General features: G+C 42.0%; 6 protein-coding genes and 1 long non-coding RNA gene across 9 annotated transcripts in view; 3 read left to right on the plus strand and 4 right to left on the minus strand.

Annotated features, from left to right (window-relative positions):
* The first annotated feature begins 3,645 nt into the window (after positions 1–3,645).
* LOC111271751 (uncharacterized) lies at positions 3,646–31,199 on the plus strand. Its single transcript, XM_022852730.2, has 3 exons — positions 3,646–5,248; positions 8,104–9,106; positions 29,806–31,199. Exons 1-3 carry the CDS (start codon positions 4,967–4,969, stop codon positions 30,174–30,176), a joined length of 1,656 nt encoding a protein of 551 aa, XP_022708465.1. The 5' UTR covers positions 3,646–4,966; the 3' UTR covers positions 30,177–31,199.
* Positions 16,986–22,222, minus strand: LOC111271752 (uncharacterized). The gene is made up of 2 exons (XR_002687076.2): positions 22,131–22,222; positions 16,986–19,756 (listed from the first exon to the last, which is right to left on the minus strand). It is a non-coding gene; the product is annotated as an uncharacterized LOC111271752 (long non-coding RNA).
* Positions 31,200–38,334: 7,135 nt separating the features above from the next.
* Positions 38,335–49,981, minus strand: LOC111271754 (uncharacterized). The gene is made up of 2 exons (XM_022852734.2): positions 48,904–49,981; positions 38,335–44,067 (listed from the first exon to the last, which is right to left on the minus strand). The coding sequence occupies exon 2, from the start codon at positions 43,422–43,424 to the stop codon at positions 42,528–42,530; it is 897 nt and encodes a 298-aa protein (XP_022708469.1). The 5' UTR covers positions 43,425–44,067; positions 48,904–49,981; the 3' UTR covers positions 38,335–42,527.
* Positions 49,982–57,604: 7,623 nt separating this feature from the next.
* Positions 57,605–61,989, minus strand: LOC111271749 (mitochondrial import inner membrane translocase subunit TIM44). The gene is made up of 5 exons (XM_022852729.2): positions 61,536–61,989; positions 60,410–60,554; positions 60,024–60,185; positions 58,957–59,517; positions 57,605–58,826 (listed from the first exon to the last, which is right to left on the minus strand). The coding sequence occupies exons 1-5, from the start codon at positions 61,700–61,702 to the stop codon at positions 58,623–58,625; spliced, it is 1,239 nt and encodes a 412-aa protein (XP_022708464.1). The 5' UTR covers positions 61,703–61,989; the 3' UTR covers positions 57,605–58,622.
* Positions 61,990–62,464: 475 nt separating this feature from the next.
* LOC111271746 (putative ATP-dependent RNA helicase DHX35) lies at positions 62,465–65,581 on the plus strand. Of its 2 annotated transcripts, XM_022852724.2 has the most exons (3): positions 62,465–62,768; positions 63,121–63,270; positions 63,600–65,581. In XM_022852724.2, the coding sequence occupies exons 1-3, from the start codon at positions 62,670–62,672 to the stop codon at positions 65,391–65,393; spliced, it is 2,043 nt and encodes a 680-aa protein (XP_022708459.1). In that variant the 5' UTR covers positions 62,465–62,669; the 3' UTR covers positions 65,394–65,581. The 2 variants fall into 2 exon arrangements, with proteins under 2 accessions (XP_022708459.1, XP_022708460.1); XM_022852725.1 differs by lacking the exon at positions 62,465–62,768 and having other exon boundaries at positions 63,174–63,262.
* On the minus strand, positions 65,562–69,274 carry crn (pre-mRNA splicing factor crn). The gene is made up of 5 exons (XM_022852726.2): positions 69,030–69,274; positions 68,575–68,756; positions 68,089–68,342; positions 67,472–67,626; positions 65,562–67,111 (listed from the first exon to the last, which is right to left on the minus strand). The coding sequence occupies exons 1-5, from the start codon at positions 69,069–69,071 to the stop codon at positions 65,741–65,743; spliced, it is 2,004 nt and encodes a 667-aa protein (XP_022708461.1). The 5' UTR covers positions 69,072–69,274; the 3' UTR covers positions 65,562–65,740.
* A 1,783-nt stretch (positions 69,275–71,057) lies between these two features.
* The window catches only part of mRpS9 (mitochondrial ribosomal protein S9), a 5,008-nt gene continuing 4,709 nt past the window's right edge, over positions 71,058–71,356 (plus strand). The window contains exon 1 of one of the 2 annotated variants that reach the window (XM_022852728.2): positions 71,058–71,210. In XM_022852728.2, the coding sequence (XP_022708463.1) occupies positions 71,139–71,210 (72 nt within the window). In that variant the 5' untranslated portion in view covers positions 71,058–71,138. The remainder of the gene's footprint in view (positions 71,211–71,356) is intronic. The other variant, XM_022852727.2, reaches the window with a different exon arrangement.

The raw sequence follows: 71,356 nt of genomic DNA on the forward strand, positions 1-71,356 counted from the left end.
CATGTAACAATATATTCCTTGCAGCGTTCGGTTACAGTGACGAATTATTGCAGATCAACAGGAGGCAAGTTGCAGGTAGATACAGGGGCACTGACAAGCTCAGATTCAAATACAAAATGGCTAGTGATTCAGGTTAGCAGATTCAAAGTTGGTTTGCCCTAGAATCGGGGAGATCGCGTTGCCCACGAGGTAGAAGAGTGGCCAGCCGTCGCGAACAAAGTCGGAACAGTTTCAACGATCGAAGAGTGCGCGCCTAACCATCACAGGCGCTACAATTTTGTAAACAATTCAAACGCTATATGGTGGGTGAAGCCAGAAGCCGCTTGCCCTCAGGTAAAATAGATCAAATAACCACAGCATAAAAAAAATTAAGCGCGTCATGGATTGAGCCGATTCAGCGAGAGTTACCTTGGGGCGATGTCAGATGATGGTAGGGCATTTAATGCTTACTCATCAAGTGACATCTTACTCTATTAGCTCGTTTTGAAAGTTGCGCATAAAGAATAATTTCGAGGTTGCCAAGAACTTCCTCGGTGGAACAAAGGAAGTTCATAATCGTCACTTACGTAGCTCGTTATCGGCAGCCACGCTCGTATACAGATCACAGACCAGCAAAACTTCAGCTGAAGCCTATACAGAAATTCATGAGAGACCCCATAGTTGGTTGTGGGAAGCCCGTCAGTAGCCCATAGCTGAAATGATTTTATCAAGGTGATAAAGATGCCTAGTTTTTTCAGTGAAGCCGGGTCGACCCGAGATTTCATATGCATTTTCAATAGAAAAACGAAAGGTCCAATCGATTCCAGTCACTTCAGGTTTTGCCAGTCGGCTTCTCTGAGTCAAGCCCTTATTTGATGTACGCGCAAAGACAATTTAGAGCGTAGAAGAAAGCAACGGTTTAGGTAGTTCATTATTATATTCATTTCAGGATATAATAATAATTCATTCAGGATACAAGTAAAAAAAAACCTTTTATTTTTAATACACGTTATAAAAAAAATCTCTCTCAGGTTTAAATATGTGCAAATTTCTTAATTCAGCGTTCAAGAGGGCACAAGGCCTCACTGGCAAGCCACCAAATAGCTAGCTTGAACACTTGGGGCTATTTTTATTTTGCATTCGCGTCCTGCTTTTGTTAATAATATACATTTCACGGTGTCAAATCGAACTAGCTAGAAGTCGATCTAAGATTCTCCGTTCAAGATAATTAGTTGCTGAAGTTTGTCGCTATCTGATGGAACTGTTAGGCGCGGCCACCTAACTTGGATACAATCTCGATGCTAGCAATTTAGATAGGAACGTTTTGATGTCGAAATACATGTAAAAAGATATACGGCTTATTTGCAGTTTTTCAATTTACAAACTGATTTATAGATCTGTATATGTAGAAAAAATGTATAGAGCTGAAGATTCTAGTTCTCGCTCAATGTTAATGCTATAACAGCTTGGAAATACGTAACCTTGGTCTGCCCACGAAACGGTGTTTATCTGAATGGTATTAGGGTGCCACCCTGTGAGAACATTCGATTAAGATACTATTATATCGAATATAAAAATCTGCTCGGGCAAGATCCCAGTGGTCTGCTCATTCTTATACTTCAGACCTGACGTTTCGTTCTACTCAACTTATTCTAGAAGTTTATTACGACGGAACGGCGTGCCTACGTGGCCAGTCGAACATGGCCGTCGGGATGTTCCGTAACTAGGGTCGAAATCAACAGAAATGATAGGTCTTCATGCGTTAAATAGGAAGGCGTAAATCTGGACAATGTTAAGTATCCGGGACATAAGCTGACCGCAAACGCAGCTAATACTGGTAAATATCATTTGAATCAGATGTGATAACATTGATTACGAGATATTGGAATTGCTGGCTGGCAATATATGATTTAATTATGAAACTTTTGCAACAATGTAACACAGCAAGACTGATGCCCGTCGCCCTAAGCCGACTGCGCCAAAAAACGTATTTAACATATTCCATAACAGAGAAATAGTACATTCTATAAAGGGTACCGAATGGCGACGCCTGATTTTCTCTGACCCTGCTTCAGATGCTTGTCTAGAACGATTGAATGGGCCTAGCAATTCTATTACTTTATATATAGATCACCCAGTTACTGCAATGGCTCACTAACCGATTCGATTGTCTCTAAGGGACAAAGACGTATTCGTGCCTCTTCCCAAACGTTTCCACTTCAGAGCTGCATTAAATTTTAGCACAGTCCTCGAACTCTATTCGTAACCTGAACACAGATGAGAGCTCTTTTACAAGCTTCGATAATGATAGGTCTTAGTCTTAGTAAGACGAACGAAGACATTCTGCCTTCGAAGAAGATCCGCTGAAGGTATAACAATAAATTTATTGGTAGATGGCGTCTACCGACTACATCTGATTAGTCGCGCCAGTGTCCACTCTTCTTTCGTTCATCCAGTATCAGCAATGGGATCGGTTAGAAAGGCTATGCTTGACACGAGCTGTGCAGATCTATGCGTCCCCGTGATATCTTAATGGGTAACGTATAGTCTTAGATATACATTGTGGGCTAGGTTCGAACCCATAACGCATCGATGGGCACGCAAACAGAGACACCGTTCGTTTCGTGCTGGGAGCCTGCCGTCTGATGGAATACCTAACAACGATACCGGACGTAAAACATCAAACATAGAAATGTGCAGGTGGGCGCGTTAACACAAGTGCAAATGTTGGCGCCCGATAATTGACTCCGCACAAGCAGTAATCAGTAACATTATTCCATATTGTTGCACGCCACATCGCTGGAGGTATGAGCAGATCTATGGTTAGAATAGAGGAGCTGACATTGATTTGGCAAGTAAATTCGTTTGATTCGAGTCATTGTCAATGATTACGGTAATTTCTCGAAAACTATACCTCGCCATGTACTTGGAAAAGTGTTCGATTATGTATGTTGTCGGCTGCTACCTTCCGCAGTCTACTTCGGCCTAGATCTCTCTATAGAAGGACGTTTGCCAGGCTGTCCTGTGTTACTGAGCCGATCATCGTTCTCGTCAGCATATTTGGATTCCGCCATTGATTATGGATGGCTGGAGTACTAGAGAAGGTTAGCTAAACCTTTAGGAGGCTCTATCCAGAACAATGTTGTGCGATGCCGAACGGCGGTATCGTATCAGCTACCTTCACCGACCGCATCAGCAACCTAGCCCATCGACGTTCAATAATAATCTAGCTTTTCCTTTCTTCTTCCAGCCTGATAAACACAGCGATCAGCAGCAGTGCACCTCGCAGGTAGCCACCAATCACGTCGCTCAAGCAGGGTACCGCCCATCGATCAGGCTCCGCCCTCCAGCACAGACAAACTTCCAGGCAGACAGCAGGCCAACTGACTGGCCGGCTGGGCAGCCGATGAGCTAGAACACATCGTGTCGTTGCGCAGTGATCGCGAAACAACGAACAAGTGAATGAGAACCTCAAGAGGCGCATAGGGACGACTGGGAGCGCCGGTTTCAGCTTGTTGAGAGGCAGTCGAAACGGCCGCAGAAAGAAGACATTGACTAGCTGGCTCAGTCGGTAGTCTGCATGGCTATCGCCAGTCAGCCACGGAAGTAACCGTTGCCGCGAGCCAGTAACTGCATCGTATGTATGATAGCGAAAGGGATGATGAGGACGGCTGCGGCGGTCGGTAACACGCCCCTCCAGCTTGAAGGCGGTAGCGGTCACAGCGGCGGCGGTCTTGCTCGCACCCCCTCTCTCTCCCCCCTCGTTCTCCTTATCTCTCTCTCGCTTTCGCGCCACGCCATGAACAGTGGGCCGGTGTCGCTGAGCGAGATGCGAGAGACCGTGCTGCCTGACCGAGGAGAAGCTGTTGCGAACGAGAAGAGAGCAGGCCACTGTAGTTTGCCTGTTTGTCCGACTATATAGCTAACGAGACGAGAAAGGAACTGCTGCTGCTGCTGCTGCTGCTGCTGCTACTGCTACTAGTGCCGCCGTCGCCGCTGTTACTACTGCCGCTACTAGCCAGGGCAAGTCTACTGCTGCTGCTGTTAGCTCAAATATTTACGCGTGTTGAGTTCAAACATTCGGGAGCGGGATCTCGTCGCAGCACCAAGCGCTCCCGTCCGCACGCAGGCCAGCAAGCGCGTTGACCTTAACCGAAAATTAGACTTAATACGAGTGGAGTGGATCAAACCGGAACGAAGCACAGTGACTGTCCCGCTGAAGAGATAGACTGAAATAGTGCCTGTGACCGTTTGTCGAGCTAAATCGTTACGCTGTGCATTTCTTAGCTTATCTACCGCCGGCAGTGGTCACCGACACCCCAGTGGAACGTCTTCTTCCGACGCTTGCGTGGCGTCCTGTTTATCGACAGCATAAACATAGTCGGTTGGCTTAAGTCGACGGCGGTTCCGACGGCTGGGGCAGTCGCCGCCACCTTGCAGTCTTCCGTCGTTGATGTATCTCACACGACACGACGTCGTGTATACACAGCGACGTGAACACTCAGTCACGCACGACACACACAGCCGCGCGCAATACTACTTTTGTATTTACCTGCAGCGATCATCATAATAATAACAATATTAGGATTCAACGTGCGAATGCGAGACGCAAATGTAAATGCTATTGTGACTTTGTTTAAGTGTGTGTGTTGATCATTGTCATCATCAGCATCATAATAATTGTTGTCGTCGTCGTCGTCGCCGTTGCCGTGATTTAACGAAGGCCAGCGACGCCGGCGACGGCGGCGCTTCAATGCCGTTCAAGTGCCCTTTGGTTCCGTAGGTCAATGTGCGCGTATTGATATTAAAGTTTATTCGTTTGCATCGTGGACGTCACGGTCTTCCAACGATTCGAGGTGATTAGTTGTAAATTTGACAAAACGCTACCCTATTGTTGCCAACCGACGACAATCACGAGGTTATTTCGCGCAAAAACTGACCCGTTTGCCACCGTCCTCTACCTTAACGACGCAGCTTGCGTGTCAAAATGATGATTAAACGTGAAACCGAGGACAGTCCTCAAAGAGGCGACCTCATTTCATCTGTCCCTTCAGTGCCTACAATGACTCCTGTGCCGTGTATGGCCACCTCGAGCGGACCTTCGATGCTTCCCTCCGTTGTGCCTGCACCAGCCTCCAGTTCTTGCACATCGCCACTTTCTCTAATGGTCGAAAATTATCTTCCACACCCGATGAATGGCCTACATCTGGACTACTCGCAACATAGCAGTGCGATACAATCTATTTATCATGAATACATTAATTCGCAGGTTAGTTAAAATGTTTCTTTCTTCTTTTTAGAAAAGCTATAGTCTATAGCCAACTAGTTGATCTAGATGATGAGACTCGAGCAGACGGTACAACTATGCCCTACGTCTGTCGCACAGTGAAATCAACAAATACTTCGTGCGCGCCGAAGCGGCTTCTGTTTCCGAGAAAAAAGAACCGAGCGACCTCGTAACTAAAAAAAAATAATTAAAAATACAGCATATGCACTATGGAATTACAAGCAGGATTCAAAATAGGTGCGAATGTTTATGAGTTTATGCGGGTACCTGCGGCTCGTGTGTTAGAATAAGTCGTTTGTCAGTCTTATTTAGCAATATAGTAATTTAATTTTCAGTGTCTTTCTGATGCTATACTTCCGTCATATCTCTTAATTTGTTCGATATATGTTTTTAGTGTACGTCTAAATCTAATGACATTTAGTTAGGTGCTGTTACGCGATAGTGTTTTCTGTTAGCTCACTGTTCACTGATTAATCACTAACAGTGCCTGTACAGGTGTAACGCTAGATTGTCCTGTTTTTCTTTTTGTCACCATGGCCTGCGACCATTTTCGAGCTGTCTCGCCTGTCGCTATAATCATCACTATATCTTTTGCTACTGTCTCTCCGAGTGTCGTCGCCATCAACTACGAGTAAACGTACGTTTTCTGAGCGACCTTTTTCCATCGGTCGTCCACCTCCTTCTATTATATTGTGCCATTGTTTATGTAGCTGATGTACACATGTACTTCTACTGTGGAGTTTCGACTCAGGAATGTTATATCAGCACCGGAAGAGTGGGAGTCACGCCTGCGTGTCAGTCCGTCGACGTTTGCTCAAGTGGAGGATTGGTCTGTCCTACTTTTTGCGTAGCGATGGCGCTAAAGGTCTCGACGACAATCAGCGCACCTCACCTTTCACTGGAGACTGGCTGCCGGCCACGGCCTTTGGCCCTTGTCGCGGCCACTACGGTAATACGTATGGTCGAGCTATGCAACAAACTGGCGATCGCATTCAGTACGCACGTAAAGATCAACGGATGGTTTCGGTATAACGTTTACTTCGAGTAATAAGAGGTACGAATATCGAAAGTAAAAGACGACATCGCGGCACTTTACTTGGAGGCGGCCATGGCCAGACGCAACCGCTGACACTTTTACCAGGAACCGAGAAATAAAAAGTTCAGATCAGATTAACCGTCCAAGAAACAATTGATCTATTAACCAACAAGCCTGTGATTGCAGCTAGTTTGGTTGACGTTCGGTATTTATACAACAACTTATTGCTGCGACTGGAAATGGGCATCTGTTCTGAGACACTTCTTAACGATTCGGATGAGCATCATTTCGCCACAACATCGAATCTCCGGATGAGCCAAAATGCTTGTTGACTTCATCAAAACGTTCCAGACGGACGGCTGTGGTTCAACCACAAGCGTACAAAGCTACCGCGGCTCCAGGCGACGCTCGTAACAATAGACTGTGGTTTTAGGAATCAGCGCTTCGGTTAAAAGCTGGATGGAGATGACTTAGTCAAAGATCATGGTCAGATGGAGATCATCAAGGCATTTGCCCGACGGGGGCTAGTACGGCTCGATCGATTGTACGCTCGTAAAATTCCTTATGACGTAATCCCACTTTCTTGGATAGAGTTTCATGCGTCAGAATCTACGTGTACAGCACTTTCACGAAGCTCAGAGCTTCCGATCTATCGAAGCATGGCCTTCGTGTATGCACTGGACCTGTACGTTTCGAGTTTATTCCATCAGACGGCTGGCTTGCAGCGCTCTGCCTATGGCCCGGTTTGAACCTTGACCACAACGTCCTTCTAAGATTAGCAGGCAAATGCGTTACTAGGCTATCACGAGGAACCACGCATAACACTAATGTTAGCGGATACGTCTAACGTCTATATAGTAACTTTGCAATGGTAACTCTAACTATGTCTAAATCTTCGTAGATTAGAGTGCATTTACTAACTTTCGATTCACTACTTAGTTACCACTATCTTTTCGATAAAACTGGAAAATCCCAAACCGCTTCGTGACCATTATTTGTTATCATAAGCTGTCATCTCGTGCTTTCTATTTGACTGTTGGAAGCTCACAGCGAACAGCCGAATCGCTGAAATTTCAAATAAGTCTTTTTCTAAAGACAACTATTTAAAAAAGTGCCTTTAACTTTTCTCTCTAGTTTGGCGAATAACGAAATTAATAAATAGACATTTAGAAGAACAATCGGCGGGGAGCTTTTTTAAACACAAGTTAGTTTCCCACAAGTGCAAGGACACAAGTGCTTTGTTACCCCACGAACTGTCTGATATCGTCTATTCAAAATCAACAATTTAATTTAGTTAAAAATGCCCCGTTTAGATTATGTGGTACTCGTATACTGACAAAAGGTGTTTCTTGTTGTCTATGGATACCAGCAAATACCCCTTACAGCAGCCCCTGGTATTTTACTCGGCGAAAATCGAATACTCACAATAAGCTGTTGAAATGAACACTCTGTCTTAAAGCCATACGAAAAGCAATATTATAGTTAACAAAACGATACCTGAAAGCTGACCTCCTACTTTCACCAGTGTCCTTAAGGCGCGTCATTACGACCAAGAATAATATGTGCAATAGTAGTTAAGCGATACTATAGTACCAGTTTACAGACGTTGACGAGCGTAAAAATCGGCGTAAGGCAATTTTTGAAATGGGGTTACATATATCTTTGCGTAAGGCCCTGAAAACAGTCGATAGTTGTTGCCTCGGCCCGTCGAGCCTGTGATCGCAGTGACCAGATTACTGGAACCTAGCTGCTTTGTAATACAAAACAGTGCTTAACAGATGATTGAAATGTGTACTTACAGGTAAGCAGCACTGCCCTCGCCGAAGTTCCGGACGGCCCAACTGCACAAGTGCCTGAGGATAAGCCAGGTACGGGTGGTGCGGTTGCCAATGGTAAAGCTAATAGCGGTAGCAGCAGTGGAGGTGGAAAAAAGAGCGATTCGAATTCGCAACGAAGGCAGGAAAAACCGCCGATCTCTTACATCGCGCTCATTGTCATGGCAATACAAAGTTCACCTACTAAACGGCTTACTCTTAATGAAATTTACACCTTTCTTCAGCAGCGATACAGCTTCTTTCGAGGTTCTTACACGGGCTGGAAGAATAGCGTTCGGCACAATTTATCACTTAACGAGTGCTTCCTCAAATTGCCGAAAGGCTTAGGCCGGGCCGCGAAGGGCCATTATTGGACAATCGACCCCAGCTCGGAGTTCATGTTCGAGGAGGGCTCATTTCGCCGACGGCCACGTGGTTTCCGTCGAAAGTTCCAGCTCATGAAGCAATCGTACACCAATGGAGCCAGCCATGTAGCAAACCCACCCGCGGTGGCCGCCGGCGTTACACCCATAGCCACGGGCCCAGCCGCGGCAGCTGCTATAACACCTGTCGCCAACTATTATCCCGAAGTGCAAACAACTCAGCCATCAATGTATACCAGCACTGGATGTGATATGGTAGCCAGTTATACTGCTGTAGCCGCAGCGGACTATGCAGTCTACCAAAACGGTTATCCGTCTTACCTTGGTTCAATGGGATCCAATGTCAATACTGATTACTACCCAGCTACAGTTAACTCAACCGTGCCAACAATGAATTACGACTATATGAAAACCGCAAGTCTCCCATCAATAGTTTCAGGATATGAAAATGGTACCTCAGTTGGAATTATGGCGTCAGCCGGTGGAGGCGGCGGCGGTGGTGGCTATCAGGAGGTACCACAAGACTATAAGGACTACTCAAAGATGATGGAGGCACAAATGTCGTCGCCTCTTACCATTGTCGGCCAAGAGAACGCCGTACAAGATGGTAAGTAGAAAAAAAAAACCATAATTTTCATGTACTGTTCATGCGCTGTGTGTATGTAATTAGATCGGCGCCTGGAAAGGTAATACCTTGAGTGAGAGCATTTACCCAGTGCCGTTGCTAAAGCTAGCTATGCTTAAGAAAGCGGCGGGGCTTATGATTAGGTTCGTATCAGCCACTATCTCGTGGCGATTCACATAAAAGTCGGCAATGCGCCCCAGAAACTATAATAAATGTCCGGATGGTTGAGGCAACCGTCGACAGTCAGTCCTGCGCTTCTCAGAGCTATGTTTTCTTTCTAATGTGCGCTCGCTCCACTGATAGATAAACGTATAATAATGCTTTGTTATTCCGGAAACGGTGTTGTCCAGCGGCCAGCCATCAACTGCAATCTCTCGAGTCCTATTAGCCGTGATCAGACGTGGTTGTTGTTGTTACTTCTGTTCCTAAGAAAAATGCTGATCTATCTGCCAATGGTTTTTCCTACTGAGTGGGCAGCGAATAAACAGCGACGATACGAGTGCAACCATACTCGATTGAACAACTGGACTGAACGAGCTTTTTCGCTCTGTTCATGCCCATCACCGTCTCTCTTCGTTGTCGTCGGCCTGGGCTCTTAAAAAAATACTCACTTCCTTGTGCATAGATGAGTTCCCGCCCCTTATTCCTAGCACTTGAGGCACTTGTGATTCGAATTCATTACACATGCCGATATTTTTCTAGCCGGCGATACTTGACTTTTTACTTCTCAACAACTCTGGACGTGTCCTTTCACCGTTCAAATAGCTTCGTGCGTAGTAGATTAACTGGCTTCTCGAAGAACAGCTAACAACAGCAAGTGCGAGATATAGCGAACCGAAGACACGGATACGCGTCCTATCAGCATCATTCTTGTATAAGCTCAAAATCCTAGTTCGGCTTTGTTGTTTTGTACTGAAGGTATTGGTTGACTCATCTCATGGGTGTCTTTCACATGGACTCGCTGAGCACTGGCAACGTAAACGTTTCTAAAGAACGTACATTGCTTCATAGCATGCGCCAAGTAAACATTGAACATACTTACGTTAAAAAACCTTAAATAGCAGCCTTCGATCTATGGCTTAATAGTAAAAAAATCATTTATTTTGACTCTTTTTCCTTTAATGGCTGATAGCGGAATAGATATCTTCTAATCTTTATCTCAGCCTTTTCCAAAAGATTTTACTTTCATTGTTTTCTGAAAGGGTCACCTCTTCGGTCCACTGTTGTTATCGATTCTCACGTGCTTCGGTTGTTTCGTGTCTCCAAGAGCGTCGTCAGCCTTAGGAAGAAGATCGCGTTGGATCGAAGGTTGTAAAGAGCACACTTTATGGTACTGGCTGTCTCACCGCCTCATTCTCTCTGACAAGGTTCAACATGGTCAGCCACCTTACATTCTTCCAGGCAGTATTTAGTCTTTAACGCTGCCGAGCTCTTTGATCGTGATGTTCCACGGGGGTATCGCGAAATTGCGACGGAATGGGCGATGGGAATCGCTGATGAATGTGCCTGACAATATGCCGAGCCGAAAGAACTATTCCGCGACAGCCATCTCGTATGCAAGATCTATGTGCTCGGTGTTTGCAAATACGATCGTCCAAGGCTAGAATATACGTTTCAGAACAATTAGTAGCTAGCAAGGGAACTCTTTCAGTGTACGATCTTCAACTTACCTAAAGTTAAGGAAGAAATCGACAATTATCAAGGACCCATGTTGCCGTAGCCTTAAAAGAATAACACCAGCGACCTCTGCCGTTACTACCAGTCAAAAGGGAGCCGCTTTTGATTATCGTAGACTAAAAAAAGCGCCAAGAAGATAGAACTGCGTCTATAATGAATTTTTCCTATGCGACTCACTTCTGCTTCAAATGTTGAGTATCTGTGTTACAGGTTAGATACGTAACGCTTTTCACACCATTATACTTCAGTCATGATAGGATACGATTCGTCGAGATCAGATTGGGATTGGAAGAACGATGTTCTCACAGTGACAACGGTTTTACGAGTCCAGGAAATCATCTAAGACAAAGTCAAATATCTCCACCAGAATCGATTTGCTGAAAGTGACTAAAAATCCTATAAACCAGCAACGTTGATGTCATCCAAGTTTGATGCCTGTTTTTTTTTTCGTGTTCTGTGCGAACTGGGGTGGCCGATCTCGGTGGTGGCTGTCCATGACGACAATCCTCAGACTCCTTTCTAGTTACCACGTCGGCGATGGCACTGAAGAGTAATAGAACAGTGTTGCAGGGACTGATAACAAGTAGTTGAAGCCTCAAGCAGTTAGCAGAAGCTACAGACTGCTTTCTATTCTCGCCGATACGCGTTTACGAGCGTTGGTCTAGCGGCGAGTAACATGGGAAAATGCTACGGGATTGTTTATTCTCTTTGGGGTTTTTCGAGTAACGAGCTCCCGCATATCAACCGCGATCGAGTTTTCAAAGCCTGTTAATTGAAATGCTAGAATCAACGAAGATAAAGATACTAGAATATTTAAGACTCTGCGTCAGCTGAATAGTAGAGGCAGATTTCTAACAGGTTTGTACCATTTCGAGCTGGCCTTTAATTAGTTTTTCTTATGAGGACAGGTCTTGGGAATCACCGTTAGGTATAAATTTGGATAGCAAGAGGAAAGATTTTTTTGGACGGATCTCGGCCTCTCCAATAGGCCTATGAAGTGGCAGAGTAACTATCACGCTAGTGGCCCTAATATTTTATTACTCATCTTTGCCTGTCCGTGACCATTAAGGTTTGAATTACCGATGGCCAGCATGTTCGCTGTTTGTGATTGCCACGGAAACACGTTCGGAAGTGCGTATTAACCATCCAGACAACGCTCCCTAACGTAAAAAAGACTTCTAGACATCAAAATACCTAACGGCCATACTGGACGTAACACTGAAAGCATAGAGACATGAGAACGATAGAATCATAAACAATATCTTATATGCCCTTCGTATAAGATAAGGGCATTTTTTCACAACAGGCCTAAACAAAAAAAGCCACCGAAAAAATTAAAAGCCGTCTTTGGCTGATCAAAGATATATAGGACACTAATATTGGCATTATTTTTCTTGTCCAAAAATTCTCCTATATCTAATTACTTTAGCAATGAGTGGTTATTTTTTAGGGATTTTATAGACGTTCTCGAATTGCTACTTAACTGATATGTAGACCTTAAGGTAGAGGCACATATTTTAAGACTAAAGAAAATATAGTGACTTTCATCAAATATATTTTTACCAAATGGTATACGCTTCACTGGCACTACTTCCAGAAAATGCGAATTCTAATATCTAACTTTAAATATATTATCAAGTTTATTATATATGAAACAATTATAATGTGCTCGGATATACCACATATCTTTTACCGATCTCCGGCTGGACCGTCACTTGTTATTATCCTTCGGGCAATGTCGCTACTGTTGCTGTTACTGTGTAAAAAATATTATTACTACTATTATGTTAGTCTCGGCGAGTGACTCAAACAAATGGGTTGTTGGCACCAAGTGACCGTACCGCGGTGCCCCACGTCCGTGTTCTTACAATCACAACTAACCTCCCATCCCATTTATTGAAATTATTACATGTGTACATGGGATGTACATCTAAAAAGACATACTATTATTATTGCCATTATAACATCCCCATAGGAGAAGTTAGCTAACGTATGCTTTCGGTGGCAGTCTCATACTTAAAGCACTATTATACCAGTTATTTGTTGTGCTTTGCGATCTCAGTCAAAGACCGAGGTTCGTTTAAGAGACTCTTAGAGCTACGCTAAAGCCACCGGCAATATTTTTATAGCGATGTGTCCGTATGCATAGGCTTGGAATGGAAGAGTATGTTCTCAAGACATGAGAGCATGCAGGTGCTGTCGAATGACATGGGATCTCCACGACGCCACAAAAAGGACAAGAGGGATAGGCCAAGGAAAAGTTACCGAAAGTTCTCTTCTTTCTTTAGATGGAAGAGCTCTCTTCGTTGTGAACTTTCTTCGCCGGGAGCGAGTTCGCCTGTGCTCGCCATAGCACAAGTCAAGACGTCAGTCGTATACTCGTTTCATGACTTGCGCTCGCCCGTTTCGAGCGATCCATCGAACGACAGAGAAGCCATTGACATCAAATAAATGTCGCCCAAAAACACGAGCTGAATAGGCTGCGGACCTGTGAGATGAGAGAAGGCCAATTTTCGAGAACTGTTTTCACCCGATTCAGATAGGAAAAGGGCAGTATTTGCTGTACTGTCCGATCGATTTTTTTATTTGGCATGACGGTCTTGATAGTAGAGCTGGATAGATTGGCCCGACCGCCAAATCCAGCTGAGCCTGAGCTCTTTGGGAGGTCACTTGTTTGTACCCGAGTACAACGGAGGCACCTTGCTGTAGGACAGGGAACATGATGTGATTTTAGCTAACTTGACTAACCGAAGCCCTGCGATTACCGGCTTTGGAGCCTGGATCAATGAAAGCACTACTATCCGTTTATGAAGGACACTGCCATATAGGACTGACTGGTCTTGCAGCTGTACACGGTCAATAGCTATGCTGGCCTAACAAGCCAGGCCATTGACAATAGTTTCAATAAAACGCAACTAAATAGAAAGGGAACAGAAGGAAAAGCAATAATGGAAGAGTGTCTAGAGGCAAGTTCTGCATCTTTCGTAGCGCAACTATGCAGCGTGCCTTTCGATGTTGCTCAAACGAAATAGGACATAACGGTCGTTCATCAGAGAATAATAATATACATTATACGTATAGATTCACCATGACGGATCATTTCGATATGTCTATCGATTAGTAACAAGATACAGTATCGGTATGACTATAGCTATTGACTGGTGCAATCCTTTCTGCGTCTCGAGTGGGGGCTGTGTCGAGCATAGATTTTCTCAGATAATTACTCATTCGATTCGTATCTAATTATACTAGATAAGGACGGATACTAGGATGCTAGATAAGCTCTCCCAAACCCGAACACATATGTATATACACCAATCATTGATCGCTGCATTCGATATCCAGTCACAACTGCAGTTGATAGTTATTGCTGGTAAATACACCTGCCGATTAAATCAATCCAGATAATTTAATTATTTAGATAAGATTTTGGCTTGAAACCCGTGTCGCTGTACTCATTCATATATGCGGCGATCTAATTCCCCCGTTTGTCGGCGAAGCGTGCAGGATGTCTACCTGTCTAACAGCGTTAAGACTTCCTGGAATCAAATATATATTCTCCCCGAAATATGCACTAAGTTGTATATAAATAAATGCATTCTTTTCGGTGACGGAATTTATCCCTGAGAGAATAAACGAGGAAGTTGAACCACCAAACAGTTTGTCAAAATTTCTGAAGGAGCTCACCTAAAAAGAAACGGAAAACGATTTAACGTACTAGGGACAGACGCACGAAGCCTATATTTCATTTTGAAAAAAAGGCCAAGCTGCGACTGCCGTCGCGTGGAACGACCGGATGAATCGAAATGGGCCGCTTACGTATAGTATGCTGCCTCTAGCCTTCTGCACGAGTGCGTGCATGTTAGTAGTTAAGTCAACAACAAGCCTTGCTGTGGTTGAAGGCCAAGTCCTAATGTTTGCAATCCGTTTAAGTGATTCGATTGCTCTAAACTAACCGCAACATCTTTCCTCTCGTGCGTATACGTGATACAGACGCCTTGTTTCGCCGGCTTGTAATTGTTTCTCATTCGCCTAAAATATCAGGTCGCGGTACTATGTAAGATTTGCTGATCACAATCATCTGCTGCATATATTTCTCTCGTAACATTGGGAGATAAATGTGAAACATCAGATAATACAAAGTACCGCATCCAACGCTGCCACGTGTGCACAATCACCTCGTACCCTGTGCGCTACTCTAGGGCTGACAAACTTTTCTGTCAGAGAAGATCTTCAAAACAAAGTATCAGTTCGACCGAATTTTAGCTCATAAAACGTTACTAGATACGATTATTATTACCAGTTAGTTTACTATTTCTATTAATTTAACGGTAGCAAACTGTATCACATGTTTCATTAAACATCGAATGGACGCTACACTCGTTGACGAGTGGCGTGCTTCGTCAACAAAACAGTCAAATCCCAGTTGCCTAGTCAGCCATTTCGAAATAGAAAGTACCGACCTACCTGACCTTCCTGACTTACTACGTGCTCCTGAAAGGTTGACGGCGGGCCGCGCTAAATGGAACTAATGTTAGAGGCTAAGTAAGACTGCTATTGTTGTTATTGAGTAGCTGGTCATCTAGTTAGAATAAGAGGCAATTGAAATAAGGTACCGAACCGAGCGTACGATCTATTCGCTCATAGAAGTATGCAAAATGTACGTATGTGTATAAATTATATACCGTTGGGATCTGTCAACTATCCGAATGAAGCTCCGGTCCTCGCTGCCATAGTCATCGTTTTGTTATATTCTATATTTATTTTCAAAGTTTGTTCCAACCTGTGAGCGCTTCGTTGCTCTTGTGCCCTCATTTCGTGAATTATTACCATTGTGATCGATTCGTACGCATGTTTGAATATGGGTTGGTTATGTTGCCGGATACATACATGAAGATCCTTCGGTGGCCAACTTGTATTAATGAACGTGCCGTAATTGTTTTGCTTTTCATTTTTGGTAACCTATTAAGATTGGCTGAGCCAAAAGGACAGTCTCTACTGTATAAAGAAGTTTTCTACTATTCCTACGACTGATTACCCCCTACGACTACCGCTACGGTTACGGAAGCCCTTGGCTACTTCGTCGCAACAGCTCCCTGCTTATCCGTCTGAGCGGGCTAGTTGGTTTTTTCGAGTTAAACACGTAATAATCTAGCGCCGATTCATTTATTCAGTCCCTAGTTAGTCGCGCCGCTCTCAAAACGCTAGAAAGAAGAGGAATCTAGCTGGTGTTGGTAACTCGACGTAGCTAGCTCACCCATAGCCTCGTAATTTAGATCCCTGCGTGTCTGAGTAAAAAAGCTAGAGCGGTCGCGTCAAACAGACGAACTGCCACGATGAGTTACCGGAGTCGTTGGATTTGTTACTACTATTTTTAATGCTGCTGGTGATGATGACTATTTTCCCACAACTATATCGCATCGTGTAATCTGTGGCACAGGGCAGGGGAGGAATAAGCTACACGCTACATCACATCACACCAAAGACGTACCACCACTGAAGAGGGAGGCAAATTTGCCCATCTGAAATACAAAGCCCACGAGTATGTGTGAACACAGAGGATATATGTATGTCTATGTCTTTTTATGCATGTGTACAAACTCAGTGATGAACGCTGATATCATGGGTGAATTTACAGCGTAAGCAGAACTCACCCAAAGGATAAGTCGCATCTTCAAGTGTATATATTGTTATAGACACGACATATAACTGGAACAACCATCCTCGCGAGTCGTGAATAGCCATTGATCAGCACGAAACAGAATACAACGGGTAAGGAAGTTAAGGAAACTCTGATATCGATAAAAAAATATTGGTAGATTCGTAGTCTCGCAGAGAGTTACAGATATAGTTGCTAGGGTTATACAGGCCACAATCTGTGTGTGTTCGCTCTTACATCGTCGAGTTCAAGTCAGGTAGGTGAAATTATTCTATTTGATAAGGTTAGATTACGACGGGTATACAGATGTTCGTCTTCGAAACAGATGCTATATTTACTTGCGGTATAATCGATGAAAAGCGTCAAGGATACACAATCACTGAATAGCACCACGTGTTTTCCCCTTAATAGTGTACCATTTAAATTCTATCTGTACCATGGAAGGTTTCAGTACGTTTGTAACCTTTAAAAGCTAACGCCATTGCAGCCTAATTTCCACATTAACGTCAAACGAATCTGCATTGATTGAAATCACTGATTTAGCTTTATTTTGTGCATAAGCAGACGTTGATCCTGCGTCTGTTTGCCTGATACGTTTGCCCATTCAACTACAATTCATTGTCATTTTTACAGTCTGACTGCTACCAGCTCGCACAGAGTAGTCCTAATCTTGTCCATAAAATTATCAGGAGTACTATACTTTAGCACAAACATCAGCTACATTTATTCCACGCTACTTACGCTCAGTCGGCACGACGTGCGATAGATAGATATATATATATATATGGGGATTTGTTTCATTTAGATTTTAGTGGCGAGTGCGAAGCAAAACCCAAGTCCGCTAAATCGCACCGCCTGCGCCAACGGCAACGTCGGATTTTCAGTCGAGTTTTATTGCCCGTCCATCTATATATGTGTTTGCCTGTCAGTGTGTTAGTCTTAAATGTGGTATATATCAGAGATGTAAACTTTCTCTCTTTCCTTTTCTATTATTTATAAACTGGATGAGCTGAGACCAGCCATCTAGTCGACAGTAACGAACGAACGGTGGCATGGCTAGTTTCGGCGTCTTACCCAGTCCGGTCGTTTCGCTAACGTTTGTTTGCCAATGGAACGCCAGAGCAATGTATTGGAGCTGAAGGAGATGGAGGAGTGGGCCTACTTTGATCAGAGTTTTGGCAGAGTCCCGTCCTTACTCGGAAGATATGGCCGGTTTTGCAGAAAATGCAAAATACCCTGCTACTCCACGCTGTTCTCATGATCACTGTGTTGTTCATTGCCATAGTGCTCCAATTTGGAAAGATGTCGAGTGCTCACCGTTGGATATAACGTATAGAACCACGAGTGAAACTATTTTAGGCTGTATTGGAAGAATGTAAAACGATGTTATTGAAGTAAATGACATAAGGTACTTTGGTACGTGGAACGAGGAAAATCGCCACTTTTCTTCCAACTTTTAGAGCAATAAGTACTACTTCGAGAGTTTCAGGGTACCGTTTTTGCGACCTGTACTTAGGTGAGCCTTTTCGGCCTACAAAGGCACTAAGGAACGTCTTGGACAGCAGTGTATTCTATTCTCACCTACAGCCATCGATGTCTAAATCGTACCTCCGCGCTTACGACAGACCGAGATTGCATTTGGCAAAAAACGGTTGCCGCTTTTAGCACCATGGGAGATGTAGAAATGCCCAGAAATTGAATTGAGGGACCATGAAAACGCTATCAAGCCAATGTAGTTCTATGTCAAAGGCTAGCCTGCCAAGTGATAAAGTAAAGAATCTATGATAAAAAAAAAATAGGACAAAGGTGAATGAGCCAGTCGCGTATCATATATGACTTTAAAAGAATGAAAGCTAATTTGGTTTCAATATGACGCGTTGCTATCAAACGAATCGTGTTAGTTTAATCGCGGGAGCACTTATGCTATAACCTTTCAATATTTGTTCACAGTTAAATCGAGGTTATACGTTACCTGACCAGCTTGTTCAGCTGCGGAACGACTTCATACAAAACAAAAAAAAAAAACTACTAAAAACCCATATTTCGTGGGTTTTTCACATAAACGTGAATATGTATACGTATGACTATGATCTAAAGTGTGGTCTTTTTATACTTTGTAACTTTATCTAAATAAAAACGGATGAAATTTTACTTCTAACAATAACAATGTTCGATTGTGGGCAAGCCAGCGATCACCCCTGCGATTAATTTTCGCATCGGGGGTAGAAAAGTTTGATTCTTCGAAGAATCTCATAAGAACCAGTCACATTCGTTGGTTTTATTGTCCTATATTGAAAAACATCTATCTAACTTCTCTGATATGTAACGTATGTCTAAGAACTTTTTGAGCAATGCGTGATATTATACGTTAACTCATATTAAATTAACGAAGCTAACACTCGCAGTGATCTAGACAGATTATTAGAAATGTACTTTTGGAGGACAGCGTTTAGTTTTGGAGTCTGCACTGGTTATTTTCTATTGCGGATTCTCGATTACGCATTGTTTGAAACCCCACACTCATTTGCGATGCGTTACTCGGTCGACTTGAGAAATTTATAATCTTATTCAGAGTTCTCCAACTTCGGTAATAGCTAATCATCTCTTGAATTCCATAGACACTGTATTGTTGTTCTAGAAAGGACTTGTCTTCGTCTGGTGCTAGGGCTGGCGGATGGACGCATAGTCATTAAGGTGCCCTTCCCATATACTCCTAGTCAGTTTCGCTATTTAGTTACGTAGGCTGCGAAACTAAAATATACAAAAGAACAGCATTGCAGCTTCGATTTCTTCTCATCGTCGTTCTTCGTTGACTTGCTTTCGTTGGCAATGTATCTCGGAACTCGACGACAACGGTTAAATACGATCATTTGTAGTGGCTTTTCTCCTTCGGCGGAGGTTTGCCGGCCACCAATCGCAGCGATTGGTCTCTAGGAAGCTTGCAGCTATAATGTTATCCGTAAGACGGTTCGTTCCGCGTCAACTGGGCGACGATTGAAGCCACAGTTAGCAACGATATGCTGTATTGGGCACGCCTTTTGAGAGTGTTTATGCTGACAAAGGGTAGGTGATCTGCTACCAATGGTTCTTTCATCCAGCCCGGACTGACTGAGTGACTGACGTATAGCAGGCTCGGCCGCCTGTTATATCAAGCATTCAACGTAGTCCTGCCACCGGCAGCTTTTGCTCGGAAGGCCGACTTGTCTAGCAACGACAGGTCAGGACAACTTTCTTACTTGCGCGTCTGATGATTAGCATAGCGGCAGTAGATGTCCGAGGCACCACAATCCCTGGTCCTGTAGTACTTAGGCAGTGAACAGAGAAGCACTCGTTAGATTGGGTCCGCATAATTGACCAAGAAGGACGTGTAGGTTATCTTGAAAGTTACGTTGAAAACTGCGTAAGACTTTTTTGGCCACTTTGCGTTACCCTGCCATCTTTAAAATTGAAAGGTATGAGCGTATTCGAAATATTCAAACGCCACATCGTAGCGAACCTAGCATCATTGTCCAATTCTTTGAAACGCAAGCCTGCTATGGTCTCTAATACAGAAGCTACATTGGCCCGGTTTAGTGTCACTCTTAGGCATACATTTGTTATTATACATACGCTCGACTCAACGTCTATATTGTTCCTTAGATCTCCTGTACTGATGTTGACTGATGAAAAGATTTAGAGAAAACCAAACTTTCCGGATCATGTTGTTATTTTTTTATGATTATCTAGATTGTCTTTTTAAATTTTATTATTGTTATCACTGTTGCCTAGAATTTAGTTTTGGAACATCCGCAGCAAATGCAAAATGTGAAACCTACTGCAAAATGCCCACCGAGAAAATTTACTTGTAGTCAAATAGGGCAACATTGAGGCCTTTGAGAGGACGCCCACCAGTGCGAATCTGCATTTTCTGCCAGTTCTCTTTTCAGATTCACAGAAGCATCGTTCAATGCTAGAAGTAGCGTATAGGGCGCCTTTACTATTTCAGTCACTGATACCAACAGTATACTTATGATGGAGCAATTATTTTTTGTCGATTTCTCTTTTGTTTTTTTTGGCACAAGTCCGCTTCTCGTACTCGACACTTATCCGGGTCTCTGCCGGACACTTATCCAGGCAACTCACCCTAAATATAAAAGAATAGTTATTTGTCATGCGAGAACGCGCTTTAATTTTCGTCTGAACGAAAATTCCTCGGATCTTTCTCGTCTTATAGAGCAAGATCTCTTATCCGACTCGACAATATAATCTCCACTCAAATTTTGACAAGCAGCGCCAATGTCATGGCGGACCCGGCAACGAGTGGCAACAGTGGCCCAGAGAAGCTTAAGCCCAGAATCGGGCAATAATCGCGCCTAGGCAACCCAAAACCGGGAACGCGTCTGATTCGAAAACGTGGGGAAGAAGAAATGTTAATGTAGCCATACGGACAAAATATCAAGAGACAGCGACGTTCGCACTCGGGAATCTGTTTACGGTTTAACTCAAACTCCTTATGTACATCGTAGTTACTACACGATAGGCAACATCCTGCAATGGGGTCAGAGTGAAACTTTTAACTGGCTGTTCATATCACTTATTGAATTAATAAGGTTTCGAGAGGACTTAATAAATGAATTATTTTGCTTTGGGTAGATTTTTTCGCTGCAAGACAAATTTTGGCACAATCTCTATAAGGTCACGCAGCAAGGTTTAAAAGCATTATTATGAAGGCAAGCATGAATTGAAACCAATAATTCCACAAACAGCAACGGCCTGCTATGTTAAAATAGACTATAGGGATGATTCAGCTGTTTACTAGACGTATCATCGACTCCTATGTCAGTCACAACGACTTTCATTTAGCGAACCATCTTCTATTTATGTAACCACATCTACTTCAGCTGGACTGCCATAAAACACTTTCGGAATTCGGAACGGCCTAATTGGATTCTCCTAGGTCTGTCCAAATAAAGTTATACTGTATAATTTATTGAACCTTGTCTATTTCACACATAACTATCGCTTTCATGTTAGTACTTCAAACAAATTTGGTTTGATCGAGTAACGCATATATCAATTTAGCTATTATGCTTCACTTCGTCAAGGCGCTTTGGGGCCCGACGGTGTACTACGCTTAGATGGGTTGAAAATAGGATTTACACAGTATCGGTGGGCTGTCTTAAATGAATTAACAAGCAACTAACCTTCCGCGGAAGGTATCAGTACTTCGAACACTTGACACTGGTCATTGAGATTGCTAGTGCCAGTCAACCTTCGATTGAAGGCCATGCACAAATGCTAACGAAACAAGATTACTATGACAGAGTTGAGAAAACCTTATCACACGTAGAGGAAAACGTCTCTTTTGTATTCTTACATTTGTATACTGCCAGCTATCCGCGAGCTGCTCGCGTGGTTGTCACACATTATCAACAACTAGCAATAGGCATCGTAAGACCGTCAGGATGCGACGAGACGCTCGTTTAACGGCGTGTCTTAGTCATTACTACTCGTTTCTAGTATAGTAATTAGTATCTGTTTTATTATCTTATTATTATTTACTTTATTCATTCGAATCGAACACGTTCTATAAACGAGCTCAATAGGTCTGTAGAGCCAACGAGGGTGCATTGATATGCCAAGATGCAACCTATCCTATTGAACAGATTAATTTATTAAGATGCGTTTCACCTTTCAAACTGTTAAGTGGGATTTTCCTTATAGTGCACTTGTTTTAGTTACCAAGCCTACCAAGTTAGTTTCGCTTCTACACTTGTTTACAGATGTTAACGGTACAGTGTCAATGCATCCATCTATTGAATGTATGCATTTATTATCGTATTTACCCTTTAAAGTTAATTAGTAACGAAATAAAAATATAAAGTGTTGGATGTGCATTGAATTTATCTATAATTATGCTGCTGCTGCTGCTGCTGCTGCTGCTGCTGCTGCTTAATTCAAAAAGCTGGAAACAAAAGCACCTGTTGCAGCAGAGACAAAAGATGAACGATGCATTAATATTCACTAGACATAATTACGCCAACAGAAGATACTCGGCGTAATACGCACTCATACTGGAGTTAGAAATCGGACTTATTTGCCATTTCAGGCCATTTTGTATACTGCCAAGGTGTTTTCGTGCTTCTAGATCATGGATTCGACAAGGCATACAGAAATACAGGAGAGAGTTTGCTCGAAAGCATATTCAAAAATCTGTAAGAGTTACACATCCGTTGGCTAAATTGAAAAGACGAGGCGCTTCGGTCAGAGCCTCAAATCACTTCACAGAGCTACTGTTGTATGAGTCGTATCACACCGTTTGAGATTAGCCGAACTGTCGACCATACGCAGTGTGCGATGACGCAGAACAAGATTTAACAGGTAATTTCTGAATGATTTGATAAATTGCTTTTGCGGCTTCTTTACTTAATTTAACCGAGAAGGGCTCGCCTCAACGTCCACTGGTATGCGAAGGCAGTATAAGGGTGACGGCAAAATAATACAGGGCAATTTTTACACCTATAGGCACAACCATACGATTTGAACGGAGCTCTTACTCGGTAGCGGCCATCATAGATAGGTTGAAGTACATTACTTTAACGTTTTAAACGAACCGACCTGTAGTCCAGGAAATTTTCAAGTTGGAATCAGCTTCACGTATTGCCGTTCGTTCGCAACTCAAATAGATACACAGTAATCGATTTTTCGACTGACCTTCATTCGAAGTTAAACTTTGTCGTTGGCTCAAAATACAGAAGTGCGTACTATAGCAACATCTTATACTGATCATTCTGATTGGAAAGGCAACAATTTTACAACTTTTATAAAATAGATTGGTGATTTGTATAAATAAAAACGCCGATACTAATCTACACGACAAGTATATGATTGGCAATGTACATGAATGTAAGACGGATACTCTCTTGACTACTGCGTATCTTTTGAAATCGTTCAAATATGGTGGCTGAGCGTATTATACGCCAAAATTATTGCGAGGCTTAACTTTGCAAGCGATCTACAGGACGTTCAGGATATCTACCTCGAATCGATTGCTTTCGTTTCGGGTAGACCACCTACATAGACGTCGAATACTGAGCTCACGTCAAAATACGATTGGCGACATGTGACCGCGGAGGTCAGATCCGTACAGCTCAACTTTTCAATATCAGGTTTGGGGGGTTGACAGTAAAAGTTTGTTTTGCTGAGATAAGATCATATGCCATATTGGTAGACAGGAGTGTCTTGATACATATCGTGATCCATTTGCAAAGAATCCAAAAGGCTCATGACAACAATAAAACATTGATCGGTTACGTTCGTCTACCATTGCAGTGATAAGACTGTCAAGAAAGATAGCCTTTCCTACCTCAACTGCCCCAAATGCCGTATTATTAAATTTGAATTTCGACGCATCACTTGAAACTAAAGGTGAATACCAATCTAAACACGCACGAGATTTTAAATATAATCTGTTACCGCACTACTTATGAAAGAGGCGCAGATCGTAACTACTCATAGGCGACCTAACTAGGTGACTTTTCGAACTAATCTATTACCCATCCAAGCTACCGCGTACATGCATGTTCTACTGTAAGAAAAAAAAAAAACATTATTTTCGGAATCAAGAACTATAGCATCAGGTGGTATGGTGGAAGTATTTCAGATTCAAGCAATGGCACACCTGATAGGCTGCTTCTGGTCGTGGTTATGATTAGTAATAGATTTGCTGAAAGTCAGTCATCAGTTCGGTAGCAAAGGCTGATGTCGTTAAAAAGGCGCCCAAGAAGTTCGATTCGAAGACATAAACCAATCATTAGACCGAATATATATTGGCCATATGTTCACGTCAGGCTGATGGGACGAACTTGCGACAGAAGCTGAACAAAGTAAGTCGAAAAAAAAATTCTTAGATGTTAGGATCTCATGTCTTTTCCTTGTTTAAACGGAACTATCTGACTAATGGCGGATTCCCGTTTTTTTCGAAACAAAAACATCGTTGAAAGATGAGCAGCGGGGTATACGACAAGGGTCATGTCATGGTTTGGTAATAGAACTGAAAAATCACAGCTTGTTTTCGGAACAGAATACATCAGGGACAGTTCACGATACGTGTAGTTTTCCAATAAAAGTTTAAATACGGAGCTTTGTAGGGTTCTGGAGTGAATGCTCTAAATAAATAGGCCAATATAATATTTTAACATAAATTAAATGGCTTTGTTATTATTATGTTCGCCTATTATGGGATCCATATAAGTATATTAGAACCATATAAAATAGTTTAGCACCATATTTTTGAGCATTTAATATCAATAGGGAAAGTGTAGACATGAATTTTGCTAAAGCTGTTTGCCATGGCGCCTCTGTTTTTAGTGAACGGTGGTACATACAGGTTGATCCAGTATCCATGATCACAATAGGGGTTTGTCGTATCATTTCGGACTGCTATATGTACCTATCGATGTCGTAGGGGACACAACAGTAAACGTAGTCGAAACATAAGACTTTTCAAGGCGTATAACGGCTAGTAAGAGTGATAACCGGGAAGTTACTATTAGCAGTGTCTAGGAGGAATGGAGTACCATATGATATGTGTCTGTGTTTTTGATAAATAAAAGGTTTAAAAAAAGGTCAAGGAGCAAAATAATGTATCTTGACTAAGTTTTAAAGGATAGCTATAAACTGCTCGTATCTGTGGGTTGAACTTCACTCCATTACTTAGTAGGCGAACGGCACTCATGTGATCATTCTGTCGGCACTTGATCCCTTATTTGTATCGTGCTTTCCATTTATTGAAAATGGAGCATGATGAATCCCAACGCCAGATCTCGACTTTAAATAATATTACATCCAATGGCATCGTTGAGTGCGAAGGCAGTGCATATTACTACTTAGCACTATCTGCACGATTATCGATAGCAACGAAACTCAATACCCGATTTTCGCTCGCAGTGCCTGTTAAGCGGCTTTTGCGTTGCCCGCAGATCGATCCGAGAGCATATGTTGTTGAAGTAAAGTTAAACTAAGCTGATACCACGGGGAAAAATGCAAAATCTCTCGACGATCACAACAATAGCCAATAGCAATTGAACATACATGTCTGTCTGCCCGTATCTTCGTTCGTTCAGTGATCGAAAGCGCGCCAATATCACACAGCACTAACAATCCTGATCGATCTCCGTTCAGTACCTTTTTTTTTCAACGCTTTTTATATCACGTCTATTCTTGCCACGGCTCAGATTCCTCTTGCCCCATTTGAAACACTGCGGATCCGCGATGTCCCTGTTAACTCTTAGGTAATTTCCCAGCGTCGCTCAGTTTGTCTCTCGTGTTTTCTACATCTATAAATTATCGAGCAGATTGCTATCCGGCGGCCGAAAGCGTCATCAGGTTGATGTCGCGCTAGTCCGCCCCTGACGCCCCAGATTGAGCGGCGAAAGACTGACCGGTCGAACACATACACACACCTGGAGAGGTCACATCAAACCCAAGAATAATAGGATAGCAGAAGGGACAGAGTAGACAGAACCGAAATGATCGGTCGAAGACGTTCCGGCCGGATCACTCCACTCTGGGACACGACTCGTTGGGTAGCCGACTCGAGTGATCCGCTGAGTTGGCGGTTTCTCTTTTTGATCAAAGTGTCGAAAAGTTTAAATATCTTCATTCCACACAATGCTTATGAACGTAATACTAGAAGAGGAACGACATATCTATTTCTATCAGATCCAAAATGTACAACGCCAAAGGCTTTGTGGATCAGCCATTAGTTTTATTGCGTAACGCACCTTAGAAATAACTGGATTATCGTTACTAGAATTTGCCCATTGGTTATGACATTCGTTGAATATAACGACGATAGTGGGACTATTTCAAGTAGTTCGTATATCTATTGATTGCAACTCGAACATTACTTCTGCCGAACGAAGCAGAGAAACTATTACGTTTCTACTGCAGTGTGGACGTCGCTTGTTGACGGGTTGACCTTTGAAAACTTCGGCGAAAATCGCCGACAGAATCGGTTGCTTTTGGTGCCATAACCACAGAGAATTTTTTTGGTGCACGTTTATGAGGTCGAGTTGTATACATATGTATATTCTGCAGTCATTTTGTGAAACGCCATATTGAAATCTTGGTAAAGAAAGCCACGGCAGCCGTCATAGACAACAATGACCACACATAACTAACGACTGCATTCCATGGTTCCTATCAGCAACAGCATAATGCGGCGCGGCTTGTGTAGCGGTCAACGCGATTGGCGTCATTTGTATTTCGATAGCCATCGTAAACCACAATGTCTGCCTGGCTATGTCATTTCTTAGGATTAATTTAAGCCATTATAATCGACCACTGACTTTTTTTACTGACAAGCTCGTCACTGCCATCTTTACTCTATTGCGTACTAGTCAACTGGAGATCAATCTTATACAACAGATTCGAACGGACTAATAGATGTTACATCACAGCGAGGTTAGATAATACCATGCTCTAACTTCTGAACGCTCAAGCTAGCCTACAAATGTCATTCCCTTAGGCTAGAGGATAACATTTGGCGAAGCAATTAGACACTAGCGCAAGTTATTACGTTCATTAGCAATCAACCTTGTGCGTAAAAATAGACCAGTAGTCCAGCAATCTCCTATTCAGTTGATCGGCCGAAAACAGGGCTTCCTTCCCCAACTCGCTGCGTAGGTTACTCTAGAAACCTGCTATCGACAACATCCTATAGACACTCGCTATTCGAAAGTGAATAGTGCTTTGTATTCCTGCATATCTTATCTCAATATAGAAACTATTTTCGTTCACAAGTTGCCAGTAACTTAACATACCTACATGCCTATCAACGTTCAACGTCCGCTTACATGGCTGCAACATGCGAAATGCTAAAGCAAAACACCCATTATGAAACGTTCGAAACCAACTCCATTTGAAACAGAAAAAAAAAAAGGTGTTTTCGCGCGGAAGTTTTTAACAAACCAAGAACACGTGAGTGAGCGCGAAGTAACTCTTACTTCCGTCTAGAGCATCCTAAGGAGCGTGCCAGTTCCCTCTATCGTACTACTCGAGAACTTATAAGACAGCCAATGTACACCTCCATAAACACACATGCTAATAGAAGAACTCGGCTGCATAGCTAAGGAAAAACAAGACGATTTCTATACTGTTGTTGATGTTAGTATTCGAAGCTTGGACGCGTGTGGCGATGACGCTGGAAGGTCTATGACTCGCGAATGGCTAAAACAAGTCATGATTTGTTCTTCTTCTAGCTAGATGGTACCTCTTTTTCGCTTTTCTTTTGTTTGACAGACTTTGCTTAGAAGGGCGGCTCGCTTATGTCGCGACCACCCCCTGGACTAACTGGTTTTCCACCCTCCGATCTGTCCCGAGTGCTCGATCCCGTATTCTGCGATTGTGTTTACGTCAGGCAGAAGACAGAACCATTGTAGCCTTACGATAATCATCAGTCGCTTTATCTATCGAAGCTGCGTCTTCAGCTACTGCCGAATGGCAGTACCGACCAGGATGACTTGCCCGTTTGTAAGAATATCATCACTGTGAACTCATAACAATAACAACAACTACATGGATCCTTTAACGAAACATCAGCTTAAGCTGGGAAGCAAAGTGGGACGAGCCTTCTAACCATACTGGGCTGGTCTCAGCACCAAATCGCGTTCATGCTTGCTAATAGTATGAAAGGAGCTGGAAGACGACCAGGCGGTGGAGAGTGCGCACTGTCATAGTTGCAGACACATAATCTTGTCACTAAACAAAATAACGGTTATGTTCCGTCTTGGCTACTGCACAATTAATATATACAGAAAGAGATCATAGGACTGGGTGGCGGCAACTAAAAGTCTCTGATAGTGATGCTGTGCCCATCAGCGACCTGCCAGCAACATAACGGTGTTGACGGGCGCAGAAGCCAAAAACAGAAGCACACGAAAAGCAAATGAGCGATAGACAGTTTCTGTGTGCCCGTATTCTGTTGATAAAGCCTTCCTTGGCGAGCTTCTTCCAAGCCGTCCAGCCTACAAACCTCAAAAAGGTTAACTTGAGGAGCTGCACGTGTAAACAGATTCGGCAGCAGGAATTGTTCGACACTTGTCTCTAAAGAAATACCTTGCTCGACTTATATCAATATCTATCTAAAATTTAATTTTGTTAATAAAAATAAGTATTTATTCTAAGTCATGGTTCCACAGGCCACGGCCGCGTACTTATATAATCATTTATGTTAATTTTATTAGCTATAATAAAATAGAAAAGTGTTTTATTAAATCGCTCTATTAAAACCAACTATCTGCTTAGTGAATCTGTAAAGAAGTAAACGACATGCTAGTTTATTAGGCATAAAAACCAACTAAAAAAGTGTCGAAAACTGTGTTTCGATACCAGGTGAACTTTGGCTCATTCAGAATAATTGACGCGAGTATAAAAATATAGATCGCCTAAAGCACACTATCCGTTAGGCGATACACGAACAAACGTTCCCCAAGTTTACTCTTTTTGCCGTCGTTTGTAGTTTTTGTAGAACTAACTTTTTGCAAGGGTCAAACGTTACTTAATTGGTTAGTCGAAATATTGTTTTCAAAGTTCTCATTTCTTATAGCTGCCCACCTGTTGCAGTTCAAATGATATCGGCCTTGTGGATGACTGTCCCTTTTAATCCCACCTTCAAAAAGGGGTGCACCATACGAAGTCTCAAACTTCTAGATCCTCTAAACGTTTCTAGGTAAAAGGATAGAGCTATTTCGGAATGTTCAAATGGAACATGTTTAAGCGGCATCTTCTTTTTAACTTTTCATTTCAACAGCTCTCGATATTTACGACCTCCTGCCCGAGCATTCATTTAGCTACCCATAGGGGTTACGGCTTTCTACTCCTTTGAAGTCGATGGTCCATTTGAAACATCCGTGATCTGCTAATATCCTATTCAATATGCGTCACTTATGATCGATGGAGTCGGGGGCTTGTGCCTAGAATGTCCTTGTTTTTCTATAAAGGCCTAGACAGCTTTTTACGCTGACTAATCAAATGACTTTACATTTTTACTTTTCTATTTTAGTTTATATTTACAAATTCCAAACTTGTTACTTTATTACCCTAAAAAAGATAAACGTTAATTAAAACATTTGGTGGCATAACTATCGTACTCTGGGTAATCTTTTAAACCTATACGTGCACAAATTTATGAAATCTTGTTGAGGACGGCAAAGGTTTCGCTTGTAAAACACGTGAACCGCAGATGCAGGCGACAAAGGTTTTGCTTCAAGTAGAGTGCTCCAGAGACTAATTGATTATTTACCTAATTAATTTTAATTAAACTATTAAATGTTAACCCTAATTATCTGTTTGGCTTTTTAAGGGGGGACCAGTGCAGGTAGCGCAACCAGCAAATTATTATGTGACGAGGTGACAAGCCGTTTCTCGCTACCGTCATCTCCTCTCGATTCGGCAGGCAGTGGACAACCCTCTAGTCGTGAGATCTCATCGCCGCTGGACCCAAGCGGGGGTTCGGCCAACGTTGGTGTTCCACCCTCACATCAACAGCAGCAACCCCCGCAGTCACATCACCATCAGCAACAACACCAAGCTCATCCACAGCACCAGCAACAAACTCAGCCCCAGCCTCATCCGACGCAGCAAAACTACTATGCACAAAACGCGGAGCCGAGATCTGCTGGGGTCTACGTAGATAAAACAGAACAGCCAATTTATCAGCACTGTACTAGATAGGAGGATAACCACTATGAGAATTATAATAATAACAACAAAACGCTAGACTATAATAGATAACTGATATGTTACAAGGATACGAGAGTCTTTGTCTATAGAGCTAAGGATGCATTATACATAGAAGAACTTTCATACACCCATCAAAACATGATATACATGTGTAGCCTACATTAAGCTGTATAGAGTAGATAACAATAAATGTAATTGACTAACATTGTCGCCTGAACGAGTGCAAACTACCAGTTCTCTCTCCTTTTTAGACGTATTTTTGATAGCTTGCCAAAATCGTACAACTCCAATATATCGAACTACGTATATCACATTAAATGTACAGAATTCGGGTCCAATTCGGTCGGTTCTGGAACTTCCAAAAGTGCCATCTTAGCACGTATTTTACATCTACATAAAAGTAGAGACTCCCATTAAGAATCTTCATTAAATATTTACTGATAAATAAATAGTTAGAATGATAAACATTCAAGCAATTATTATGCGAAAAATCGATCGAAGAGGGCAGGAACCGTCTAGTCGTCGATCAGTATCTTCAAACGGAAAAAAGAATATTAATTAAAACTAGTAACGATCGTTTGATATGCTGATTGAAGTTGGCGTACGTTTAGGAAATATGTAGCGTTCTACAAAGGTTCCATTTTTATGTAATCGAATCTGGTAACTTATTTGAGAGACGGATATTTACAGATGCAAGTTCGCTACACGCGGCATGGTAAAGCCGAGTAATATATATGCTTTTAGCATAGCATTATTACGGAGCAGAGGCGTGCCATTCTGTTAGAAACCATTATATTACAAGCTACATGTGTACTCAACTTGAGGCCTTTGAATTGCGATAGAATCTAGCCTCCTCCTTGTCATAATAGGCAAATACGTGCAGGACAAGCTAAGTGTTGCAATCAATAAAATGAAAATAAAAGGTAGAACAAGAGCAATCACGCTGATTATGTTGCTGGCCTAATGTAGAGAAAAGCTGAATTTAAATAAATAAGATTGTATTTAATAATACGAGAGTGTTGTCATATCCTGTCACACTGTCATTATTTAGATTTTTTTTAATTATCGAATGTCATTAGTAGGTGGAAAATTAACGAATGCGGCAGGAAAACCTGTATCTGTTCTATACCTATTCACGTAAACAACATATTATTGGACACGATTCTTTTAGAAGCAGGGGCTCGGTGAGGGCAATCTAGTAGGGTTAATAGAATCCGCAGTGTGTCACCAAAAGCGTTAATGACTTACGTTACCATGTGAAAAGCAGTCCCCTGAAAACCACTGACAACGAAGATATCATATAAGATTAGATATAATTGCAAACATATTGCAATAAATATCATATTATATATAATAGGAAACTAAACACATAAAGTGTAGCACCAATAATAAAAGTCGATAGGATACACTGGGCAAATTTCTATTTCTTTTCTGTTCTAGTTTTAATCGTATATACAACACGTCAACTGCTTGTGACAAGGTCGTAGCGAATGGACGGGGCGCGGGAGCTTTGAAAGCTCCTGACAGACACCTGGTAGTTACCATAGCAAAGGAACTTGTAGAATTTTTGGGATTGGAAAGTGACTGCTCAAAGAATACGCGCATGCCGTGGACTGAATCGTCACCAGGCAAGCTTCTTTCTTACGGGCTGTGACAAGGTGATACGCGGGTATGGAGCAATCAAAGATGGTATTGACCTCATTCGCGGTACATGACGAATGGAAAGAATTAACATGGGACAAAATTTTGCTATCTTCTCAAATCTTACGAGCATACGAACTCTCTAATACGCTAGTTGAATATGCTGATGAGTGATCTGAAGTTGAATATGATGATTGTAAACCTAATACTGCCCTGGTCAGTCATAGACTCAGTATCCGAGTCGATGGCAGTCTTATTGTGGTTTTTCAAGGCGTATCTCGAACATTGTTCTGCGCTAGACGGCTATCTTCGACGGCTTTTTACACATTTCTCTGTGGCTGCACAAAGGATTGTTTTTGTTTTCTTTTCACATAATCCGAATCAGCCATTATACGGTTTGGCACCCCATGAAGACGTTTGCCTCTTCGCATGTCAAGAATATAGAAACGCAAATTAAAAACTAGCGGATGTAATTGCTCTCGTTTTGAAGTGAAAACAAAGACAGTTTCGTTTATAATAAGATCCTGTCCCGCATTCAGCTTTGAGCGGTAGACATTAAGATGGCGGTAGACATTAGGAAAAATGACATGAAAAATTAAACTTTACGATTAATACTATTCGGTGCATAAAGGATTACTGAACAGCAAAGCATGATTCTGCTCCATTAGAAGTAATTGGTCGCGTTATTTTACCCGACTGGCTCGATGGCATTATTGCTAATGAAGCGTCTGTCAGTCGCGACATTTACCGGACCTTAACGAAATCGCTATTGATTTCCAATTTGGTCGGCACTATAATGATGCGGGCGCTAAGAGCTATCTCTAGAGAATACGTTAACACAAGTAATACATCATTGTGAAGGTCTCGGTACCGTGATTGCACTGCTATGCCAAGGTCGCTTCATTAGTGTCTATATAAAACAGAACGAACTACAGCAATATAATTCGATCAAATTGGGATTTTATATGTGTTCGATGAGTTGTGTTTTATAATATCTTTGTAGCAGTTAAAATAATAAAAACAAAATAAAGCCTACATTAAATATATAACAAAACTTCATTAAAAATATGATCCTCTGTAGGACAATTTATGCTATACAAGTGTTTCGAAGGTGTTTTTCGTAATAACCTATAGTTTAAGCGACATCTTCAGATTGTTATCACTTTATCACGGCTTTATTATCTATTGCATAATTATATGACAGTGATCAATTTCCGTAAATAGAGCACGCGGAAAATCCTGGCTTGGCTGATCGCTTGAATGTGTAGGGCCTCTGGTTCGAGTGTATAAAGTCATCCCGGCACCCTACATTAAACATACAGGCGACCGCACATAACACGTCATCGAAATTTTCCTGTCATCCATTTAAAACGTCATTCCAATAAAACACACTCTGGTTCTACAATCTCTGTCGCCTTGCCTAGGATGTGTTTAGACCGCTAGAAACTGTACAGGTTGCAGCTTACTTTCTGGTCTTTAATGAACCTCCTGAAGAACATACGCCACACGATGTTAGAGTGTCAGCAAATAGCGGAGGCAGTGCGCCAACCAGACCAACATAACGCGGCTTTACGAAATGTCCGATAAGCATGGATTAATTACTTTGCAATATTACACGACACTCGATATTCAAGACAGTGTTCTCTATGATCGATGATCAGATGTCCACGACGGAGTGCAGCCTAGTTGGGGGAAAGTTCACCATGCTGGTGGCTTTGCAGGACCTCAGGAGCCTGCAAAATAACGAGGCAGCAGTGCAAAGGGCTTTCCAATGAATACCCCAGGGGTGCCCTCGATTTGGCCCTGTGTAGGTTAAGTAGGCAGATGTTTCGCCTGCTGGTGATTCCCAAACGCAAATGTGAGCCAATCTTGCCACCGTTGTGGATCGGAACCACTAATAAGAATGTATGCTGAAATTTACTTTCTAGTTTGCTGACGACAAGACGATCCGCCTTTTTGGAAGGCAGGCAAGCTATCTCGAAAAAACAACATGCGTTTCGAAGAAAGCGTTTGACGGAAACAACATGCAGTGTCGTGGTGGTTGACACTCGGCTCCGCACTCAAGATCTTGCTCTGCGTATTTTAGCATGCGCATATATGCCACGAATTTGCCCCTTCTGCTAGCTGCAATAAAATTAACATAGATGAAGACGTGGCGGACCTGTCTCTCAAGCGACAGGTTTAGGCCAAGCCGGGAAGCTCAGGCTCTTCTGCTCGAAGTTCTACTTGCGAATTATACCAGCAGAAACGCGGACAACTTGGTAATCTACAATCCTAGTATATTCCAAGTGCAGCGAGCTCTGGCTAAGCTAGATGGCAATAACTGAATTGAAATTAACTAATAGATAAGATGGAGGCTGTAGAATTTGGGAAAGCAGGCAGTACCGTGGTCAGCTATACTCCATCTCTCGCCAGATGTCCCCTTTAGGACGTCACCAGATTTTCGTACCTTAGACTACTCGTCCTTTTTATTGGTGTCAGTTTGGCCTCAAGCCTCACAGAAAATGTAGACCGCGTCATTTATAGTTAGTACCCCAAAACGTTTCTCTCTCGCAACAGCGCTCCACCTACTTAGCCCGAAATACTACTTAGCGGCTTACGGCGTGAATATAACTTGGAACGATCTTACAGTAGGGAATTTTGAATTGCTCGCCCAAATGAAAGCCTCTTGAAGATGGCTCCGGTTAGCTTCCAGTGGGAGATCTGAAATTTCGCTTTAGATTTCCAGCGACCGATGGCTCTTTCAAGAGTCTCAGCAGATAAAAACAGAAGCTCGTCGAAATAAACGGTAGCTATTTCAGCATGAGAACGATGAAAGATAATGCCATGAAGAAGCCTGAAAAACCGTTACGTTGTCGCCCGTTTCGCGGTCCACCGCGGCTTTTACCACAAATTAGGTACGAACGAGCGTCTTTATGAACATAACAAAGGTTATGTTTGTATAAATGCGGAGGGAACTGCGATAATTACCATGCGGGGTCTATTTTTTAGAACCTTTGTTTAAGAACCTGATATACTGATTCTCTCGAAGGCACAGTACTTCTACTGGTAGCTTTAAAGCTTTCCTACTTTTAATATAATAAATCATCATCATCATCATCATTGGTCTTGTAGTATATTACCTAATTTTATTGTTGCGCATCTTTTATCAAACGTGTTACTGAACGTATACCACCACAAGTAAATAAACATTACTTGTTATTGTTACTAGATTCGTCTATTTATCTTGCTAGTGCTTTATTGGTTAAAACAGGAGCATAGAATACGAGTTGTTGAAAATTCATCACGGATTGACAACTTCTAATATGATGAAAAACGTGCAGCGTTGGCGAAAAAAACTCAAGAAAATACTGTCCGGATAAATACAAATATTAAATATCTTCAATAAATGGAGAAAGCTACTTTGAATCACATGCACTCATGGAACACGTACGAATATTGTGGGGGTCTATAGGAACTAGTTTCTGTTAGTGGGGTAATCTCTGTGGCCATCGAACATATCCTTCGAAACTGGAATAGTGGGACTAACTAACCAGTAGACTCGTGGAGTCCCTATATAGTTTTGGCTAACTACACAGGGTAAGCTTTTAAAACAGGCCAATATTGCAAGAGGTTTCGTGTGATTTGCTAAAGCCTATATAAAAGTATGGTAGGATCAGTCACGGTCGATGATTTAAACTTGTAAGTATATATTGGCGATTATTTTCTGATATCTATAATTTCAAAGGTAATGAAAATCACAATTATATGCATAGTAAGTTTAGTCTGAGATTAGTTTTAGTATAGCTAGTACTTTATGCCAATGAAATGCCGTCAATGGACTTCTGAGCGAGGCTTCATCCTCCCCCTTTCTTTTATACTTTGTTGTTATTTCGAATTAATTCCGTACTTGTGTCGCGTAGACGACGTCGCCACATCGTATCTACTCGTACGCTAGATTGTTACGTACGCTAGATAGACAAAGCATAAGGTGCCGCTTCTTAAACACAGAAGAAACGTGGTTGGATAGTTTTATAGTCGGAAAGGGTTGGAATGAATCCCTGTCATTTTTTTGCGGAATTTTATTAAATCGCGTGGGGTCATGATCTTTAAAAATGACCTAATACGCTCAACGGATGAATTAAATTCGTTATTTGCTTAATTGGTCGTAATGGCGGCAACACCTAGCGTGTTGATGTTTCACACGACTTTTGAAGACAGTAACAAAAAAGCGAACGAAGATGCTTAGAGTAGTCCTTGAAGTTAACCAGATCTCGTAACACTTATTTTATTTAGTTATCACATCTGAAAACATTTGCCACTAACTACACATTTATTTTAACTTTCAGATTGTTTTTTTTATTTTTATGATTTGTGTTTTTTTTCGAATAGATGACATCCTATCCTACACTCAAGTATCCATTCAATCATGTTGAATGGCTTCGGTTCTTAGGGGGGTTTCTTGAGGTTTTTCAAATTTTACGCAGCAGACGTGATGCCACGGAAGAACTGCTACAACGAAATAGCGATAACTCGACACTAACCAATAAAAAATATGCATTTCGATGTACTTGGATGTTTCGCGCGGATAAACCTACCGCACAGCTCCGTCCCTAGTTAATGCGTTATTTATCCAATTCAATATTTCTGACCGCTTTTTACCGGACAAACTTATATGATTTCCCCAAAGCAGCCAGACTTTTCAGTTTTCCAGTTCGCGGGTAGGCAGGACTCCTTCTAATGAATAAATAACTTTCAAGGAAGTGAGAGGAAAAGGGAACGGCGGCATATGAAACGCACTCGAGGATCGAATTGCAGCAACGATACTTTGCCCCTAGTCGTCCATTCATACATCTGATACTTTTATATAATTCGTTGACAAAATCTCTAAAGGTGTGTCGTCTCAATGAATCAAAGTCTAATGTATGTGCAGAACGATATGAATGGTTAGATATCCGACTCACGTTTTGTCGGACGCTAGACAAGCCCACCACGGTTCCACTGTGAAGCACATCAAAAGGCAAAAAGTATATACGCTAGTCGTTCTTTTCTAGCTGCCACCGCAATAGGTTTCACATGCTCTAAGAGCGAAGCATTTTACCGGAATGTTTGTTGGGGCAAATATATGCACATTGTGAAAATGAACAAACTATTTAAATGATAGGAATGTATCGGTTAGAAAATGAAGACCTTGCTATAAGGTGGATTGTTATCTGTTTCTTTTAATGGGAAAATAAACCAGCATCGCATTCACTAACAGGCCTTACAAGGATCATAACATATTTTTTATGCCGTCAAGTGGTGGAGTAAGAGACGCTTATTCGGTTAGAGCCGGTGCAATGACACCGAGTGGCTGCACATAATAGTGGTAGGCACAAGTTCTATTTAATGACAATGTTAAGCAAAGTATACAGCTGATAAATTCAGCACTGGTAAAAAAAATTACTAAAAAGAGAATTTGAGATAATGTGGGTTTTTGTTTGCATTAATGTACGTGGTGGATCCTATACTTCACTGATGCTCCTCCTGTTCGAATTCTTATGAAGTCCGCGTTCTACCCTGTGACGTTTTAACGCAGCTAAGTAATATCAGTGAGCAGAAATGGCCGTGAATTTAATGATGTTATTTCAGACATATATTTGGAAAAACGAATGAGACTTCCCCATGAAAGACAACTTGGTATTCATGTCCAGATCTTTTGCAAAAACTTTATTTACTGTGATATTTTGTGCGTATTCTTGACTCGATGATAGGTTACTAGGCCATAAAGCTCACACTTGATAAAGAAAAAAACTTTCCTATAGGCCCTCATTCTGCTAAACCTCGTTCAAATCACCGTGTGAATCGTTCCAACCACTCGGTCGCAGCAGTGCCCTGCAAGTCCTTGCCACACGTGTTAAACACATAACAATTATACTTCTAAATTCTTCCAGTTCTACACGAAACGGTGTTGTCTAGCTGGGGCCACCACACGTGAAGGCTAATTGCTATAGAAGTTCAAAATATAGTACATGAACAATGGTACTTTATAAGGAAAAAAAAGATCGTTTTAGCAGCTCAACAGGATCTCAGTAATGCACGATAATGCACTCCTATAAATTTTACTGATTCGTTCTGCTCATTTGATTCAGGAACGTAGCGCGCATGGATTTGCCCAGTACTCATTATTATAATTATCATTGTGATTATAATTACAAAAGATATAATTAGATGTAATTTTTATAGTCCTAACAGCTATCTCTGTGCCAATGTGTACTTGTAAGCAGTATGTTAGACAAACCCTAACAGACGACTAAATGCGCAAATATCCCTTTAGGATATCTTAATAATCGTAATAAGTGGGCAAATTAACAGACGTACAAAAGTCTTCGTACTGAGGCGCAAACAGGAAATTCTCTATTATATTGCATGCATTTAAAAAATAGCCTTTTTCGTATACGATACTTCAACAGCGTAGCTCTAACCTCTCTAAGGTCACTATATTTCCTACTCTAGAAATGTTATCAGCAACAGACCACACAATACGATATTAACAAAAAATATCTTTATTAATTGTCCATCATCAGCACTAAGTTACTTTACTATATTTCCCCAGCCATTGCCCACAGTATGTATGTATGTATGTATATATTATGTAAGTACTTCACATAGTTTCTTGAACATTTCATTTATGTCTGTATTTCAGTGATCTCGAGTGATGAGTATTCCGCATTATGTCTTTACAAATGAAGTATTATTGTTCGACTCTTTGCATCATTTAATCGCTTCGCTGCTGTCAGCATAAGTAATGTCGTTTGTTTCGTTGTATTCCTCTTCTTCACTGACCTGATACCGGAACTTCTTCAAAACGCATAGCAACAATTAGTATCTGTACGTCTGTGAACGTGTGTGTGTTATTACCTTTTTTTCACGCGTTCTATAAGCGATTTTCTGACAGCTTACCGACTATCATGTCTCTGTTCGTGTTCATCATTCGCTTGCGCATAGGTTTTTGCATGAACCGGTTCCTGCCTGACAGGACGTGCTGTATAACGTATCCATCGGATTTTTCGCCACGATTGAGATCGGAGGTTTTTTCGTTTCTTTCTTTAGTATTACTCGTAGTACACCCAAGCGAAAACGCCAAAAAAAAATTAACGAACTGTTTAATACGGACGGAGCCTTTGCCACGGATGTAGAGATTCAAGGAGAACATCTGTAGGGAAAGGCAAGCGTTCGCTCAGATGTAAATGTAGAACGATTCTGTTTTGTAACAGGCTCATATGTTGCTGTTGTACAATTTATTATAGAGTTATACTGTTTCATATATATGTCTGCCACTATATTTGTTCTTTTTTTATTTTGTGGATACCTCATTATTAAAATATATGCTTTTTCTCATCGTGCCGTTGCATTTGAATAACAAATCAAGCCCAATCGTCGTCGAGCTAGCAAGCCACCTACGTATAAACAGATCCTTTTTGTCATATCCGTGAGGAGGTATCATCGTTGCCTTTAATCTTTTTACTATATCATTCACATATTTGGTTAATTAGGTACTATATAAGGATAATCTAATAAATAATACTGAAAATAAACGACGTATAATATACCGGGTGACGAAAAATCGGTTCTTCCGTTCCGCCTTAAGCAGTTGGGGGCTACGAAACTGTCGACAGTGACGAGGGTGATTTCAATGTTGTTGATAATACTTACAAAGACCAAATAGGGTAAAAGCCTAGCCTAATATTCCTTTTTAATCTTAAATAATACGTAGTGTAATAATATAGATAAGCGTCTTACGGGGGTTTGCTTAATTAAAGATGGCGTTGACGCCTTAATCTGAAAGAGGTTCCCGATTTTGACGTACGTATTCGAAAGCCCTTAGCCGTAACCCTGACAACTTTAAGTGTAATGGAACGGAAGAGTGAGCACTCACCCCTATACAAACATAATAATACATCCATTGCATCTAATATTGAAGAGAGGTGTTGCATGTTGCGATCTCAAGTGCTTAACTCGTTTCCCAGTCTCTCCTTTGATTTGTGAACTGATTTAAGTTTGCATTTGTTGCAATCTGAGGCTAAAAATATCACACGAAGTTAAACTTATAATACTATAAAAACAAACAATATGTTGGTCATAAAATCTTGCAGCTGCTTCTGACTTTCTGGTTCTTATATACTAAGTACAGCTCTATTCACAGGTCTGTCTGCTCTCCTGGCTGCATCCCTTGTTCCGTCAGCACGCTTCAGCGGCTGAAGTGATAACGTAAATGAAAAGTTCAAGTTGATAACTTATTGGCCGCAATATGATTGTGTATAAGAATTTGATTAAGTTACGCACTTTGGTTAGAGATATTTCTGCTAATTTTTGCCCCCCCTGTCTCGCTTCGTTGTCTGCCTTTAAAGTCACTAACTCTCATTATGTGAGATTTCTGTATTATGATATGAAGACTTTGTACTGCTGGCCATCGCGAGGTTGCTTGATGCAGAAACGTTGTTGCGTCATTGTTGATAAATCTGGCCCTATGTAAGGGTATGAATCTCGACGAGATTTCATACATTCTGTCAGCAGCGAATTAGTCCGTTGACTTCATTTCATTGGAGTCGACTACCTCACAACCTCAGTTCACACATATGAGTCGTATCTGGCTATATAATAATATACTTATTTCTAATAGAATGTTGTCGATGTCGATTGCTCGGATCAACAAAGCTATTCTTGATGTCCTACCTCGTCACCTATAGCCATAAATGCAGCAAAACTTGAGTATAAATATGAGCGCCTGCTTTTGACGATATCAATAGTAATGATAACAATAATAGGAAGTCGCCCTCATTGGTGATCTTAGATGCTATTTGCTGCTATATTGAGGTAACGCAGTTGAGGCTACAGCGATTGAAGTATCTATAGCGTCGTTAATTAACATATACTAATTGAGAGAGCATCTTATTTGTCATCATACTTATTGTGACGCGTCGCCAATAGGTGGAGCGGGTGTGGCTGTGTGTGTGTGAGTGTGTGTGCGTCAGTAATTGTGTTCCGTAATTCCGAGGTCGTGCCATCCTATGATCAGGACATTCAGACGACTGATGATCATGAGTATTTATGTGGGGTCCTTCGTTTACTTCTGCCGTTACCATCGTCGCATCGATTTAAGGAGGTCTCCTTGTTTCACAATTAAAGCATCGTTGGTTGGCCCAAACGTGGGCCAGCGGTGGGCGGCTTTACCCCCTTTCGTCTCACACATCGTAGACCCGATAGATCTTCAATGGAGCACTTAATTCCGTGTCGCACTGCATTCGTCATGCACAAGTTAAATATCAATAGATTATACGTATATAAACAAAACGGGATCGTGACCTAGGAAGTATCGTTAAAACCAATCAACGCAAATGTCGCTTAGTAATAAATGCAACTATGATAATTCCATCGGGACTAACGTCATTTTACTGCTCGAACGAGGTTACTGCCTAGTCTCATCATGTGTTTGAAACAATGTTGAACGGCAGTAGCAGACGGACAAACTCAAACTTCGGCGTACCTACGCGCGTCTATCGGTGAACAGCGAATTTCCACTGGCATAAAAGTTGCTCTTGTGTAAAATGTAAGTGGCCGGCTTATCTATAATTGTTAATAATGCTAAGAAATATGGAGCCATGTGTGTTGGCTGGGTGTACCCAAGTGGCAGGTCAAGTATTCCGACCCGAACGTCTTTACCCTACCCATGAAATAGTTCGATTAGCAGGCATCGCTCAGCAGGCGAGCAGCGGTGCTCTCCACTTAGTTACACTTTAAAGTAAAACTTAAATCCGAAAGCGCAGTTTTTCCGGCTGTGATTTCCTGTTACGGTAGCTGATGTGAAGCCTCTATGTTTTCTGTTTGTCGTCGTCGCGTTGTTGCTGACGTCGGCGGCGGCGGCGGCGGCGGCGGCGGCGGCGGCGGCGGCGGCGTCGCTGGTGTTGTTGTTCAAGGCGCGCGGATCTAATCAGTGTGTATATAGCCGTTCCTGCTCGTTCGCTGTAGCCGGAATAGTCATTATAGTGAATAAGTGGTGGGGGCGGGCCAGCATCAGGCGATTGTTGGTGATTGACCCTAGCCAGCCAACAACTGTGTTCAGTGCTTCAATGAGGTTCTGTCGAGTCCCTGCCGCAAGACCTGTGTGAAAAACTGACGAATTGACCCGTGGCTTTTTCAGCCGTTTCAGTGCGCGAATTGCGCCGTGCTGCCGTGACACCTCGCACATCGTCACCAAAAGCACCCAGTACCACAGCCCCTGAAATCTGCCTGGCATCCGAAAAAGAACGCTGTTTTCATGTACGTTGCCATGTGAACAGATCGGGTCGACGAGGCGCTTTAGTTTAAACAAACCTACATTAGAACTATGTTTCATGCTGAAGATAGTACACTTTGCAATAGTAATTTCAACTTTGCAGTAATACTTCATTAATGACAGTTACATCTAGATCTAATAATTTCGTTATACATATTTATATTAGCGTACATTATATATTGCAAGGAGTCTGTCTATTCGATGCCCGGTCTAGTGCAGTGTCAATAACAAGACGCAATCGGCACGACATCAGTTATGATGGTGTGACGTAATAATGTTTGTTGGTTCTAGATCGTATCGTGAGAGAAGTGCAACCGTGATAGCGGCGCCAAAAACTCAGGTCGAAGTAAAGAGGCGCGTGCCCTTTTTAGTGGCTCGCTGTGTCCTCAGTAGGTAGTTAATAATGTTCAGAACGAAGCGTACGAGGTGAGCGAGGTGAAGTAATTAGTTGAAGGAGGGCTGCTGCTGTTGCTGCAGCTGTTGTTGAGGTTGCTGGCGCCTCCGCCACTACTGCTGATAATATTGTTGTTGAAATGGTGCAGTTGACTAGCTCCAAGACCGGCAGGGATCGGCATATTCGAAACGGTGGAGTTCTCCGTTGGGTACGAAGGTCCGCTTAATGAGACCACTTGCACAGGATAACATGAGTAGACAGGGTACCCCCAACAGCTAACTACCTGTGATGATATCGGAGATGCCAGAATTGCAGAAAAATTGTTTGGAGGATCTGTCTGAGTGGCTGCGTCCGCCGGAGGCGGATCGGTCTGAACACCCACAGATTTACTGACCGTTATTTGCTTTTCGGAGCTTGCCTTCGTCCGATGCGGAACAGTGATCGATGTGTCGACGCCGAAGGAAGCCGCCATCTGAACGGCTTCTTTGCGGGACAAGCCTTGCTTATGGACCAGCTGTTGAATGGTGAGCTCTCGCAAACGAGACGGACAACCAACGTGTCGCGAGTGGTGAGGTCCGCCACAGTTTAGGCAGGTTACTGGCAGTGTACAAGTCGCGGAATCCACATGCTCAAACGACCCGCATCGAAAGCAACGTGGCTTACGGCGGCACCGATCGTGGCCGTAGTGTAGACAACGAATGCACTGCTGCACGTGGGTACCCTCACTCGACCCGTAGTCACTCGTAGCATGCGCGACATGCGGGTCGTGCACTCCCAAGGGGCCCAGATGGACGTCATGTACACCTAGAGGTCCCAGGAGGCCCTGGCGGCTACCGAACGATCGCTCACTGCTAGGTGTTGCACTCGCCGTCCGAGCAGGCGAGACCGATCCCGACGTATAGATTGACATGTCGCTAATCGTCTACAAAGTTTCAGATAGATCACACACACCACAAGTAGTAGGTCTAAATACAGCACGAGCCCGCACAACGAACTGTGAAAACAGCGGTCACACATGTGTCGTCGACAACAATGCGATCTTTACGATCTTCATCTGCGATCAGATCTGACACTTCGAACTTGCTTTTTCTTTGCTACGGGAAGACACTGATTCAGCTGCTTCTTCTCATTGTTTGTTAGCGGTAAAAGGTATCGTCCATTGAGCGAAAGGCATCAGCGTCCTAGTGAACCGTAGCGGCATGTTGAGGCAAAAATATCTGTGTACTTTTTTGCTCTTAATAAACGTTGTTATTATTATCGAGTGACAAATGGGAGAGAAGATATTTACGATAAGAAAAATCATTTTATTTTCTGTCAGCTCTGCTAGCGCTGACACTGACCCGATTGTTGACTTAACATGGTCGCATTGGATATTTATTTGCTTTATTTGTCGTCGATGCTGATGTAGTAGTAAAGTAACAGCAGTACTAGTAGTAGTTGTAGAAGTAGCAGTTGTTGATGTTCGGTTGCGGTATTGAAATTGACGTAGTTGTTGAGTTGATGCAGCTGATTGAATTTACAGGGTGTTGCAGGTGCTCGTGGATGTGTACCTGCTGAACGGTGAAAGGTGACCATTGTACATTCATGTTGAAACACGGTGACAGTCATCATATACAGATTGTTGGTTAAATGATGATGATGTGAGAAGTAGCTATTTATATAAGTGGCGATAATAAGAAATGAACGATCTGCGCCTTGGATAGCGTGAAGGACAGGATAATGAAAAAAAAAAGGTGACTATTTTTTATAAACTATGCCAGCGACACAACATAAATCAAGTAGGACGTGCAGTCGTATCTTGGCGACACTATTGTTAACAACCAAATACCGACTAAACTTTGCCCACTATTGTCACAATTTGAACTCAATTTCGCCATGCATAGGTGTAGAATGTAGCAGTACGGTTGAGGGCAATATCGATTCGATAATATGCTTCTGTCGACGTGGACTGTTCCAAACGCGCATTTATAGAGAAATAGAGTTAAGCCAACTAAGACTACAGTATTAGGGTAAATGGCACAAGCAGAACCCCTAGGTGATCCCTGAGCCACGCAATTTCCAATATTTATATAGAAGATGAGTGAAATAAAGCAAGTGAGAAAAAAATGCCAAGACGGTCATAATTTCAAATTCGTTCATACGAAAAAAATACTTCTCCATCTCGTTTTGCACGTTGACCCTCTGCTTCCTCTCCTTCAACAGAAACACGCATAGAGTACTGGGAGTGATAAATGTTGACCCAATGAAAAAAAAAAAAAAAAAGTTTATGAGATCGTCAGCGTAAGCGCCTAAAAACCTCAAGGATGCACCTCCGAAAAACCGATAGTTGATTCAGCTAGTTTGGTGCTGCGTGCTCTCCGTCTGAGATAGCGATGTCTAACGGTGGCTCGAAAACGTTTATGTTCTAGCAGTAACAATAATGCATCGCGTTTATACAGGAACAGAAGTTCTGAAACAGCAACGGCCCCGGAGCCAAAGTGAACAAAACGCTCGCGGCACTTTGGCACGCTGGTCCGACAATTCTCAGAGCAACCACAACATACTCATACGGAGTCAGACATCAGTAGCGGCTATAACAGCGCGAGTCGTTATCCGGGCGCCGCCCGATTGCATAGACAGCGCGTCAGCGTTACAGAAAGACACTCGAGCGCAGAAAAAGGGGCAGGCGTCGACAACAACGACGATGACGACGGCGACAACAGCAGCGGCAAGAACAACAACATAACTACAAGCGCCGGTCGTCATGGCGGCGCTAACCGCTGTCCGGCAACAGCAACAGAAGCAGTAGTTGTTGTCCGTAGCCATCGCCGTCAGCGCCTGCCGCTGATAGCAGCAGAAAAAACGGAGACGAACGAAGACGGACGGGCAGACAGACGCAAACGCCGACGAACGGAACAGTCGAAACTGGATATGATACTCGAACCGGTTATAGCAGCAACATTATCATTAGCATATAACAACGTGTATGCATGTCCGTCTGGCTGTAATTGCTACAGTAGACGAGGGATCTCCCGCGAAACCTAGCTAAGCAACTTCTCCAACACATCACGGAATAACCTGTTCTACCTATATCATAACAACAGCGATCTTGCCGCTTCCGCGGTGCGAAGTCCGTCGTCGGCCGCCACCACTTATGTCCAATAAACGGACACCGACCATCAGTAGCAAAACGAGCGACCAAACGAATGACCGGCGTCAGGCCATCCATACCAGTTAGCGGACACAGCGCACGCTGGCTGCTGCTACTGACGGCAGCCATCAAGCAGCAGCAGCAGCAGCACGGTTAAGTCGGGCGAGCCGCGTCGAGCCAAGCGTGCTGCCAGGCCGTATTCTTACGATGTGTTGCCTAATTGTTGTTTGTTGGCCGATACAAACCTTGTCTCTGGCAAGCGCAGTGCGGTGCAGCACTCGCCGCGTAGCATGCTACGTCACATAGGAACAATAAAAGAAAGGATCAGTCTGGAATGAGTGCCCCGCTACTGAAATCAGCCCAGCGACCTGACCGACGGAAACAAGCTGGAACTGTTCTTTCAGCGCTCTAACGCAGCACACATGGAGAATTGCCACAGAGATCGTTGCTGCTTTGCGCTGTACAAACGCTGACTCGCATAAAGAGCGTACGCGTAGGACGAACGATGGGTCGGTGCAGATTCTACACAGAGGAACGTGTATGTCCATGCATGAAGTCGTGCCGCATCGCACAGCCAAATGCTCGCTAGATGGTTATGATAAGGGTACGACGAAACGGAAAAGACAGAAAGAGGAAGTAATCTAACCGGCTGATGTTCAGGTTAGGGAACGCCTTGAAGAACGAGCGCCATAGAACCTTCTACCAAAGCCGCCAATATGCGTCGTGGTAGGCAGTGACTGAATAGCCATAGCCAAATGTAGTGACGCTTGATGATGACGACGGTTCACGCTCAATATCTCGATAATTCTTCCGTTAACTTAGCTGTCGTCCATTCTGCGCACTTTATTCTTTCTCCACGTAATTCAACTTTCTCGGTTTTTGTTGTTGTTACGTTAGGACAGCTGTGTACCTGATGACAGTTTGCTTTGACAGGCAAACGGCGACGAGTAAGAGAGAGCGGTCGATGTCCTTTAGCCAGGGCGTACAGTCGACGGTATAAGCCAACTTTAATTCACTTGACATTGCTCCCACTGAATTGAGAAGGGTTGAGCAACAAGAAACAGAGGTCAGAGCAATCCTGCTTCAGTAAAAATAGAAACTCCGTATTTAACATCTTGCGTTTGCCTGTCTGTATTCATGTGTGCGTTTGTGAGGAGACCTTTAGTCAAACTTTGCTATCACCACAGTGGCCCCGCTGTCAACGTTAGACAACAGCGGTGACGATCGCAGAGCCGGTCGTATGCTCATGGTGATAGTTTGCCACGGTCGATGGTCGGGCGATGCCTCTCATCTCAAGAGAGATGAATGCTGATCGCCATCACGAAACGCAATAGACGAGAGCCATCGCGTCATCAGCAGCAGCATCAGCAGCAGCAGCATCGCAGCAGACCAGATCAGAGCGTCATTATGAACGCGGGCGCTAGTGTAGATGTCGATCTGACTGTGTGATCTAGCTACGGTAGGATGGTACGAACAGCAACGAAATGCGAGCCTTCAGAAACACTCGAAGCACAATAAACAACAGCAGCAGCACGCTATAACGACAGGCCATTCGTCGCTAGCCAAGCGTCCCTGTCTGCCAGAAGCAGCAAACATCACATCAGTCAGTCAGTCAGTCAGTCAGGCGAAAGAGCGAGAGAGATGCCCGATGTGCATCCATCTAGCGCAACGAATCACACAAAGAAAAGGAAAAACGCAAACGTCGGCCTGACCGCCCCCCGCCCGCCCGCCTGCCCGCGTGGCTCCCCCTTCTATCTGTTTCTGCGCTGTTTGCCGCAGTTCAACGTTCATCGATCCGGCGTTACAGAACAGCAGAGAATCAACTAATGATGTGATGCTGCTCTGCGTCACCTAACTGCTTTCGCAGATTCACAACGGCTGCCTTAGTCGCTGCCACAGTGGCTGCTATTAGGCGAAGGGTAAAGCGTGCAAGCTACGCCCGCAAGCCGACCGTCTGCGCAAGGCGGCGTAAGTAGTGCTCAGAATAAATTGATCCGCTCCGTGCTACGGGCATTATTGCCCGTCGCAGGGCTATCGGCACTGAGTTGATGCAGCAAAAAGAAAGCACTGAGCAGTACTGAACTACAGCTGGCTTTCCTTACCGAAAACCGCTATTATAATAATCCGAACAGCAGCAGATCAGTTGCGGTCGACGGGTAGATTTGGTTCCTGTCCGCAATACTTTCTAGAATCGCAAAAGTTTATTCAGCTGATCAGCTAAAGCAGGGGGTACTTAGTTGTGCAAGAGCAATAGTCCAGAGTATGCCGGAACCGCCTATAACAGAAGCTTGCCTCGACGAAGCAATCTAGCTTAGATAAGTAAAGCTTCGTTGGTTAGCAAGGCAAACGTCAGAAGCGAACACCGGACGTAACAATGTGTCAAGCGCTCATCGCTATAGGACAATACACCCTATTACCATATATAAGAATAATGTTTGCCAGCTCAAAAGGGAGTCGAAAATTGTTTTTGGAAACGTCTCAACTATTTTGTGCTCATTAGTACTAATTAGTATGAACATAAGCTCCAAAATGAGTTTTTAACTAATCTGTGATAGTTCGGACGCTTGAGCATTTCGTTGACAATGTGAACCACAAACGTTGACAAAACATTGCCGCATTGACATAAGCGAAGACAGTTATGCCTATACGTGCTTTTCGAGGCCAGTTAGAGCTGTTGTTGTTAAAACCGACGGATCACTCAAAATTACGCAATGAAACGCTAGTAGATTGCAATAAGGACAAAATCTCTACTTTAGCCAATAATTGATTTCTTAGGATTTTTTCCTCATATTACTAACAAGCATTTACGATGCTCTTCTAGGCCAGAGTGAGAAAAGTTAACGTGGCTCAATATACACTGCGCATATTTCCTTCCATCGTACACGGGGAGATCATTTGTACAATAACCTGTATGTGTCTAGACCCTATGAGGTATACAGGCAAGAAGAACATCGGTGTTCTTTGTTGAACGTTGCGTCGCAGTCAGTCCATTTTCACATCTTAACCTCGATAGACGAGTCCAAAAGTTTTCGGAGAAATGATGTTGGGAAAAATACGGGTGGTTGGACAGAACAGATATGATGTTATTTGATGCTAAGTCAAGGTCCGATGAGGTAGCAGGGTCGCTATTACGGGATCTGGTTATATGAGCTGACCGCTGATCAGCGTTTTGGAGTGCGTTTCGAAGAAGTGGAAAACAAAGGAAGGTGTTTGGAAACACGACAACACGAAACAAAACGGGGGCAAAATGTAAGCTTACCTCATCAAGTGGGTGCACGGTGGCTGTGTGGTGAGTTTGGTGCGGTGCGGGGCCTGCGGGCCGCCACCCGATGCATCCGCCCGTGCTGCGGGGCACAGGGGGCTTACGGCAGCCTCACGATGGCTCCACTCGCTCACAGTGTTTATCCGCAGCGCGTTATCGACGTGCCGGCCCCTCGCGGCGAGCTCACATCGACTTGTGAGTGCCCCGCTAAGGAGGCCATCCTCTTAGCAAGCGACTCTCGGCTTCTTACTTGCTACTAGTCTCGAATTATGTTGTGCGAGCACTGTTATGATTGTCGTTGCCCGGCAACCGACCGCCGGTTATTCACTTGGTCTGTTTCGACGACAGATTGACACAGCCAAGCTCAGAGTAGCGCGCGATGAAAACACAGGTTAAAACTCCAACTTCAATTCCTACTTTATTTCGCTCTGCTCTTACTTAACAGACAAGCTCTGGAGCAGTGCGCGCCGAAGTTGAGGACGGTTAATGTACAAACAGCCGCACGCAGGACTTCAAAGGACAACCCCTCCTCCCTGTTGCTAACATGAAAGCACTGATCGACGACAACACTCCGTCTCACTCCTTAGCACTCGGCCGAGTACGTCTCCAACGGCTAACAATACTCTAACAGTTTCAGCTGCTTTGACGACGGAGCCCGGCCAACTACAAAAGCGCGCTACAAATGCTACTGGAATGGCCGGCGCCGCACTTCGGGGCGCGGTTCGCTCGCAGTGCTCCTGCTCCTGCTCCAGCCGTTGCTGCTGCGACTTCTGATGTTGTTGTCGCCGTCGTCTTCGTGGTGGCGGCTGCTGCTGCTGCTGCTGTTGCTGCTGCAGTTGCCGTCGCCGGAACATGGAACACGGCGCGCGTCGCGGCAATTTTTCGGCACTCGGCGCTTAGCTCTAGCCAAACTACAGCAGAGCACTGCGTAATACACTACTCTACTTCACAGGAACGGACGGATGGATGGCTGCTGACTGTACAGAAACAGCAACACTTCACCACCGATGCAGGAAGCAACTTCACCGTGTTCGCCGGTAACCCAATGCAGAGCATCGGCACTAAGAGTATAGACAGATACACCGGTTCTTACTTCTGATCTCACGTCCACCGTCGTCGCTGTATTATTATTGTTGTTGTTATTATAAATAAAAAAAAAACGCCTTCCAACCAACAGCCGCCAAACTCTCTGCCGTATGCTGCCGTTTCAGCTCGGGCGACTTCACGACGAACGCCCTCCCAGCGTAGTACTGACATACGCGAACAATTTCGTTTAGCAACTAATGATTTCGAAAGCAAACAGCTCTCCCAGTAGTACGCGACGCACTTGTCGGTCCATAGGCCACCAGTTACTGTTGTTGCGTGGCGGTCTCCGTTACCACTAGCGGTCCGCGTTTCTCAGCCACTCGGATTGTACATGGGCTCCGATCTGTGTTCAAGGATACACATACGCGACCAAACACCGCTAGAGCGACTTCTTCATTCTAGCTTTATTAGATACTAGCTTTTCGTTGTGTCTGATCGGCTGACCGAGTAAGTAAATCGCCGGAATGTCGCGCGAACGCAGACCGTGCGCCCGCACATAGCCGCACGCTTTCCTCTCTTATCGCCTATCTATAACTATGGCCTACTAGTAATAACAGTATTACCGATTATTGCGTCAAAGACGCCCTTATCGAGATCGCCGTTCAATACGCATTAGCACATTGTAGGAGCATACGTCCGATGTGTTAGCTCTACCCGAGGCTCAACCACACCCACCTTAGACAAAGCCATCTGTACAGATGCGTTGCTTCGCATTGAACTAGGTCTTCTATTACCCTTCCGAACATATGGCATAATTTGTATCTGTAACATCGCACTTAAACAGAGAAAGCGTTAATAAGATATAGCAACAATAATCATAATCATAATGTCTCGCAATCGAATGAGAGATAGAGGGAGAGGGAGAGGGAGAGAGAGAGATAAATAAAAAAGAGCGAAAGGAAAGCACAAATAATTGTGATACAACTTTGCGGCTCGAATAGCTCATTTGTTAACACCCGGCTGGTAGCTTCCATCTCCGATAGATAATTTTTCATCTTCGCTGACTCTCTCCAGTGACGGCACTACCCCGTGAGCGGGCGACACAGCCCTCGCCATGCGTCGCCCTCGCCCTCTGCCTCACCGTCACGGAGAGACGGAAAAACTGCGGTGGCTTCAAGTTAAATCGACGTGGACGACAACAATCATCCTACCGTCACCCGTCATGCGCATACCTCCATTTTGGCTTAGCATTAACAATGACAAAAAAAGCAAATTGACAGTTGTGCCAGAGTGTGGCAACTGGTCCTCGCATAGCTAGGCTTTGCCTGCTTCGTCGTTGAGGCTGTTTCAGCTGATGTTCGTACCACCACAGTCACTAAGTTTATCGCCGTTGTGAGAGTCTCTAGAGCGTGCCGGGCCTCTTCGACCTGATGTTCTCTGCGTAGTAAATCCAACCGCTACGCCAGCTTTGATCCGTCGGCAGTTCCCAGTTCCATTCTCTCTACTATTCATTTTCCCTCTGAGCCAAGTGTCCTTCTGAACAGGGAGAGCTCAAATCACCATTATCGCGAGCAAGTCCAACTTGTACTTGCTTGTAGTGAGCTGAACCAATGAAAAATGAGCAACTGCTCTGGACTAAGTAGCTAGGGAAGCGGCGAGTGTTGCTGATCGCATGTGAGATGCAGAAACAATCGGCTGACCAAGACCTCTCTCATGGTAACAATGCCCAAAAAAAATTTTAAATTACCGAATAAATCAAATTAACGCTCAAGCTAAAAATAAAATAGCATCATTTATGTCATCGTTTATATAAGTGCAGTAGATTATATTTCACAGTAATTTGGGTCGATGCGAATCATTTGCCGATTCGCTGAGCACGCGCTTCGCTGATCTGGCCTGAACTTCTTCGCTTGAACAGGCCCACCGACGAGGTCCATCGATCCTCATTTAGTCTAAACAGGGTCCTTTCAGACTCAGATGGACTGAAAGGTGGTCTCATATGGCGGCCTATGACTAGTAGCTTCTTGTCAGTGTTCGGTGAATTCAAGCCTTATCTTTCCCTCATCTCTGTGCAGCATTCATACGTGTCTTAATATAATTCTTCAACCGTCGTTTAAGCCTGCATGCGTTGCCAATGCATCTAAAATTGCTAAAGATGAGAACAGTTTCCATTAAAATTCGAACGAAACGACAGGTTGCGCTGGTTCACTATTGTCCTGGGGCACAACAGACGCACTACAGCTGGGCACAAACGTAGGCTGGGCTGGGAGAATCACCAAATAGTCTGGAATCAATCCAACAATCCCGGTACTTCCGTTGCCAGCTCCACAGTTGAGCAGTTAGAAAGTCGACCTCTTTGGGACTGTACTGAAGAGGCTCGATCGCAGGATTCCATCATACACTGTTGTTCAGCTCATGTTTCGTATGGCGTTTTGTATTAAGCGGCTATTTATGTGCTACGGACTTGATAATAAAATCTCGCGTTTCATTTGGTATGCCTAGAGTCTAGTGGTTGCCTAGAGGAACCCGCCCTAAATAGGAAAAAAGAAATTGCCGAAAGACTTTTGTCCATCAGAAGCTGATTTACTTTATAACTAATCACAAATATTGTAAACCATTACATGATATCTGCAAACAATATTTAATATTTATAAAAAAAAAAAAAAACCTAACATTTTGTATAGTCAACGAGTGACGCATAAAGACACATTTCGATATTTTTATAAGCGATCATTTACAAGCGAACTTTCTAAACCGCACCTGCAGTTCTCTATAAAACGCACCTATTTACATAACATAACTAAAGTAGCATTACGATAACTTGTAAAAGTTAATGTTTCAAGTTTTCCGTCGGGAACTACGTTAAAATAATATCAGTCGGCCGATTTATTGCTAGAAGTAAACGTGGCACAAAGCAAATCTGGTAACGTGTGAGCCTTGTGGCATTCTCTGTCGCGTACCATGCCAGTCGGTGACACGAGCAAAGTATTAGTAATTATCTGAGTATATTAATATTCGGTACTATATACACCATTTATATACCATATAAAATCTATAGGTAAGAAAATCCGCTCATCTCAAATACGTGCTTAAAATGAGTTTATCCTACAAGGCCTGTTTATGTAAGCTTCATGATTATTCAAGAAGATTTTCAGCAGGCCATGCCGTAAAGCTATGTACGTACTGAGTTCCGTTGAACTCAGTTTCGAAACTAATAATTTTCCAAAAGCAACTTCCGTAAAGAGCTAGGCACAGAGTTGTAACGTTCCAGAAGGGTGTACCCTCCGTGCCTCCGAAGTTGTTTTTGGTTCAATTCTATATCTCGCCTGTTTTTCTACCAAATGTATGTTTCGGCCATTCGGGCTGTGCAGTTGCTACAGGGTATATGTTAAGATTCGCATGGTCATCCTTTCTGTTTACTGTATTACTTCAACGTTTTAACATGTCTAGCTGAACTATGTAAGAAATTGTCTACTTTAAAACTAAACCTAAACCTAAACAATAACTCTTATACAACATGTACAATCGAACGCATTGCCTAAATTTCCTAATTTTTGAAGATTTTAGAAATATATTTTGCCAACAGGTCAAGTAGGGTTATATCAAAATAGTATTCTTATATATATATATACTTACTTCAGTTTGACACTATTCGATATTACCTTTTCGGGATGCGCGTGTTAGGAATCCGATGGACAAGCGGCCGATTAAATCAGCGTGTTTTTTTGTCGATGTGGTTTGCACAATAGTAATAATAGGGTTTCAAAAAATTGTGTTAGCTAACAATGACATCGAATACACGGTTAGGCTTTTCTTACTGCCGTCGAGATCAGCCGGATAATCTCAAAATAGATCTTGATCGCTACTTTTGCATGTTAGCCTTGGCCTGATGGGAAAACTCTGCACTGGTAACCTTATGCCCGGAAGAGCTTGTTCTCAGGTTTACAAGGTGCACAAAGCGATTTCGAAGGCTTGAATGCATCCACATGTACATTCGCTCATAGCTTGAAAATTTCCGACGCGCGTTGTGCAGCTATTGCCATCGCTGAAAACCAACGCGTTATCGTTTACGCTACGTATACTATTTCTGTTGTAGGAGAAAAAGCGTTACGGTAATACCCTGTGCGTCCTCATTATAGTGCAGTGGTTTAATTGCATGCCTTTTAAATTGAGAAATATGTAGTGCTCTAAGTTCGCCGCCGGGCAGCGGCACAGGGCATTTCGTTCTGCGGGTCAGCCGCTTGAAATAATGCCGAAGGGCTAAACAGACAAACACGAAAAAGCAACAGTATCCACGTACTCGATGCTAATGAGAACTGCTACAGCTATTATAGGCAAGCGACTAGTGTCAAGACGTACGTTAATGCCAAAACTTAAAGTTAACACCAAAAAAGAAACCAATGATAGAGAACTTTTCTCATCTAGTAAAACAAATTTCGTTAAACAACAAGTCCAATGCAAATGCTACATATAAAATTAATAAGAAAAATATGTCGCAATAAAAACAGATCGAATAAATAAAGAATCTTTTTTTTTTCTTTGGTTTATATCATATGGACGCCGGAAGTCCAGCTAAAAATAAACTCCGAAATCAACTGCAGCTCCTCTACGAAGTACATTTCTTAATAGAAAAAGATACTGCTAACAAAAACGAAAAAAAAATATAGAAGCTAAAGGTAACAATAGTTAAAAGCTTAGATTATATAAACCAAGCAAAGTCATATCAGGAGCAGAAATCACTGATCACGGAGCTAATCAATTACCACACCTCCAATTACTAGAAAAGAAAATGATAATGAAAGTAAGTGAAGTAGCAACAGTATTATAAATTTTATTGTTAGTATTAAATAAACTAAATTGATCTAATGCTACGATACGAACAAAAATTAGTGCATGCTATTATGGAGTTGCGAAAGCGGGTACATCGAACAGGGCTCTTTCGGATACTTCTGAAAGACGCATTTTCCGCACCGAAACAACGGGGCTTCAAGGAGCCCGTTGTTTGAAAGCAAACTCATTTCTATTACATTTCATGTTTGTTTTGACACTGTTTCTGTAAATGTGAAGAAAATTAAATGGACATCTATTAACACTGCTGAAGCTTTCAAAAAGCTAGCGGATTGATTTATTAATCTCGGCTAAATCGTGTCAAGTTAATTTGGTTCATGATATTTCTATGTCTCGCAAACGATATATATGTATTGCAAACATGACGATTGTTTCCGTTAGTGCGTTTCCACTACCATCAGCTCATCATACCTGTGAAGGTTAGCACTAATGTAGTGGTAATAAGGTAGTAGCTCTCGACCAGACCAAGTGCTTTAGCCTGCCTCGTTAGATAAGCCCGCCATTTCTCGAAGCATTATGTATATATCTTCGTGAATTCACAGAATATTGATGAACTAGGATTGGTCAACTACTACATGTCACATAGAAGTCAACCTTTTTGGCAACAAAACAAAACAACTCAAGATATCAAGTCTACCATTCTTAGAACTTTAGTAATGCGCGAATAAAAGTCTAGGATCTATAGATCCTGAACAACGCTGTCGTTAAGGTTTTAGAAAAAACGTGATCGGTCTTCGTGATTATTCAATGGTGATGTATTTATTTAAAAAGCTGAGAAACATATGAAATGGCAAAGGTTCAAGGCCGAAACACGAGGTAGGTCACCACGGACGACGATCGAAGACGTAATTGGACATGTGGTGTGAACGGGACCGACAACTCGTATTTCCCCTCTCCCCGCCCCCTACCGCGCTCGAAACCCATAAATAATATCAGAAGCGATGCTGGACCCCTATACGGATGTGTAGTGGGTTTTAGTAAAGCATTCATTAAAACCGGGAAGACTGCTGAGTAACCCCTACACTTCGGTCCCTATACTATACTACCGAGAGGGTAACGTCGGGTGTTCCAGTTGTGCGGTAACTTCGTTCGAAGTGTGAGACCGGTCGTGGGCACATTTTGGCATTTGTTAGAAGCCAGCCGGCTGAAGCAGTGTTTAATGGCGGTACCAAATCCAAGAAGTGTAAGATCCAGGAATTGATTTAGGTGAAAATATGGAAGCGAAAAGTTTGGTACTGAGATTTACATGTTGCGGTACTCGCGAACCGATACGGTTGAAGATTGTAGAGGTTCATCTTTGCTACGAGTGTTTTAGGTGGATACAGTTTCAAATAATTAGAACATAGTTTGTGAGAGATACTCAACAGAAGAACATTTTTAGTATTGACTATCGGTACGTGGAGTAGAAGGGAACAGACAGACAATCATTGGAGAACCTCTGAAGGGCAACTACTTAATAAGCTTAGCCTTCCGTTTGCCCTAACCTTAAACTGACAGACATCTAGTTACGCATTTTGGCTATAAATGTATCATTAGCACTACGGTTATAAAATGTTAATAAGTGGTCAACTCTTATTAAATGCTTTACAGAAATCAAAACAAAAATTATTCTTGTGACTAAGTCGCCGAATTCTTTGTTTTCGCCCAACATTTCGAGTGTTACGTCTCGTATCGTCCCTAAGCATTCCATCAGACGGCTGGGTCCCAAGGCGAAACCGGGTGTGTCTATGCCCGGGTTTAAACCTAAGCCATAACGCGGTTCTAAAGTTAGCAGGGAAATACGTATCTCACTTATAATGATATTTACGTTAAGTTGAATTTCTTTTTGGCGCAACCGTGATGCTAATCGCCTAACGGTCCCCTGAAGGGGAGTCTCAACACATGTGACCAACAGGAAGCGTTTTAAAAACGATGCGTTCATTTAGTTAGTAGGCCGCAGGCTGATAAGAATTAATGTAATTCTTTTAAGGGCTAATGCATTATATAGATCAGGCCCTTTTTCTGAGATATATATCGAGTCTCGTGGGACTGTTATCCGTTAAAGCGTGAAGATCAATGTCATGCTTAAAGGTCTTTTTGTATACAGGTGTGACAATTAGGAAGCGAGGGCAATAGAACACGACCCCAGCTGTATGACTACGATAAGGAAACTAGTCTGTCTATAAATGACGGGAAGAGGACCATCAAGGTGAAACTATATTTCACCAATTCTCGTATCTTATCAGTAATAGACTCAGCCGTTATGTTAACCGATAAATAATTAAGAGTAGCATAATACATAAATTGGCTCTAATATATAATCCTATTTTAACGCATAACTTACGGTAAACCTCGTGACTTACCTTTGGTACAGAGAGTCATTGTGCATATATCAAACGACAGTGATCTCAATAAGGACGCGTATTAAAATACAAGTTTGCAATATTTATTAAACCACCAATTTACTAGGATTGGCGTGCCAGCTATTTTGGTAGCGCTGCCTTAAGTTTATGACGTTGTCGCACACAAGCCGTCAACTTATATATCAGGCTTGTCAACTAAAACTGGGGCTATATAGGACAGCAAGCACTCTTGCGTTGTGCCATGCGCAGTTGACAATTATCATGCCCCTATCAATTCCCATTTGTATGCATCATCTAACTAACTATACATTACTAAAACCGGATAGTCATCCAATCCATCGTTTGGGGAATAAACTTATATCGAACAAAATTCGCACTTTTTTTGTACATCCACGCATACTTTAATAATGAGCGTAATACAACGCCCGCATATTGCTCTAATTTCTGAATAAATCTATATAAATTAAAACACCTCTGCAGAATAACTGATTGATCATCAACTAATTTATTTACTATACACAACTATGATAAATATATATATATATATATATATATACAGGCATGCGAAGTCGCTCATTTGTGCACATCGTCAACATGGATACAATGAGGAAAGATTAAACAATACCTGGAAATCGACTCCCTGCGCCTTTGCAGGTGCATCTTTACGACTGTAAGCCCACATCCCTTTTTTCCTATGTCTTACCGCTCAACCGTCGCTAAACGGAGAATAATGGCTTGATCATTATATGAAACCAATCTCCCATGCAACTCGGTTTTCCAAAAGACAAATATTGCAGTAGTCTATGTTACATAAAGTGTATTTTTCATAACTTAATATTATTATTTTCATAACTTATTATTATTTTCATAACTTATTTTAGAAGTATGTGATTTTTCGTTATAACAGAGCGAAAAAAAAAGTGTGTCTATGTTAATGTCTTGTTTTGCCTATTACATAGTTAATAAATAACAGCATTGTCGAGTCGAATATTCTGTAGATAAAAAAAAATTTGTTCCCGCTAGTTGTTGACCACATAGCTAGTTCCTACTCCGCAACGCTAATATTCTCTCCATACTACGAATCCCGTAGGATTCGTCCTAACTGAAGCTTATCTATAATATGTGTACAGTGTTCTAAAACCTTCTCACGTTCCTTATCCTTTTATTGAATTACATCGCTATCTTTTGATAGCCTTGCTCACTCTTTCTAATTCTAGTAGATTTTATAGTTATTCTCATTAAATGTTTTTCGTAGGAAAGCACTCATGAGTAACTGGTTAATCCAATTTAACCGCAAATATAAATTGGACTTGTGTAGTATAAAATTGATTTGAATTGAATTTCCTAGCATGCTCACGGAAATCAAGATTACATTAGCAATGAAGGAAATCTTCATCTCTTATTCCCGCGTCTTGTTTTTGGCCATAAGCTAGACAGGTCGACGTTGCAATCTGGCCTGCAGCCATGCCCAGTAGATTGATAACTTATGCTATGAACTACTTATATAAGCTGCTCACTGGCATTCATCGAGAAGTCGATAATTCTCCAGGCGGCAATGGGATTCAACTCTTCGGGATCTCTGCAGAAGCACCATACGTGATAAAATCGCATGACTTTTTCGGGATCACCCTCGACGACATTTCCGGTCTTGTTCCGTACGCACTGTGTTTGCTGAGATACGAATGATACAATCAATACCGGACCCTGGCATAAAGAACACACAAATCAAGGTCGGATTAAAGGTTAAACGGTTCGGGTTGTTATTGACACGACCAGTCATTTAATATTGACATCTATACAATTTCCCGTAAACATATTATTAAACTCGGCTTACCTGTTCCATCATTTTGCCCATAACAATTTCTACGTTAGCGATGTCTAGCACTTTCGAATCAAAACGTAGGCCGTCTTTCAATCCTTGGATAATTGGTGTCGAAAGAACATTATAAGGTGCTTCATACATCCAGTCCCTTAAAATTTCCAACTCTGGTCGAATCATAGCTTCCAGAATTGTAGGAATAATCTGTCTCTCAAGGGTGCGCACAAATTGAACTTTGTCAAAATTGGGATCCATCTTAAGAATTTCAGTATAGACTTTGCTTAGCTCCGTCGATTCGAACATTCCTCCAAACAGGTCTTGCAGCTTATATGTAATTGCTCGCGAAGCCCGTACTAGAGGGTTTTCTGATTCTTCCAATTGGGTGCGCATTGCCATAAATTTATTTACATATGGATTAGAGTTCTTAAAGTTTTCCCAACCTTGTGCCCATTTGGAGTCTCGGTGAAGCTCCACTCCTTGAGCGTCTTGATTGGCTTTTACCGTTATATCCTTGTGTTGCGCTGATAATGCGGATCGTTTCAGAAGAACCTGCGGAGCTCGGTAAATACGCTCACCCTGCCATAAGATGAATATTTAAGATCAGATTTACGTCATATTATTTGTATTCTATAGCTTCCAAATGCTTTTAATTTTCTATATGTATTCCGTGTATTCACCAGAGGGTGCAATAAAAACGATGAAGTTTAAACAAAATTGACTACATATATATTCAAATACACTTGGGTTACAGGTTTATGAGAGAGAGAGTTACAGCCATATGAGATACAAGCAGGCGCCCTCGTAACAAACTAAGATCAAGTATTCTCACTCTTATCGCCTCGTGGCGTACTTTTATGATTGTAGATTCCAAAATAGAGTTTGTGATCATGGAAACAATATTACGAGATAATTTTCGTAAGTGGAAGTACGGAGTAACTTACGATACGTTAGATAAGTTAACGTATAGTACATAATAACAAAGCTGACTTGTTAGGACAAACAGAATATTTATGTTCTTCCTTTCGTTATTATTATTATTAAGATAAATGTGATCGCAGTGGATGATAGTGCTGTTGGCTTACCTCCATACTTGCGGAGACTGCTTTAAGGGTATCGCTTTTTGATAAAATTTCGTCGCCTTTCTGGGCAATATTTTCGATCGTCCTCTTCGCGGCCTCAGCGTGTTTTGTTACCTCTTCTCCGATCTTGGTTTTTTCGATCGTTTCACCAACCTGTTCCTTTATCTGTGCAAATCAAAGACACATTCTTAGAATGATATAGCATTGCAGTCAATCGTATTATTATCCTTGTTTGCCATTACTGCTTTACAAATGTGACGTATAAATCAACGAGCGGTCGATGACGGATTTAACTTTTTAAATAGTTATATATTTCTTACATATTATTACAGTTACATACGTTATTATATTTCATACAACCCTAACCCACAAGTTCACGCATGCATTACCTTCTCAAAGTGTTCTGAAACTTTGCTAGAGGACTCCTGCTCAATGGCCTTAAATTTCTTCCGAGCTTTCTGTAAAGCCTCACTTTGCTCGAGTTTAGCTGCCTCTTCCTTAAACTTTCTCAAATTTTCTTTTATTTCCTTATTCCTAAAATGGTTAAAAGAAATTCATATTTCAATGATAACAAGTTGTCTTTCAGTATACTGAATAAACTGTAAACTTATCGATATATAGGATGATCTATTGAAAATGGCAATTTAAATTTGAGATTCAACGTCGGCTATTGGTGTACAAACCATACCAATCAGTATTTGGACGACAAATCTACATTTGCAGAGCACGCCATTTTGCAAATAAATGAGATTTTGATGCGTGAGTTCGTTCTGTTCTAAGGCAAGTTTTTTTTTTTAATTAAATTTTTCGGAAACAAATAGGTTCGAAAGCCCACAGGACTATCTGGCACCACATTTGATGTTGAAGTATCATTGAAGACAAACGCCGGCAATAAGAACACAACCTATTCTAGAAAAAATATTATATAAACAAGCTGTGAAACGTTTGGTGACCCATTTTGACGCTATGAAAAAAGCTCCGAATCTGTCATTTTCATAACATTATACTTAAACTACAATAGCCAATATTCTACAATGTGTCCATTACGCTGCCAATGTGTAGACCTAACATGTTATAGACCAGTGCCCATTTTTAATACAAATTAGTCTCTTCGAGCCTACTTAATTCTTCTGAAAAACGTATCTAAGAGATTAAGACAACTTTTTTAATAATGATCCTATAAAGTTTATTGTTCGATTTAAATTCAGGGTGACAATCCTCACTTATCTCCTATAAGGAACGTAATACAATAGCAAAATTAAACACATAGTGATTTTTACCAGTAACAATTCCGCGCGCATATATTAGACCATGGAAATTTAAATGGAAAATTATGTTAGAGAGCAGAATGACCCAAGTGTAGTGGGCTCTAGGCTACAACAAAAAAGTGTGATTTAAATCGTTTGTCAAATGTTTAAACAATTTCGAATTCTACTACTAAAGATTTGGTATCGATTACAAAGTTTTTACACGTGTAGGTTCTACGGTAGATCTTCTTAACTTTAATACACCAACCTTTCAAGGTCCTGCTTCAAATTTTCGTAAAATGATTTAAAGAAGCCCCCCCTTGACATACTTCTCAGAGATACCATTAGCAGAGGTAACCGTAATTTCGTATTATGCGTGTGGCAGACGGCGCCGGCATTGCTACGCCGCAACATTAATGAGGCCGCCCGAAACATTTTGATAATCTCCAAGCGACCAAAGTGCACACACGGAACTTCGATTGCCGGCGAAAAACACGGGAGTGCTCAACAATAGAAAACGTATAGAAAAGTTCTTATTAATGGGATCGCTGCAAAAATGACTCCACGATAAAAACGTAAAAGCTGTCTGCAAGCAGATTTCACGAAACTTTTGTATTAAAGTATACACAGCACACAAAACGAACGACCACCCAATATCATCATACTCTCAGAGCACGCGCATCGTGGGTAGCCAAGTATCTATTTTGCTTTAAGAAAATCTCCGACATCACCGCTATATTATGACTGTGTCTAATATATCGGACAGAATCCAACGATAACGCACGGCGCACAGGCGACCTGAGTCACCGTTCTTAGAAGTGTATTGCAGTATTATAGAAACTTGTTTAAGTCCATTTCAAGCACTCAAACTAAAATACAGCCGTGTTTGTTTCGGCATATTTAGTAAAGAGCTAAAATCGAGTGGCTGTAGAAACCAAATTAGAAAGCTCAAGAAACGGAATTCAGCGTTAATCATATAGAATATAACCTTAATATAATCGATATCACTTAGGATAGTGCGTTGTAAGGTGCTTTCTATTTTAAGGAACTCCAAGTATGATGTCGCTTGTCCATCAACCTACGTATATCCGTAAGAAAATCGCACGCAAGGAAAGATGGTCTGCTCCAATGCGGATCACCCTTCTAACTGTTCAAATTAGCCGCCGAATAAACCAAATCAGCTGCTTCCAATGTTTAGAACGCGCCAGTTTCGATATTATGAAGTGTTTCATCTAGCATTCAAGGGGACGATCATTTTATTTGGCGTAAGGAAAGTGAAAAATTTCAGTTTCGTATAATTATTGCAGATCTATAGGGCACCACTGACATGCTGCAGTATGGAATTTTAATAACAAGTAAGGACTAAGTAAAAACGATTGGAAGACGTTCTATCGTGTTGAAAATGCACGCTAGGTCAGTAAACCGTTTCAAGAAACCTCGGCTGGATGATGATGACGATGTCGATATTAATGAGCAGCAGTCTGCGGCGGAAGCACCGAAGGTAAATAAAAAACGAAAAATAAATGAACAAAGTATTGTAAAACTTTAATTCTATTCTTTGCGACTTTAACAGGATTTTAAAAAATATACCCATAACGATTTGGGGACGTTATCCGGTGGATCAAAAGTGTAATACTAATAGTAGTAAAGCGTTTAAAATATCGATATAGGCGTACTTCAAAGGGAACCTGTTTCATAACTGCAAATAAAATAAAGTACCTTGATTTTACATGTACTGAAGTGAGGTAGTACATTTTATTGAGGGATTCATAGCTGACAGAAAACGCGTTAGTAAATAACTACCATGTTTTCTAAAATATATATGAAACGTTATCTGTTCTCATCTATTGTAGGTTGTGTTTAATGCTTTATCTGTTTACCCATTGAAAACTCAACGTGAACGCCTGCCCGTGTTCCAATGTCGACGGGAAATACTCTACCTGATCGAGAATTGCCAGGTTCTAGTTCTCACTGGGGAGACCGGTAGTGGGAAAAGTACGCAGGTAGAAGATTTACCTATCATTTAATTTTGAAACGAAGAGTAACATTTTGATCACGAAGTTACTGTATGGATTACGCTTTTAGTTATTTAAAAGGTATCATCGAAAGTCAAAGTGAACATTAACATATAGATTATTGTTTGTTTTTCTGTTGTATTGCATTTTTCATATACATATTTGGATGGCTAAATATCCAACTAAGAAGCTTAACGCAACTGGTTTGCGTCCCGCAATGACACATATGCTCTTGCCACACTTTAAACTCCTAGGCTTTCTAATAATAAACTTACTATTATTAAGTATGAAACTCAATTCGTTTGAGCTGGATACAGGTTCCACAGTATCTGCATGAGGCAGGTTGGTCGTCTACTGGTTTAATTGCGGTATCTCAGCCCCGTCGAATGGCTTGTGTCAACCTCGCTAAACGTGTGGCCGAAGAAATGGGTCAACTCCTAGGTCAAGTTGCTGGGTACACGGTGCGTTTCGATAACTGCATCTCGAAGCAAACGAAGATCAAGTACTTAACTGAAGGAATTCTCATAAATGAAATTCAAGGTGATCCACTGCTAACCAAATATTCTGTATTGATGCTGGACGAAGCTCATGAAATGTCTCTATTAATGGACATCTGCCTTGGGCTGCTAAAGAAGATCCTCAGACGACGACGAGACCTCAAATTAATCGTCTCGTCAGCCACTCTCGATGCTGACAAATTTAAGAAATATTTCACTACACAATATATCAAAGCCGAGATTCTGAACGTCCAGGGCCGTACACATCCTGTTACTGTCCATTACGTGACGGATCCCGTAGCCGATTACGTGAAAGCGTCTGCTGAAACTGTCCAAAAGATACACGAAACTCAACCTGCCGGTCATGTACTAGTATTTCTAACTGGAGAAAAGGAGGTCGATGAATGCTGTTCGCTGATAAAAGAGTACGCCTTGAGTCAAAGACATAATAAGCTCTTCGTTCTTCCTTTGTATGGGGCTCTACCAGCTAAAGACCAGATGAAAGTATTTGAGCCGGCGTCGCCCCACGTGAGGAAAGTTATTGTGGCGACAAATATCGCCGAAACTTCGGTTACGATTAATGGTATCGTTTATGTGATTGACTGCGGTTTTGTCAAAATTAAGTGTTACAATCCGATAGCGGGTATAGACACGCTTCTTGTGGCACCAACATCAAAAAGCTCAGCTTTACAGCGAACTGGTAGGGCAGGACGAATAGCTCCAGGCAAATCGTATAGGCTCTATACTCAGGAATCATACTTAGGTCTCAGAGAATTCAGTATTCCTGAGATGCAGCGAAGCAATCTCACATGGACCGTTTTGTTACTGAAATCACTTGGCGTTGATAACATTGTTAGGTTCGATTATATGTCGCCACCTCCTAGCAAAATTCTAGTTAATGCGATGGAAATCCTTCATGCGCACGGGGCCATCGACCATGAGGGTAAAATGACTGAGCTAGGGGCAAAAATCATCCAGTTCAACTGTGATGTATTACAGGCAAAGATTCTATTGAAGTCAATTGAATTTGGTTGTTCTTCGGAAATGTTAACGATCGTTGCCATGATGCAAGTTGATAATATATTTGTTGTGCCCCATCAGAAGGAACGAAACATGAGGAAAGCTAAATACCAATTTTTCGTCGAGGAAGGAGACCTCCTTTCACTTCTGAACATTTACACTAGTTTCGTTGAGAAACAGAAAAACAAACAATGGTGCCACGATATGTTTCTAAATTATAAGAGCCTATGTAAAGTGTCCGAGATTCGTAATCGTTTTAAGGCTATCTTAATAAAAACCTCCAGTAAAGAGATTCTATCAAGTTGTAGTAATCCGGTGGAGCTGTGCCAATGTATCGCATCAGGATTTTTTACTAACGCTGCATACTGGCACGCTACCAGCGGTCAATATCGTTCACTGTGCGGAAATCACCCTCTGGATGTGCATCCCGACTCGGCTTTCTTCAGCCAGCGACCCCCGAAGTGTGTTGTCTTTGGAGACGTCGTAGCTACTCACAAATTGTTCATGAAGCATATTACGGCTGTCAACGAAAGTTGGCTCACAGAAATCGCACCCAACTTTTTCCGAATGGGGACTTCTGTATGTGAGAACTGATTGTATGAACAGCGGAATACTTTCTGAGTTTCTCCAATTTTTTCCACAACTAGCTAGCTAGCTAGCTAGCTCTATCGCCTTATAGGCTTAAATTCAAGATGTATAATACAGCTAAATAATTTTGTAAATATTTTGTATACATTTAAAATGGAACGACAATAAATACAATTGTTTTTAAAGATGATTGATATCCATTGTACAACTGTTTTTATTTTTAATATAACACATATAGAAGTGAACAATATATACATACGTACGAAGCTTCAATGTAGCCAAAGGTTTTTTTGTAGGAGTCTTTCCTTGTGCAGCTATATTACAGTGTTTGCCTTTCCCTGTCCTCGGACTCACTACTCCGCTTTCTCTTCCTGTTTTTTCCAAGCCCGTGCCATTTGTAACAGTTTTAGATGCGGCCTGGCTTCCTGATCAGTCTCAAATACATAGTCATAGTACTCTTCCCAAACACCCTCGCCTCCATCTTCCATTTCGACCTTTCTCCTCTTTTTAATCTTCTGCGGAAGCATCTTTTTGACTTTGGCAAGCCAATCAACATCACCTTGTTCCTGTTCAAAAGCGTACCACGCTTCAATCAGCATACATCGTTCCTCCTTTGTCTGCTCGCGTAGCATTTTTTCCCCTTTATCAAATACTTCCCGAGCTGCCGCTTTGCCAAATCGGGCACCCATAAATCGACCGTAACTAATCCAGACCTTCACGTGTGACGTTCTTTCAAGAAGACGCTCGTATAGCTCCTTGGCCGCATCGTGGTTATCTTGTTCCACTTCGAAATCAATATAACTCTTCCATACCACTTCGGGCATATCGAGCTGCGGTTGGTTAATTGCAATCTCAAATATGTGCCTTGCCCGTTCGGTGTCACCCAAAATACTTTCGAGTTCGGCAAACTTTACCCAGGTTGTGCAATTTTCCGGCTGGAATGCTAAAAACTTCTGATAAAGTATTCGACAACGATCAAATTCTCGCAGCTCGATCTCTAGTTCCAGATAACTTCGAAATAACTTCGTTCGTGGACACATTCCGATTGCCGTGCCCATAATCTTCCTTGCCGCCGTCATGTCCTTTTGACGCACCTCAAACTGTGCTGCCATAATCCAAACCTTGGAAAACGTAAAGGCTTTGTGAGGAATCGAGGACAGAGCACCTCTGTACACCGCTCTGGTTCTCTCTATGTCGTCGGCTACCAGTTCCTCAAACACGGCATAATAAATCCACAAGTATATATAAATTCGCCAGTCCCGTTTAACTCCACTTTGAGGAATATTGGCTATAGCTCGTTCATACACGTCCCGAATTCCCTCAATGTCAAACTGCTCATTCGCTTCCATCAAACGAATGTAGTCAAACCACGTGTAGTAATCGAAGGGATCTTCCTCGATTTGTTTCTCGTACTTTAATTTTCTTTTGCTGAAAATCACATTTTCGATAGCGTTTTTTGTACCGAATTTCTTTTCATGGGTGCAGTGAGCTTTGTATAGATTTTCAGTGTTCTCCTTGGGCAGGCGGTCGAGAGCATAACGAAAGATAACTCTAACCCGTTCATGTTCACGCTGCTTTTCCTCGAAACGTGCAAACGCCAGAAAAAGATCTTCGGACATGAACTCATCTCCAAAAAACACTATGGCCCGCTCAAATACATCGCGCGCTTTATCAACCAGACCGTTTTGTTCTTCAAATCGAGAATATCTTATCCAGTTTTTTACCTGCAAGTAAATCGTCGTTTACTCTGTTAGTACCGTATATGGAAAAAAACTTTTTTTCACATACGGTACAAAAAACGTCGCAATAACCAGAAGAAAAATCTGTCTTTTACTGTTTATTCATACAAAGGAGGAGTGCAATGGCCTATTTAACAAAACGCATCTGATACACTTTTAACTAACGAACTACGTGCTTTAAAACACGATCCATATGCGACAATAAAACGTCCTTAATTAGTCATATTAGGTATAGCAGTTTCACGTAGTACTAACTATTGGACACCTATCCAATGCTAATTAAAAGATGTAACCTTTTATTCGCTTTAATTAATAATCGAGAACAACAAAAAACAAAACTCTTACCTCAGGATGGACGATAATGAATTGCTCATATATTTTTCGTGCTTCATCTACCTCCTTGTATCGCATCTCAAACTTGATATAAGTGAGCCAGGCTTGTTCATCTGGTTGCCACTCCATCCAGCGTTGGAAGATCTGACGGCAACCCGGAACGTTGCCTACAAGCAAGACGGAAACGACATGAGCTCAATAATAATATTTGGGGTAATTCACCATCCGAACTTATAGAATTCATCATCAAAGGCATGAGATATCAAATGATGCCTTATGTATGAAATATTATTTGATCTCAAAAAGTTTTTATAAACCTTCTCTTTTTCTGTTTTTCTACCTTTTTATCTATCTATATTTTATAATATATAAAGCGTTGAAAATCTCGTACTGGTTTTCATGTTTCGAATTTTACTTCCGACATCGGCGTTAGACATTCCATGATACGGCTACTCTCAGCATGAAACGAAGAGCCTCTATGCCCGGATTTGAACCCAGACCACAACGTATCGCTAGGACTAGCACACCAATACGTTACCCATTAAGTTATCACGGAAACAAGCCTCTTATCTAGTGATCCAATTATCTAACGTGATCTTTGCGATAACCATTTGCTAATTATTACGCACCCAAGGTTTCCTCCATAAAGGTGTACTTGTACCAAAACTGATTCACTCTAGGGAGAATCGAAACTGCGCGGTCCCAAATGTTTCTTGCATGCTGAACTTGTTTATTCTTCATTTCCATTTCAGCGTATTTCAACCACACTGTTACGTTTCGGGAATCCACATCCAATGCACGTTCGTACACCGAACGTGCTCTTTGAATTTCCTTCTGGCTTTCTTCCCACGCCGCATACTTGAGCCAATTTGAAATAACACCGCTGTCAACAAAAGAAAACAGCATTTAGCTGCAAGTTTCTAGAACTTATTCAAAGACGAATATAGCATTTAATAAATCTGATGAATAAACGAAAGAGATAATCGTTTGAACAATACAGCAAACGCATTTGGAAAAGTTTCGTTCCAGACTAGAAGAAAATTTCGGTTTTAATTGTACTATAACGATAACGTTTACGTAAACAATATGTAATTTAATTACTATTACAGCAGTACCGATTCTTGCGGATATTATCCTCAAAGCCTTTTCTTTTCTTTAGCCGATATTCAGCAAGTTCCTCTGGATCGGAGATCTTTTGCTTGGGAGGCGGGGGTACAATTTCCAGTTCACGCTCCTTGGCCTCACGGAGTAGCTGCTCAGCGGTGATTTGGACTTCCGCCGGAGTCTTGTTCTTCACCTAGCACAAAAACCAAAGTGTATATCTCAATATCTCACTAATTCGTTACTGAACGTAACTGAACAGAGTATTAATAACTGGAAACCCATATTCACAAATCATACGATTCAACGAAACACAAATTCAAAAATGATCAACTTTAGATATTTACCTCTGTTTAGAAAAATACGGATGCTTTATAACCTCTAGGATAACTACTGTCAGAAGTAGGTTCATGTTTTCATTTGTTCAACAGGCGAGACATTGCGAATTAAAAACAGCTTGATAACCTACCTTAGCCACTTTGGGCATTTTCTGAGCCCTATCAGCTTCCATCCTTGCAGTAATCGAATGCACAAGCCTCGCTTAACGCTGCTCAAAGACGTTTCTTTATTTATCAGAATACAATAGTACACGACTCATTTCATTTATATATGTATATATTTTTGATTATTCTGCCGTGACACTTCTACGAGATGCCAATTTATGTGGCGGCGACTTCGTTCGTCTGCGTAACTCATAGCATTCGAAATGGCCATGATTGAATGTATTATTGTTTTCGTTGTGTGAGAACGGTCAGCCCGTTGCAGCAGCCGACTTTGGCGGGCTCGAGGAGGCTACGAACGCCACGATACTTCCGGTGGATAAAGTAAGATACATAATGCTATCAGTATAATAGAGTTGAAAGTAGGCTTATGCGTTTGCAAGCTTCATAGTAATAAATATATAATAGCAATAACTCGTTATTGGGGATCATGTAGTGATACATTGTAGTCTAGTTATTACATAAAAATGATTTAATAAATCAAACGAAACATACACTATTAGGCTTTGAAAGTGTGTGTTAATAGTACCATTGTGGCGGCGCTAGCAGCAACAATAGGCTACACATACTAGTATTGATATACAGGATATTATAATAAACACATTTATTTAGAATTGTTTTAATTCTTTGCTTGGTTTCACCTGTATATTGGCTATTTCCATATATTGTGATATCTGTGAAGTCTGTGTGACACAAGAGTCGGTCAGCCAAACAAACACCTCGGTGAAACCTTCAGTTTGCCTGATTTCTCTACAGTGGACTCTCTGCCAATGTAGATATTGAAAACAGCTAACCAATCGTTTTGTATTACGTTTATCGACATAAATGAACTTTTTACTGCAATTTAATGATAACAAACAATAATATTCGTTAATTCATCGAAATAATTGTAATAAAGTATGTAAAATGCAATCTATTCACGGGGTTACTTCGAACGTAGCATTTCGTATTTCGGCAAAATTTATTGATTATCGACATGCGGATTTTTTTTTGCATTTTATGGACGCTTCCATGACTATTCTGCGGGGCATGTTAACATAAATTTCTACTCTAACATCTCTTGCCTACTTAATAATTGCTCAGATAGTGAAGCCCACACATTCGTCGAATGCGTACAACTCTGCCCTTTGTCGTGCAACTTTATCCCTGGGCACGTTTAAGAGCGGTTCACGTTGGATCTGCTCATTTAAGTTTCCACTAATTGATCAGTGCAACCAAATTCCATCTAAAGAGGCTTATGGGCTCAGTGTCTGAAATATAGACATATTGAGTACGTGTATTAGTTGCATATAACTTCAATAAGCGGCTTTGCAGCAAAACGTTGAAATGTTTGCGAGCTTCCCTATTCTAAACAGAAACGGCCAGCAAAACAATGCAACACACTATGTGTACGCTACTTGTAATAAAGAGCTTAAAGCGGAAAGCGATCTGGACCAAATTAGTTCTTTTAATTGGGAATATAGGCTATCGCAATGTCCTCTTGATGGGTTATTAGAATTGAGCTCTATTTCACAATGCGATATGAGAGGTGAACAAAAAATGACGAAAAACTTTTTTAGTGTTACAACTTCGATCTGCATTCTTTGAAAATGGTTTAGCAAATCGTTTGTTTACATGCATACTACAGTGTATTTATGTTATACTGCCTACAAATGTCTTTCAAAACCAGTCATTGCATATTAGCTAGTACCGTTGAAGACCTTGGAATAAAGTCATGACAGTTATGATGATAATAACGCCAAAACATGAACGGAGACGGAAAAGATTTTATCTGAGCAAGCTCTGCTATCAAAGTGTGTGCAAGTGTTGCCAAATGAGCGCTGCGAAAATCTCCTGGCCACTTCTGAATTTTTCTGAAATAAAAAATATTTGAAAGCGGGTTTTCCAAAAAAGCCTGCAATATCTTCCTCGTAGTGAATGCTCTTCATAATAGAAAACGCCTATGTGCCGCCTGTTACGCGCAAACAGCTCACCAAGATAAACAAACAACAGACCTCCCACTGGTTTCGAAATTGGTTGCGATGTTCATGCGCGGAACCGAATAGATTAAAGTCAGTGGCGGTGGCAAATATCGGGAGATGTTACTAAACCGCATTGTTCCCGCGAGGAAATTGGCCCGGGGTGGGGTAAGCACCTGGGTCAACAATGTGGTGCGTAATGCTTTTGTTGATAAATTTTATTGAAACATAGATTTCTATGCACGAACAAATATAAACTGCAACAGCTGTACATAATGATTTGATTCTCTCATTGTTTTCTCTTCGTTTCAGTGGTAGAACAATTGCCGTTAAATAAT

The sequence above is a fragment of the Varroa jacobsoni genome, unplaced genomic scaffold (assembly GCF_002532875.2).
Source record: "Varroa jacobsoni isolate VJ856 unplaced genomic scaffold, vjacob_1.0 contig00962, whole genome shotgun sequence".
NCBI classification, from domain to species: Eukaryota; Metazoa; Arthropoda; class Arachnida; order Mesostigmata; family Varroidae; genus Varroa; species Varroa jacobsoni.

Bases quoted from the DNA above. Each gene is read 5' to 3' on its own strand.
- LOC111271751 (XM_022852730.2), top strand. From the start codon at position 4,967: ATGATGATTAAACGTGAAACCGAGGACAGTCCTCAAAGAGGCGACCTC. The intron at 5,249-8,103 runs GTTAGTTAAAAT...GTGTACTTACAG, and splicing joins ATGAATACATTAATTCGCAG to GTAAGCAGCACTGCCCTCGC. The intron at 9,107-29,805 runs GTAAGTAGAAAA...TGGCTTTTTAAG, and splicing joins AGAGAACGCCGTACAAGATG to GGGGGACCAGTGCAGGTAGC.
- LOC111271754 (XM_022852734.2), bottom strand. From the start codon at position 43,424: ATGTCAATCTATACGTCGGGATCGGTCTCGCCTGCTCGGACGGCGAGT.
- LOC111271749 (XM_022852729.2), bottom strand. From the start codon at position 61,702: ATGTTTCGGGCGGCCTCATTAATGTTGCGGCGTAGCAATGCCGGCGCC. The intron at 60,186-60,409 runs GTAATGCATGCG...TGATTTGCACAG, and splicing joins TTTCAGAACACTTTGAGAAG to ATAAAGGAACAGGTTGGTGA. The intron at 58,827-58,956 runs GTAAGCCGAGTT...TCTTTATGCCAG, and splicing joins TGGGCAAAATGATGGAACAG to GGTCCGGTATTGATTGTATC.
- LOC111271746 (XM_022852724.2), top strand. From the start codon at position 62,670: ATGCACGCTAGGTCAGTAAACCGTTTCAAGAAACCTCGGCTGGATGAT. The intron at 62,769-63,120 runs GTAAATAAAAAA...CATCTATTGTAG, and splicing joins CTGCGGCGGAAGCACCGAAG to GTTGTGTTTAATGCTTTATC. The intron at 63,271-63,599 runs GTAGAAGATTTA...AGCTGGATACAG, and splicing joins GTAGTGGGAAAAGTACGCAG to GTTCCACAGTATCTGCATGA.
- crn (XM_022852726.2), bottom strand. From the start codon at position 69,071: ATGGAAGCTGATAGGGCTCAGAAAATGCCCAAAGTGGCTAAG. The intron at 68,757-69,029 runs GTAGGTTATCAA...TTTTTGTGCTAG, and splicing joins AAATGCCCAAAGTGGCTAAG to GTGAAGAACAAGACTCCGGC. The intron at 67,627-68,088 runs GTGCGTAATAAT...TCTTGCTTGTAG, and splicing joins CTTTATGGAGGAAACCTTGG to GCAACGTTCCGGGTTGCCGT.